The following is a 72,089-nucleotide window of genomic DNA, read 5'->3' on the forward strand; positions in this document are numbered from 1 at the left end:
TCCACTCAATTCTTTGGAATTCTCTCTGCGGTACATGCTGCGCAGTTGGCCTGGCCGTTGACAAGAAAAATGACCGATTTAAGCAATCGGCATTTTCCAGGATGCCTTCAAGTATTGGCTGCGTTAGTGTGAGATAAGATAAGATAAGATATTAAGAACGGGGTAACTTAGAGACCATTCATGTATTTCTCAATACATTTGGGAGTAGCTCGACATTCCTCACGTAGATTGTAAATAGTTTCTTAGCTGCACTGTTTTCGAGTAATCAAAAAAAAACAGACCGTGTAAAAAAAGACTTGAGTGTACAAACCATTTCCCCGAATACCATTTTGCGGAACACCAATTCTTGGTTGACTATAAAGGGGAATATAGACTTTCGCTGGATACCATTCCGCGGGATATACCATTTAGTGTTCGACTTCGGAACGAAAATTGAAAATTGAACGGTTCCGGAATCTGAACAGAGCTAAATCGGACCGGAATAAAGTCGGAATAACAAAGTTCGAGCCGATTTTTAACCGGACCGAACCGGAACCCAGACTTCAATTTTCGTTCCGATGTCGAACACTAGTATCATTTCACGGAAAACTTTTCGTGAAAAGTACCATTTCGCAGGGGTGACCCAACTGAAGGAAAGTAATAGAGGTCAGTAGATCTAGGAAGATAAATAAACCTAGATAGAGGTGATGTCTACGGGGGGCTGCACCCCCGCAGTGGCCGGACCTTCCAACGGCGGGTCTCCGGTAACAATCGCGGCCTGGATCATCTAATGTTACTATTGATAGTTTTTGGTGGTCTTGTTATTGACTAATGTTTTATGAAAGGGTCTAGAATTTCTCGAGTTCGATTAGTTTTTGAGTTACGTAAAAATCTTTGTTTTATTTGTATGAGAGTCCTTATCCCCCTACCACACAGGTGAGGGGTCTCAAACCATCATAATAAAATCCTGCCTCCAAAACCCTCACATGCCAAATTTGGTTTCATTTGCTTGATTAGTTCTCTAGCTCTCGAGTTATGAGGATATTTGTATTTTATTTATATAGGAGCCCCCCACTATTGAAGGGGGAGGGGTCATAATTCCCCTCCTAAAGACGGGAGGGGTCTCAATTCACCATAGAAAAAAAATTTGCCTACAAAACACCCACATGCTAAATTTGGTTCCATTCGCTTGATTAGTTGTGGAGTTATGAGGAAATTTGTATTTCATTTGTATGGAAGCCCCCCCTCCTCAAAAGGTAAGGCGTCTCAATTCATCATACAAAAACTTCTTGCCTCCAAAAACACCCATTTGCCAAATATGGTTCCATTAGACTGATTACAGTTTCTGATCGCCAAGGTCGCGAAAGAGTAGAAAAATATGCTGACGTCTATCTTTTGATCGGCCATAGCGAAGCTTCCGGGGAACGGCTGTGAAACCATCTGGCAGGATGTCTGAAATTTTTTATAGAAGGCTTAATAAACATAGGATTTAAAAAAAAATTTGTTTCACTAAATTATTCTGTGAAATTTTTTTTCATTGCCATGCGAGATTATCGGTATTGGATAAGGGGCGAATACGATACGAATTAATTAACTTGGAAGGAACACTGACATAGGAAACGAGGGGGCGTCAAAATGGGTTTCCACCAAGGGCGCCACAATGTCACGCTACGACTCTGAGTGCCATCCTACATCCTAATCTCAGCATTAGATCGATAATTCAGATTGTTATCAAAAAACTATTTAACTAAGTGAGTTTATCGTGTATCGATACGTTTTCATTCGATAGTTAGAGAGTAGCGCAAGTAAGTAAATGAGTAAAGACACCCTGTTCCGCCAAGATGCATTGCACCAGACATTTTATATTTCAGTTAACGTTGAAACGTACATTCCGTTAATTCCGTGGCCGGTGGCAATTTTATTCACATTCATTCGCATTCTTAGAAGCAGTAAAATAAATTTTAAATTTCTTAGAATCACAAAACGTACAAAAACTATATCTAGAGCTATTAATATGCAATGATAACAAAACTGCTGCTCAGAGCTGGAAATGCTCATAATATTTATTTTGTTTGTTTGCATCATTGTGTTATCAGATTATACGATAATGTCCTATGTGGCCGTGTGGGTGTGAGCAGTGTAACGTGTGGCAGCATTTTTATGACAAATAAAAAATTCGTCACAGTACTATTAAATTGAACTAAAAAGCATATTTAATTGCCAAACGTCAAAATCCTGAAGAGAGAAAACTAATTGGGGAACTAATGGGGAACATGGGGAACATGCACGTTGTCTTCCCTGCCGCTAGAGTGTAATTGAAGGCCAGAATCGCTCGTTGAAAGGTACTGTTTTGCTAGTTAAACGTGCTATCGTTCAGCACTTTGTCGCAAGGAGATATAAATTGATAAAACTGTTGTTGCAGATACGGAGTTATCATCCGCGCTATATATGTTCGAAATAATCAGCCTAGAATGATACGGAGATAACTGTTGAGCAACGCGATCTAGCGTGAGTGACTTTCTCATTGTCGTTAGACAGTCTTTCATGCTGTTTCATGCTAGTAGCGTGATGTTGAATAGATCTAAGAAAAAACTGTTTTAGATGCTTTTTTTAAAACGTTAAACATGAATTTATATTTGGTTATAACTTATTACAGTATTTTCGTCTACAAATCATTCAGATTAAACCATTTCTCATTTTGCTGCAAAAGTAAGTAAAGGAAATCAGGAACAACGAATTGATATGTTAACTTATCAACGTACTTCACTATCTGTACCGAGATATAACTGTTGAAAAAAGTTAAATTTAATATTATATTATATTATCACCATATTCCCGGCATCCGATTCCGAACAAACTGTGCTGTTATAGACAAGTGGTCGTATAGTTCGGGTGCGGGCGGTTTTTTGATTTCTCTCTTGCGCTGACTATTAGCCAGCCTGGCAAGGATGCTGTGTACAAGATGGCAACAGCCAAAATCGAAGAAAATCGAACGTAAGTGATGTAAAACAACTAACATCATTGATTGAATTCGGGAAAGGTCTGAACAGTCAATCATTTTCGTTTAGTGATTTTGTTTGAGTGATTTAAGAATGAGTTGCTCGTGTTTCGCGTGTTGTGAAATCATCAATTCAGTACACAATGCACGGGAAAGGCAGATATTTATCTCTGATTCGGTTCCTAGAGTTGTTTGTTTTCTGCTTCTTGGTTTATTTTGTTATACTGTACGTCTGTACTGAGGTAAACGTGTAATTCATAAGTCTGTCAAGATGTTGGAAGTTGATATTTTCGTCAGATGCGGTAAAAATTTATTGAGGTGTAATATAAATTTACCCCGATCGATCGATATAAGTTTGGACGGCACTTGTCGTCCGTCACGCTGTCATGTGTGATGTTATTAAAGGTGGGTAAAGCTCGGCATTGACGTGGAATTTTACCTGGTGGCTCTGTGGGTTGTTCTGTGGGACTTGAACAACAACGAACTGGAACGAAAGCCCCGGCCAAATTGGTTCACTGATAAGTGCTGTATCATGTGGTACCGTTATCATATAAGTGCTGTTTTTTATTATCAGGTATTTACCCAGTTTTAATGAGCCTTTGGTACGTATGTGTTGCAATAGGCGTTTTGATAACAGGGCGGCGAATAAATGAAAATGCGATGTTCGAGACCTTAGGAGGTGTCTACAGGTTGATTGATGGTGTCTTTGTAAAGCAACTTGTTTCAACATTGTGTCCCGAACATTTTTCAGTACATCTAGCCTGGCAGCAAACGAAAAATCATTGCATTTTGTGATGCTTTGTCTCAAACATTGAATCATTTGAAAATAAATTAACAAACTTCAATACAAGAAACATGCCAGCAGATTATTGGATCTCCATAAAATTGTAATAAGCATTGGCATAGGAAAACCTTCATTTACTAATACTCAATTAAATTTGAAATCCAATGAAAGTTGCATACCGATGAAAAGAATGAATCTACTTGAGACAGCTAATATAATGCGATCTAATTAAAACTATCCATAGTGAGTAGTGCTGATGCTTCGTTTGAATGCTTACTCTCGCCAGGCGTTTTCAGCTGGACGAGGGCACTCAATTTCGTAAACGTTTCCATCTAGCTGAAAAAATGGGTGTATTACGAGTAGCTTTTAGTTCAATAGACGATTTCAAGCCTGGAGAATGAATAACGTTCCCAGAATGGCAAACGCTGGGACCAGGACCCGACAACGTCACCTTCAAATAGATAGTGTCATTCAACAATGAAGTAGTGAAGCTTCGGTTTCAACAGAAGCAGCACCGCTTCAGTTTCGAACTTGATTCAGTCAGCGTCAGCGAAACGGGTTTCACTTCGTCATGACTGTCGGTTTCAACTTTTCATTTGAACTTTTCTATCAAATTTTCAGAAAAAGGCTAGCATGAATGCAAATGAATTGAATTTGAGTAACATTTCCTACGATGCAACGCATATTAAAGTTAACCTTGTCAATGTCGACAAATCGTGCCTGACTTTCTGCCGTCGTCAATTGAAACAGCTACCAACTTCAACTGAAGCTTGCTTGAAACGTTCTGTTGATAAAGTGAAGCAAGTCACTTCATGTAAGAAGCGAAGGTAAGAGAAAGTCAGTTTCATTTATTTGTTTCGACGATGCCGGGTCCTGGCTGGGACACCTCCAGGCTCGTTTATTTAATTTCAAATTGATGTATTTCCATATATGTTTACGCGAAAGCACTAGATATGAACTTGGCCATAATTACGCGCTTCCTCTTGATTCCTCAATGATGATTTGTAATATATTTTTATATATTTATTTGGGTACTTTATCAGACTTAAATTGTCCGCATGAATAAAATCCGTAGATGTCTGGGGGATCAAACTAAATTGCAGTTCTCCAGTAGCGGACGAACAAAAGTGCAGTACAATGATTTAAGGCAGTGGATATTGCTAAAGTTACGCCCAATCTTAGTAATAAACCCAAGTTGCCGAAAAACCTTAGAAATTCGGTTAGCGGATTCGGTTTTTAATCTAGTGAAAGCTCATAACTACACACTTTGCTATGGTTATAAGGCAATTTTGTCAAATAGATTGACCAAATTTTACAAGCACCGGTAGTCGTCTTTATTACCTAACGTAGCAAGCAGTTTCAGGTCTCCGGCGTAAACTAACTTGCAACGGAGTTCCAGCAAAATCGCTATATCATTAGGGAGTAATGGGCAAAAGCAAAGCTCCCAAGTTGCTACCTTGAGGAACTTTAGATTTGTTAAAACACTAAACGATGTACTGGATCCGAGTTTCATGCGTAGTAGTCTATCGCTAAGACATGAGTGATGCCAATCAATCAGTCGAAACAGTCGAACGCGAACAGCTATGGGAGATAATGCACGAGTATGGTTTCCGGACAAACTGACGCGGCTGATCAAAGCTACCTTGCAGCGAGTGATGTGCTTCGGGGACACTCTTGAGTCCTTTAGAATCGCGAAGAGGGTTGCGGTAAGAGGATGCTATTCAACAACGCTGTTGAAGGTGTGATCCGGTAGGCGGGCATCGAAACGAGACTCCTAGTTTTCGCAGATGGCGGCGCAGGGCGGAGGCAGTTTGCACCAGACTAAAAGCGGAGACTAGAAAAATTGGGTTTAAAACCAATGCGTCGAAAACCAAATATATGGTAGGAAGTAGCTCCAGAGAAAACATCATTTGCCGCTTCGATTAAGGAACATACGCCGCCGCACATAGCTGAAGATGTGAAAAACACTCATCAGACCGGTAGTCTTCTACGGACTTGAGACGGTAATTTTGCTCACGGAAGACATACGTGCGCTTGGCGTATTTGAACGAAAGGTGTTGCGAACTATATTTGGTGGAGTAGATACTGAAAGCGGAGAGTGGCGTAGGCGTATGAACCACTAGTTGCAGGGATTTGTTGGAGAGATTCTCATCGTACACCTGGCGAAAGTTGGGAGACTTCGGTGGGCCGGCACGTCACAAGGACGCCGGACGACTGTGCAGTGAAAGTTGTTCTCTTCAAAAATCCCATCGGCACCAGGAATAGAGGGGCCCAACGTGCTAGACAGTAGTGGGCATCGCTAACTGAAAATTTGGCGTCGATAACCGCTAATCCACTAACCGAAAAAGTTAGCTCGCTAATCGCTAAACTCAGATTTGTGAAAGTTTTGCCAATCGCTGATCACTAAATCTAGATTACCCAAAAATTACCACATTTTTTCTTGAACATATACCATGTAGCGCAAATAACTGTCGACAATTGCTAATTTTTGGACATAACATGTGCATAAAAATGAACTGATTTTAGCGATTATTTATGAGGTTACCCAGCCAACTGGCGATGAGTCCACCTATGTACCGCCCATAGTAGCAACCCTATTGTGCACAGAAATAATTTAGAAGTGTTATCAATTGATTTGCAGCAGCTATGACGAAAACAGTCAAGCGAATACACTAGATGCTTTGTTCGTACTGCTAGCCCGTAGCCTGGAGTCAGGGATGCCACATATAATTCTGTGTTTTTTGTTGGAAAAATCTGGCCACCTGTACAGCGAGGAAAAATATCTGTGCCAAAATCTGTTCAATGCAAAACAATAAGAGTGAAAGAGATGGAGAGTCATTCGGATGACTATTTCCGTCTCTTTCATTTTCATGTAAAAGTTCAAAAATCTGTTTAATCTGTGTAATTGGCGAAAATCTGTATTCTATGCATACAGATTCTGTACAGGCGATTTCTTTCAAATATCTGTTAAACACAGAATAATCTGTGCATGTGGCAACCCTGTCTGGAGTGAAGAAGTTGTACATTGTGAAACACTTCGTGTCCACCGGATATAGCCGATCCGGCACATACAACATCCTCTCCATTCTGGAGAAAGGTTAAGTGCAGCAGAAGCTGAAGAGGACACCGAGAGCACCTTGGGGAAGTCGGAGCCAATCGGTGAAGTACCACGCCAAAATGCAGATTTTTATGTGGATGCGTCGGGCGAGATCGGCCATATCTGATCAGCAGGTAATCACGGCAGAAGGTGCTGGTGAAAAACATATTTCCGGCGAAGGATGACGAGACCTGGAGGCCTGGGGGGTAGAGGCCTCACCACCCGCCATTTACGCGATGGCGTCAACTATATCTCCCACAAGTTCCCAAAGAAGGTTATTTTGTAACTGACGATCAGCGGGAATGAAACGTCTAAGGCGTTGTTCTTTCCTTCGGGCTTGCGGTAAACGGGAAGATATGCAGCATGACGAACTTGCTAGAATTTGCCGCCTGGAGGATGTGGTTTTTTGGTAGGCCAGGCTCCGGCCCGTTATGCCAAAAGATCACTGGATGAGTTGGATCGGCTAAAGATAATCGTTATACTGAATACCGCCAACCCTCCCAGCGTCATTCAGTTGCAAACAATAGAATATATTTGGGCGAATAATTTCGTGACCAAAACGAATAAGCGAGTTGATCGCCGACGCCACGAAAGAGTTGGACAACACGCCTACGTTTGTTATTCCGGAACATCTGGACGATTCTTCATCAAACGTCGTTTGTCAAACACATCTTTTTTGACATAAAAGGGAGGTGGTCTCTTTCAAGGCGGAAGGACGGTTCAATTGGGTAAAGGGGTGCATTTCTCTTGCATTTGGAACGATGGTAGATATACAAGCGGTTGGATTTCTGAAAGGAATAGGGAATAGGGTGGCCATTATTAAGGGGAAGGTTAAAAAATGTAAAAAAGGCTTTGTGTGATTACTGAGAAGGAGACGGATTTACAAGCGGCTGGGGAATAACAGGAGGGTAACTGACAACAAGAGTAGACATATTCAAATGACGAAAAAGGGTTTTGTTTCTTGCATTATGAAAATTTTCGTTACACTAACAGATGTACAAGTGATATTGAGACAAAAAGACCCCGAGTAAGATCGGGCAATCAGCTAGTTGCTATATACATCTAAGCAAACATTCAAACAACTGCCATAATTGCATCCAAGATTATCCAAGACAAACATTAGTAACGTAGTTACGGCTTATAGAGTTACATTGCGTTAGAAGTACATTTAGGCCTTCAAAAAAGCCGTTTTTCGCTGAAATTATAGTAAATTAGAATGGCTACCTCCCATTCGCTCTCAATTAGACGCGAGGTGCCGCACGCGGGCTACAGCTAGTGGATCAATAAGTATGCATGAAAGCTCAACGCCGACCGCATGATATTCGTATGAAAATTGAATCAACTATTTTCTATTATATTGGACAACACAACATTTCCGGTGGAATGGATGTCTTTGTGAAGGTTACAACAAGTGACGGGACATCATATTACTATTAATATCATATTATCTTAGACCGAGTACAAAAGAAGATCATTGAGCAGAGTACGAAATCTTCGTATGCAAAGTCCTACATAATGGAACCTTCTTCATAGCACATTGGATCTGGACGGAATTATTTGGAATTTGGAGCGTCTTAGTGGAATACGAAGCCTGGACTATCCTGGACGATCCTGGACGGAAGTTATTCGAGTGCAGGTTTCAATATCATCGTTAATAAAGCCAAATGGTTGGATACAAACGAGAATGCTCCCTTCAACTCCACAGTAGCGGATCAAGTAGTGGAGAAAGTTGAAAGCTATTAGGTACATCAGAACTGAAAGATTTACATAGGTGCATGGATCAAGAAGGCTAGCGCTGCCTTTGCGAATTTTTCAAGTTTAATACTCCATTATACCAATCGAAATTTGGTCTGTACAAATGACTGTTACAATTTGCAAGTCCATAGTATGAATGACTCCATCGGTGGCGATAGGCGAATGACATTGTAGTGCAGCGGTTCCCAACCTTTTTTCGGTTCGCGTACCCCCTGACGGATTTCCCTATACTATTCTGCAGCGAACTACAGTTTTGGCGAACCCCTGGGGGTTCGCGAACCCCCATTTGGGAACCGCTGTTGTAGTGGCTTCCAGTGTTGAGCTGTAACTTCTCTTTCAAAAGGATATTGGCAAAGGTCTAAGACCTACGTCGTAGCAAAGGTCTAAATCCTACTTACTTCTAGTAGCTTAGAGCCGGGCGGCCCTTACTGGATTTTAGAAGAACTGATTACGGACAAAATGAGCCAATCAGAGCTATGTGTTGTATGTTTAATCGTGTATATAGTCACTTTGATTTTAATTGTTCTGCTAATTGTTTTCGAAATCGTTTGCAAAGTTTGAATGTAATCTAGTTAGCCTGTTAGTAGCAATTTAGTATGTTTTATTCATGTAGACACTGTTGTCAGATGGATCAATGTTAATAAATAAATAAATAAATAAAATAAATAAATCAAGAGTTTTTCTCAACTGTATTCGGCCCTGGGCTTCTCGTCGCCAACCCGTTAAGCGTCTCGACATACGCAAATCGCCTTCAACCTGGTCGAGCCAACTAGCGCATTTGGCTCCTCTATTCTTGATGAGAACAGATTTCACTGCATAATCGTCTGGCATATTCACGACGTGGCCGGCCCGCCGTAGACTCCGCACTTTCGCCAGGTGCACAATGGGAATCTTTCTTAGTAGTCCCTGCATATCGTGCCACACACGCCTCCGCCACTCTCCACTTTCCGTTTGTACTTCACCAAAAATAGTCCGAAATAGCGTATGTCGTTCGTAAGCAAAGCTACAGTGTCAAGTCTGTAGTGGACTATCGGTTTTATTAGCGTTTTGTACATCGCCAGTTTTGTGTGGCGGCATATGTGTATAGTTGTCGGCGGTGACCAGAGAACCTAAATATATGAATTCATCATCCACTTGTAGTTCATCATCGTCAATAGTCACTGTCTATGGGAGGTGAACGTTGTTCTCTCTGGAGCTTCTTCCTTCCATACGTTTGGTTTCTGACGCATTGATTGGTAACCCAGTCGTTCTAGCTTCCGTTTTTAGTCACACGCAAAGTTAGTCAAGAACTTTTTAATTCATCTTGGTCTCGCGTAGATTGCCTCCGCCGTCACAAGGTTTCTAATAATGATATTCTAGTCGAATATGACGGCCAGTGACGTAGCCAGGATTTTCGTTCGGGGGGGGGCCAAGTCATTTTTTTTATTAGAGAAGTTTTAAACTTAAGAGGTTCACTCGCCTCTGGAGGGAGTTAGTATGCAGAAAACCTTTTGTTTAAGAAATATATTTAATGCTTATGTTACAGAATGTTCTTTCGAACTGATTAATTCATGTAACACAAGTAACTTTCTAATGGTTTTCATTAGTTTGTGTACAATATGATTTCTGCTAATTAGTTAGCTGGTGAGAAGAATGTTTTACAGGATTTTTAAAAACTTCATAGCTTCTGGCACTCTCGCATCGAACCTACTTTTCCCTCCGCAAGACGCTTCGATCAAGGAGCATACGCCGCACAAAGCTGACGATGTACAAAGCGCTAATCAGACCGATAATACTATTCTTCAGCAGACGAATTTCTCGCCGGATCTCTTCGAGATCGGGAGCCGGCACGCTGTTGTCGTTTGTAGGCACTCCGAGGTTAACTTCCGTTGCGTCTCCTATTGCTATATCGCCGTTGGGGTGTTCATCGAAATACTGCTTCCACCTATCGAACACCTCGCTTGTGATTAGATCCCCTCCCCTTACGCCCTTACGAGTTTGGTTCATCTCTTCGTAAAACGTGCGCGCGTCATTAGCTCAGAATAGTTGTTCCAGCTCCTCATGATCTCTGTCCTCCTTCTGGCGCTTTTTCCTCCTCAGGATCATGGTCAACTCATTCCGCGCTTGTCGATTCTTGGCCAAATTCTCTGTCGTGGATATAATTAGATAGTTTTCCCAAGCTCTTCTTTTCCCACAATTCTATCGCTTGTTGGCATTCCCCGTCAAACCAATCATTTCAAGGCCCCCAGGGCACCCCCCCTGGCTACGTGACTGATGACGGCTAGTTTTGCTGAAGTTCGTTCCTCTCGTGTCGATGCCCACTCGTTGGATAATACCTTTAAAAGCGATGTTTAATAGCATACAAGACAAAGGTCTACAAACAGGCTTCCTACTCGCATTTTTGCTCAGTAGATGCTCATTTGCCTATAGCGCCACAACTAAACAGAATTCAAAAATGCAATGTAAAGGGCAATTGTAGAGCTAATTATTATCATCATTATTGCTGAAGAAGGTATAGTTTAATCTTTTGTATTTAGGGTGCTATGCGATTGCTACCCCGTTGGTAGCCAAATGAGCGCTCTTTTTGATACCAACGGGGTAGCAGCCCCATAGCGCCGTAAATACAAAAGATAGAACTATACTCTCTTCAACAATAATGTAGATAATAATTAGGTCTACAATTGCCCTTTACACACCTTTTTCGAATTCTGTTACGTTGAGGCGCTGCAGTCAAATAGGCATCTACTGAGCAAAAAACTGAAAATCAAGCCTGTCTACAAATGAGCATGGTGATATTACTTGGGCTGGGCCACCATAAAGGTCGATTCTCCACGATGTTTGAGTATACCTGGGTACCACCATTAAAACTTCTTCTTGTGACAGCTAGCATTGAATAATTTCGTGATTCCATCGTGTATACAAAACACGCGCTCTGTATTCAGAGATATAGCTTAGTCTTTAGAAAAAAAATTCCAGACACAGTGAAAGTTTCTTGAAGGAATGATTCGATAAATTCAATTGTCTAGATAAGTCCAGAAAACGTATTAAGTGTATTATGCTCCATACAAAAATGGTTGGTATACATTGGTATTAGTATATGTTTTCTAGCTAAATACTATAAACAATTTATATAATTTTATTGGTATTTAAACCACGAATTTAGTTTCTATAAGTTGTTTCAAAATATATAAAATTAATTAAATTTTTGGTTATTTAGTTTTCTTTGTTTTAACAATCATGCCAGTCAAACGATGCTTTACCAAACTCGACATTATTGCATATTTTCGTTTTCCATTGAGAATTGATTGAGCATCTGCATTGAGAGCAGAATTTATCATATAGGAGAGTTGCGGAAGGTATAGTAATATCTGAAGTTACGCTTTTATATCGTAAAAAGTGTGAAAGCTATACATTATTGATTTCAATATTGAATTCATTGTTTTTGTATCCAGATTTTTGCAATGTGTGGTGGTCACGAGAACATAATCGAATACTTAATTTTGTATCATTGGCATACTTTGTACAAATTTGATACAGGACTTTACAAACCATGTGAATAATTCGGGGATTGGCAGAATAAAGAAATGCTGGTGGATTGTTTGAAAACAGTTGCTCATTTCATGTGAAAAATTGCAATTGGCAAGTTTGTAATTTTTGTTGTAAATCGCTGATTAAATCAATTCTGCTGAATTCGTTACGTTACCAACAAAACGACTGCTACAGGTTGACAACGCTCTTTAAAAATCTAATCCGTCTTTGTGGGTGCAGAAGCTTTATCTAATTAGTAGAGTTCAGTTTTGTTAATTTTTCGGTTGAGTCATGATTACATCTGTACAAATGTGACCAAAGTATCATCAATCGATAGTTTGCTCACATTTTTGCATAGCATCAATCAACAGTATTATCCTCAATCGATATTCAGTTTAATTAACGTAAATGATATTTTACAAAAAAGGAACTTTTAGGTAATCTAAACATGTGCTTCTTCCAAACAAAAATATCAAATTCAAACTGATGTTCTCTCCAAGAGATAGTTGGAAAACGATCAAATCTACAATCACAAAACCATCGAAGAACACTAGCACACAAGTTTCTTCGCCTTAGATAAACTATAGCAGCTCGTTGAAATGAAAAATTTTCTCGAATTTTATTTGCATTATGTAGTTTAGCCCGGCCTGAATCAACACTCAAAGCAGAACGTCTCGGAATTAAAGCTCAACATATCCAGAGCGGACACAACACAACCGCAGCAAATAGTTGGAATCCGCACCGTGGCAGTTAGTTCGGTGGAAGTTCAAGTCTCGACGAGATGCTCGAACGCTCCGTGTATAGCCAAATACCCAGTGCCGGGACGGGCGGTGGTTTATGGCGTATTTCGAGACGTGGCCATAAAGCAAGCCGGGCAAAGCGACACAGAATCTAGTGCAAACAAACATCAAACACCTTAAAAAGTGAGGAAACGTCCGCATTCGCCTGGTGCCGGTAATTTGCTGTTTGTCCAAGCACACTGCCTGCCGAAGGTTTCTTGCCCCTCTGGTACCTTGCTGGGGTTGGTGTTCAGCGTGCTTCGGAGCACCCTGTACAGTGCAAACAAAAAGTTCGTACACGTTATTTCCTCTTCATGTTGAATGATTTGATTTTATTTCGTATGATGTTGGTTGTGGCGACGAGACTTGCCATAAGAGTTTTGACGGTTCCAGAGGCCATACCGGGAAAGTCTATAGTGAAACTGCCCATCGCGTTGAAATCTGCAGCTGGATTCGATTCTGGGAAAATATGGCTGAAAGTGGAGTTCGACGTTATAAATTGTACTGACATAGTACCTAGTGAAATGTTTGTGAAATATAATCATATAGAATCCTCACGAATCTATGGATTGGCTACGATAGTGTATTTGTGTGAAACCGTAATATACGGTAGCTTTTGAAGTTTCTGTGTGCGTTTTGATATAAGTTCCCTACGGTTGATGAGTGATTTTACTGTACCGAAGGCTGATAAGATAAGGAAGAATGCCATCCCGTTCGAACGGGTTCTTTTAGTGTTTGATATATAATATTTTTATAATTTCCCCATCAATTTCGATCAGCATGTACTCTATTTGTGTGACTCGGTAGCAGCCATGTTGGCCTCTTAGTCGCAATGAGATGTTCTCGTGACTCGGCCAAAGTGTTACGCTGCGCAGGTGGAAAAAAGTGTTCACAGTCCAAGCAGGTTTAACGATCTCATAGGTTAACCTATAGTTTCAAAGTGTTTAAAAATTTAGTGCCAGGTGTTCTATGCTATAGTGATTTTGTTCTGTGAAGTGGGACGAATTTGATTTACAAAGAACATGAAAATGGCGGTAAATTCGATGTCGATTCATGCTCCGTCCGACACCAACAATAACAGCATATCCGTTAGTTGTGCCACGAGTCTTGGCGCAAACATGACTTCCGCCAGCGTTAGTACCAGAGTAGCATCACCTGGTTGTGCAACTGGTGGAACAGGACTACCGAAGGTAATGCTGATAAACTTTTGACATCTCAGCTGGTTGTTTGATAATAATGTTTCCCTCTAAAAATGCTGTTGATACCGTTGGCGATACGGCTGTTCATAGATCAAATGCTCAGCGGGGACGCGTACAATCTTTCGGGAGATACGGGATAGGTCGTATGATACGGATAACATTTTCACGCCGGTGATAAAGTTTTATCAGAAAATGCGTTTGCTATTGATTACAATGTTTTGGTTTAAATTTGAAGAATTCAAATCGAGCCATCCGCCACTTTTCCAAGCTACGTATGTCTAGTTTTATTCGGAAAGATTGAATGATCGACATGTTTTATATATTCTGTGTAAACTTCTTCAAAGGTACTGGCAATTTTTAAATATGTTATTATGTTTCCCGTGGCATAGTGTAAAATTAGCGGCTGCATCGCGAACAAAGTAGAGATTTTTTCTGAGCTGAAAATTTTAGCAGGAGGCTGCAGACCGAAAATGTTCCATTTTGATAAAACGTAAATCTTAACGCTAAACTGTGCACGCAGAAAATATCGAAATATTTTCAATCTTTCTGGAGATTTCTGTTGGAATTTTCCCTGCAGGATAAGCGTAGGTGAAGGGTCAATCTCTTTAGCCCATTTTTTCTGACTTAAAATAAGTTCGATTCCACGGTAAATTATCCAGGCATTATCCAGGCTTAAATATCATTATTGAAACTAATGCGAATTACTTGCTCCGGATGAGACACTTTCGTGAGCCGCTCCTAACGTAGAGGGCAGACGCTCACTAGGTTTAGGAAACGATGTTCCGCCTTGCAGGGGTAATCGTTCCTGAGATGAAAATATACCCTCAAGGCTGGCAAGGCTGTTCCTCGTGCCAGCTTTCTGCCGTCATCTATACTATTTTTTGGCATTTTGTGTCGCAATCGTGTCTTCGTTGCCTCTGCATCTATTTATAGTCTTTTCGTCGGTTTCTGTAGTCCGTTTTTTACATTTTTTGACAATTCTTTGGAATTTTTTGAGCGGCTTTTCACCGTATGATTCGTTTTCTGTTTTTTGTTGCTTTATTTAGCGACTTTTTGCTCTCTGGCATTTATTTTCCATTTTTGGACATCTTTTTAATGTCTTTTATCGTCGTGCCACCGTTTTTTGGTCTCTTTTCGTCATTTTCTACACTTTTCTCATCGTCTTATTGTGTTGAAATTTTTTTTTCGTTATCTTTTCGTTGTTTTTAAGGCTTCGTTCTGTTGTATATTCATATTTTTTCATCTTTTTATTTGCATGTTTTGTCAACTTTTTGTTGTATTGTCTGAAAGCATAACATATGCAGTAATGAGTCCACACATGAAAAAAAGCATAACGTATGCATTGAAAAAATAGACTTATTTATTTACTTATTTACTTTTTAAAGTGGCTTTCAACCGGTACCTGGACTAATGGACTAATTCCAGATAGCGACGAAAGAAAAACGATAGTTCAATGGAACAAACTTTCCTCAAATCCTATGCTTATTAGGCTTCTATAGAAATGCTTCGACGCCCTGCCAAGCGTTCTTACGGTAGTTGGCCGGAACCTAAGCAAAACCGGTAAAAAATCGATGTCAGCATGTTCTACAGATTTTGTTGTGGCCTTGATGATCAGTTGTTTCTCCGTTTTGACTACGAAATTATTGAAGTAGATCCATCGTTTGGGGTTCACCCATAAATTTTCTATCGCTCGCAGACCGCATCCTCGCTATCGTGATCCGGCAGGCGCTTCGTGCTGTATGTCACAACGTTCACCACTAGGAAGAATACAATGGCAGCTTGGACATTCCCTTTTAGCAGATTTTTGGCGGAATCAGGCTTCCGCTCGACGCTTTCGTAAATGCCGGATTGATTATATCCGACGTTCAAGAAGGATTCTTTTTCTTTGGGAGTTTTCTTTGGGAAGGTTCTCGCGTAGAAGCGAATAACAGCAACATTAGCAAAACGCTCGCTGCCAATCGCATAGCAGATTTCATATGCATTCGTGTTTGGATTTCTACTTTCACTTCTGTTCTGTGACTTCACCATCGTGGCGGAGATATTGCATGAAAAATCGTTAAAATCATTCCATTTCTATAGTTGTCAATTTTCTAAGTGAAAGTGAATGAAATTCACTAAATGAAGTGAATGAAATTCTGGATACATTATTAAAGTGAAAGTGAATGAAATTCTGGATACATTATTAACCAATAATACCTATTTTATGAACATCGCCATGTTGACAGTTGCTACCGCCAAGACACAGAACGGAAGATCAACTTCAAGTAAATGCGAATTCAAAAACTGACCACAAAAGGAATGCAAAAATCAGCAACGATTTTTTCTTACTTCGACTAAGTTTCTCAGACCGTGCACATTTATGCCACTTTGCCTGTGGTATAAAGTGGTATAATATTTTTGTATGTTTTGAATTGACCGTTAGCACTACAGTTCTACCTGGTTAATAAGGATTGTTGTTATTAATGACAACTTAAAGAAGATATTATTGAAAAATTATAATCGGAGCAGAAAAGTGATGCAGTATAACAAAGACTTTACTGTTTTGAAATCTAAAATAAAATGTCGGCTTGGCACATATCAGTAGTAATTGAAACCGAAATTAAGATTTCAGTTCTTTGGAACGGAGATGATTTGGAACTTGGAAGCCGTTAATAGATAAAATGATTTTAGTGGAAGGAATTTCGAATACAGGTTGTTCCTCTCCCTGCTACCTGTCAAAACCGAAGCAAAATGGAACCTGCTTGTTTTTTCCCTAAGTTCAATAGATCAGTTCGTTTCATTTTTGGCACCGATCGTTTTTGGTTCATCACTTTATGTGTCTAGACCAATCTGCATCATATAACGCACACGTGTATGAAATTTGACACCAATAGAGCCTCTTTGTTCGAAGTACAATTCTCCGATAAGAACGCTAAGACGGACCGCTGTAACGGCTGTAACGTTCTGCGGCTGGTTCGCCTTAGCCTATTAAATGGACATAATTCGACCTCGAGTACATGGCCATTTTTCTGTGGTTGAAATCTAGACGTCAAAAGCACTGGACGGGAAAGAATTTCATAGAAATTCTATGGAGCGGCCATTGTTGCTCCGGGGCCAGCATCGATGGGCCCATCAGTATGAGGTAGGGTTGCCAAGTCCGAAAATTTCAAAAACCGGCCAGTCGGTCCTGCCTTAAAAAATTGCGGGGGGGTAGTGGCAGCATTTTACTAGAGGATTTGTCTGGAATGTGTAATGTGCGTTAATGATTATTTAGGTAGTCGTCGGAATCGAAACCACAACGAACATTGCATGGATTCTTGAAGATACTAGAAGATAACTAGTTGCTTCTGGTGCTGGCGCTGGTGGACAATTTAATATTTAACAAGAAGCAAAGTATTGTCACTGCAAAACTGGCTATCTTCAATGATCCATTGCTCAGGATCATTTAATAAATTTATCAGAAAATTTAATACTTTTGGAAACGATGGTTCTACGATGGATGTAGGAAGCGGCACAATATGTGTCGATAACCCAACCAAACGCGTCGCTTTCTTGATAAGTGGATTTTACAGTCTCCTTTTGTCCAGCGCCTCGATGGTTCAAAGGTACAAGGACCAGCGAACCACATGCCCTGGCGGGTGTTGTGGGTTCGAATCCGGTTATAATCTCAGAATATAGCTTGGTTCGACTCATGCACCTTCCAGCTTTGGACAAAAGGTAGGAGTCAAAATGACTACTTGTCAAGCGTAGCTACCAAACCCCCCTTCCTTTTCGCTCTTCCCCTCCTTCTCTTCATCAATTGAACGAACTCTGACGATCTGAAGCTTTATTACGTCATCCGAAAACCGAGTGATTTTCTCTCGCTTCAACAACAACTAAAGACTTTTGCAGCTTGGTATACACAGTTAAACGATTCGGTAAAATTTACAGAAATCAGCTGAACGTTCGGTAAAATTTTTTATTGCACCAAACATTACTAATGATCTGTAAACGACGATTGGCACCATCGAAATTTTTACCGAACGTTCAGCTGTTTAGATTTCGGTAAAATTTTACCGGATTCGGTGCTTTTTGTTAAGTGTGTAAGACTAATCGAATGGTTTTGAATGCTTCCAAATACTGTGCATTGTGGTCATGTTTGAATATAACAACGAGATCCGAACATTTTAAAATGGAACAATCTTATGTTTTGTTGTCTTGGCCTTTACAGTGAGGTCGCCTCGGAGATAGTGATGTCCGAAATTTTCAATTATTCGATTACCGATTAATCGGTGTTGTGTTCGATTACAAATATTCGAATATATCGAACGATTATGAACGATTAACGAGTATTAATCGGGGATTATTCGTACTCATTGAACTATTCGATTAATTCAACTACTCGTGTTGGCAGTATTCAATTAAAAATTATTCGAATATTCCATGAGTTATTCGATTAGTTGAATTAATCGAACGATTAACGGACATCTCTACTTTCTTCTACCGTTCCCTCCGTACTTTTTTTTTTCTCCGTCATAGAACGTAACAGAAATGACTTTCTGTGAAAAAAAATTCGCGATTCCATGGAAAACTTGGAACCTATCCCTCGCATTGAAATGACTCGAGTTTATTCATGTCAATAAAATTGTGTGAGCATTTACTGTACTGTCGGCAGAACACAAGTTTCGTAATCAGATTTACTGAAAAAGTATCATGTTTTAAATAAAATATACTTTCAATTTTACACCTGCAGCATTATAGTTCTCTAACTAATTCATATAATGAAAAGATTGTTATAAATTTTTTTTATAGTTCGTGACTATCGCTATGTAGGGTGGAGCAAAATGCTGTGTAGTGATCACGAGACTTGTCTCGTTATAAAAATTTAACAAGAATTCGAACAATGCGCTCAGTGCTCGAAAAAATTGACAGCCTTGCATGAAACCGAATATAAAACGCATTCAGCGCGTATAGTTTTATCCCTGGTAGCATTCTTTTATCTGTTAACTCATGGATAGGACTACTGAACTGCTTACAGTGTTTGTCTTTCTCAGTTTACTACCATTTAAAACAATTCATTCATGAATTGTAGTGCTGACTGATTGCTTGACTAACCTGTCAGTCCATTTTCTTGCTCTTGACTCTCAAGGATTAGTTTTTTAAACTGCCTGCTTCAAATCAACCAAAACCGGATTGAAGGAAATTAATTAAAATTTTGGAGCAATGTTTACGTTTATTGTAACTTCATTATTGATTATTATCATTCACTATGGTCGAGAATGAATAAATGTAGAGAACAACACGATCATGAACGCAAGTGATTCGCTCGAATCGTTGGTTTCAGGTTGGCAAAACTGAGTTCATTTGATCTTCATTCATTCAGTTAATTCATTTCAAAGAATGAGCAGTATTTTGCATCGATTCAGACGTATTGCATAAATTGAATCCAGCTTTTTACGAGCCATAATGGCGGACGTGTTCGTAATATTTGAACAGCATTTTTGACATTTCCCTAATACATCGCACGTTTTCTTTCCGCGTGTTCACGGTAAAACTAAAGGAACGTACGGAAAGAAAACGTGCGATGTATTAGGGAAATGTCAAAAATGCTGTTCAAATATTACGAACACGTACGCCATTATGGCTCGTAAAAAGCTGGATATGAGATTTCTAAGCACTGAATGCGCTATAAAAATATGCCAGGCGCGTATACGCTGGTGGCCAGTCTTACCCTCCCTATCCCTAAATAGGGGAACAGAATTAGTCGTTGGCTCACATGCTGCTTTTAAGCAATAGTGTTTGTACTCAACTATTACAGTTTACATGACAGTTGTTGGGCTAGAGTGACAATCCTATTGACTCTAACTGTCGCTGCCATCCTAATTAATGTATCATTAATAAATTAATTGATTTTTAATTAAAAGTTTATTTTTAATTAATTAACTAATTGAACTCTAGTGTGCTAGAGTCGTAGGTATTATTCAAATACTTATTCCTTATATCCGCTCTTGTGTTGATTGAGACTTTGATTAAATTTAGTGAAAAATTTCGTCTCTTTATTTTGAAATTCCGCAAATTGCAATAAAATATGAACATTTTGCTCCCGGTTTGGAGTACTTCCAGGTTCCACATAGTTTTGTTTATTTAGCCTTTTTTTTTGAAACAATTGATTGGATTTGAATTTTACCATTTGACAGGTGCAAAAGACATAACAAGATGAGTTTCGTCTTTTTTGCTATTCGATTGATAGAGTTCGTAAAATCAATGTTGTATAGAAACAATTCGTATTGTTTATATAAAATCGATAGAAATGCTTCGGTGGTGATCTACTCAGGACAAAAGTAAATAAATCGAACAAAGCGTGGCTATCGGTTATCAAATTAGCGTTTCGTGCCATTCCTCAGTATGGCCGCAGTGCGCTCCATAAATCCTTCGTTTAGCGACAATAATTGGTACCGGGTGGAAAAAAAGGTAGAAAACTGAAGAACAAAAACAGGCGTGTTTAATTATTGCTCGGTCCTTCTTGGTGCGAGCATTCTATTTCGTTTTTATCAGCACCTTTATATTCAGTTTTATTGCACATGCGAGATAAGACGCATTTTATGGTACGCTACTGACATTTATGGTCAAAGACCACAAGGAACCACCAACAACGACGGCGAGTTCGGTTGTGACAGTTGTGTATGGAGTTGTACCAAGGTCATCGATTAGGTGGCAAAAACTTGATGAATTAAGGCAAATGTGCGCCAAATCAACAATGTAATTGTAATCGTTAGATTTCATCTGATTGTAGGGGACTACAAACAGATGCTTGAGTTCCAGGCGATTTATATTGGGCGCTGCAAGAAATGTACCGAGACAACGTAGATTTATTGGCTGCTATATTCGCCTTCCGGAGGTAATATACTCTATCCAGCTTTTTACGAGTCATAATGGCGGACGTGTTCGTAATATTTGAACAGCATTTTTGACATTTCCCAATACATCGCACGTTTTCTTTCCGCGCGTTCACGGTTAAACTAAAGGAGTAAACGGAAAGAAAACGTGCGATGTATTAGGAAAATGTCAAAAATGCTTTTCAAATATTACGAACACGTCCGCCATTATGGCTCGTAAAAAGCTGGATGGAGTGATAATCTGCAGTGGGCTGGATAGATATTCTGAGAGAGAATAATCAATCGGTGGGAGAATACTTTTTTTAATGCTAGCTCCGGTTGTGACTAAATATGATATGCAAAAAAAAGTTTTCCGGAAATGAAAACTAAAAATATATCGGAGTTTATGTTTATGTGAGCTAAAACTAGTAAAACAAAACTCCATTAATCTGCTGCGTTATTTCTTCGACCTTTGGATAGTTCTTCGCCCAAGAAAGGCTGGCCCATTTATTCACTCTAATACGTATACGTTTATTCACTTTAATACATACGTACATTAAAAATGCAATTATTTTAAGTTTCATTATCTTAGTGCCAACGTTTATTATTCATATTAAATAAATTATAATACCTAGTTGTGGTTCATCTAGATCCCACAAAATTTCACTGCAGCTGTGTACGAGGAAGCCGAAGCGACAGAAGAAATGTTAAAAGCGCCACATTCCTTAACAGAATAGCTAAAATGCCTTCTGAACATGATCATTCATCATCGTAGCTCGTGACTAAAAGCATTGCCATCGACTTTTGGTTATCAAGTGACTATAAATATAAAAACTCATGCTTTCTTGATTCTATGTTAAAGGAACAGCCGAGGTGAATGTTGAGAGGTTGTTTAGTTATTTTATCTAACCAATTCTACATAGGTTATAGCCGTAAAATCTTCGGCTTGATTGTAATTAGATCGATTATCAGTGGTGAAAGGCTAGAGGTTATGTATCTAATCATCAGCTGCCTGCTCGTTGCAACAGGTGAATCTGAGCACGAGCGCGCTTTGGATTATTTATGCGGTCTAGTCTCCTAGTCAATGCTCTAATTGAATTATTTACGCTTCTTCATTATTTTAACAAGCTTATCAAGAAAAAAACATGACAGCCCTCCGGCGCCTCTGAAATGTTACACAACTGTGCACTTATACTCGTTCGGTCGTGGTCGGAAGAGGTCAGAAGGCATGATCCTGAAAGGATCAATGAAAGTTCCTCGAAATAAATGTCCTTTTTTTCGGACCGTATAACATGCTGTGGCATAAGTCGTGCCCAGACGCCGTCGGTTATAGCTATATTGCGTCTGAGAGCCTTTATTGTTTTTTTTGAATTGCTTACCTTGAATTCACCTCAACGCTTCCTTTCGTGTCTGTAGCTTTGTACTCTCAAATGTTTGGGTTGAAACGGAAATCACATGCCATAAGGTTTCAATGTCAAAAGACATTATCGTTGTTATTGCTGGAGATGCGCAATTTTGCCGTTTCTTTCTCTCGGACTGTATTTCGGTAATGCTAACCTGAAGTGATTTATGACGGCGCCTAAGGTGAAAGAGTATGAAAGAAAAAAAACTGGAAGCTGACCGATAGTTTTGATTCCCAAAAAATATTTGTGTTCCAAAAAATATGCGTTTTTTTGTTGGTGGTCTGATAATGATCAAAATTAGTATCAAATAAATACTATAAAATCGAAATGTGAAATGAACCAATATTGACTTCTTTACTCATTAACTCATTACTCATTAATACTGTCACAGTCACAATAGAGGATTCCTGGAAATAATTTAAATTATTTCTTAACATAGAAATATTTCAGACTATTTTCTTGTCAGTATTGACATTTGTAAAATATCCCAGATATATCACAAAAGTCAAATCGGCCAGGCCAACTGTGAGGTATTGCCGCAAGGACGATTCTGTGAAATGAATCTTGTGTGAATAATTTATTCATACATAAATACATTTCTAAATCAACAGGGGAGGAAAAAACGGGGACGTCTCGTACCAACCGTTTCTGTTCAATTATTATTGTTTAGTTTTAATGCTCGTTGGGAGTATTCAACTAGTAAAGATTGAATAATGCTCCGGACCCTCGGGGATGAACTTATGGCATTTCGACCATAAGTCAGGCTACAATAGGCCAAACACTGACGAACTGACATGACACATAGAAGAAAATTCTTCAAAAATCATAGTCCTACACATTTTGCTTGCACAGTAGCGCCCTCTGTTACGCATGTTGCGGAGTAGCTAGCATTTGCAGGGTTTTATACTGTAGGTTTTTTACACTTGCAGGTTCAATAAACCAGCGTAAACGAAAAAATGAGAACGTATTCATACTAAAGCTTAATTAATAAATTATAATATAATATTATAAATTAATATGCCGACATAATAATTTAATAATTGTTCAAAATTGATACGAAACCAAATTAGCGAAAGAAAAAAAAGTAAAATAAATTAATTCAACACCAATTTTCAATAAGTCAGATTAAAGAATTGTAAAATCCACTATTCTACGTTTAGCATAGAGAAAATCATAGTTATGATGAATAATTAAAATACGAAACGATCTCACCGCATGCATTTGCAAAATGTTCTCTTGCCCGTTCCATCAGCACAGTGAGGTTTGTGAATTTGCTGCCATCCTGCTGTCAGGTTGGAAGGAACACGAGTTATATAGCAGGGAAGAATCTTCGACTCCGTGGTTGTCGGCGTTCGTCGCCGCCAGGAGCTTCGGGTTCGGCAGAGTTTGATTTTCCTTTCGTAATTTTCCAGGTCATCCCCAAAACTAACTGAACAGCAAGCTCTCACAGTAGTACTGTGATCATCCACTGATAGTATTAAGGAACCTTAATGACTCGTACATCCTGTATCCATTACGGTACCTTCTGGATTCAATAAGTAATAACAATCCGTCAATCAGTATTAACAATCCGGTTAATCGAACATTTTTTTCGGAAAACCGCACGAAAAAATTGACAGCGAAAACTTTTGCTGCCGACCACACGCGCTACTTACTTCGATCATCAACTCAAATGAACCAATATTGACTTCAATCGATTCCTCATAAGAATTCCTTTCTTGGTTACTGAGCGCTTTAGTCCAGTTCAAGTCTGTTAACCAGTAGGCTTTTTAGATAGCGTTCTGAGCGGAGTTTACCAACTTTACTTTGACGTGTCGATTATTACCCGACGATAAGCCTGCATCATTGATTTATCCCAAGCTGCTTTGTAACGTGCGGTTCCATAGCTTCAATCGCTAAGGTTATTAAGAAAGAAACTAGATCTGAATAAATAAAGTGAAATTTTAATGACGTATTTACCCTCATTGATTTTGTTATATATGGTCTTCATAAATCCATGCTACCCGCTAATGTAACCTATTTTAATCTGAACATTTTTAATGCAAACCGCTGTAATTTAGCACAACGAATGTGAAGCATAATAAATGGGAGAATAACCTGACGCCGAATGTAAGACGGTATTAGGCTACTTATTTCTTATTGCTCACTTTTCAATACACTCAAGTACTTTTTTACACGGTTTGTATTTTTGATTAATAAGAACAGGGAAACTTAGGGACCATTAATTTATATCTCAATACATTTTGGAGTGGCCCGACATTTGTCACGTAGTTTGTAAATGGTCCCTCAGTTGTACCGTTCTTGAGTAATCGGAAAAAACAAACCGTGTAAAAAAAGACTTGAGTGTACTTAGCTTTCACTAATCATTTCTGAATTCTGATCGCTAACTATCACTTTCAACTAATTACTTCTCGCTTTCATAAACATTCCATCAAGAAGACTGGCAACTCTGCCAAAAGTTGAGAGACAGTAACAGCAAGCTGAGTTAAAGTTGAACTACCATATACTAGTGTGTGTATATTAGAATGTGGATGTACACAAACACGCATTGCCACGCTCGCACACATTTTTTTCCCACCAATACATGTACAGCTTCAAATTTTGTCGGAAGGGGTGCGCTGTTGCTTCTGTTACTTGTCATTTGTATGGGCGCGAGGAAAAGATGCCAGTCTTCTTGATGGAATGTTTTGTCTCCTTGCACCACTTACACTTGCCTTACTCACTATTCAACTTATCACACCTCACCTCGTACTTCTCATTACTCACTTCTTACTAATCATATACCATTTTTTGCCATTTACATCCACTTCTCGCAACTCACTTCTTACTTCTCACTACTCGCTTCTTACCTATCATTCTCATTGATTATTTCTCACTTCTTACTATTCATTCCTCAATACTCAATGCTCAATTCTTATTATTCACTTAGGATTCTGGGCGTTTCAGTCCTCCCCAGATAAATTACACCTACTTACTAGCGCTTCTAGTTTAGTTTAGAGTTAGTTTTCCCTAGATCTCGTACTGATTCACCCCTTCCACTTGTTTCTCATCCTCCAGGGTTTCTCATCGCGAACTCCTAGCGCACCTCCTCACTCGCAGGTCAGCTTCGATCAGATCAAGCCATCTAGTACGGTGGGCCCCTCTATTTGTGGTACCGGTGAGGTTCTTGAAGATAACGGATTTTCCGCACTGTCGTTCGTCAACCTCACGACTTGGCTGCACCGAAACACCTAGTAGTGTCTCTAATAAATAAACCAACCAGCCAACGACTTGGGTGGCCTTCCGACTTTCGTAAGGTGAACGACAGGAATTTTTCCAAAGAGTGCCTGTAGCTCGTGGTACTTATTTTTATCCCAAATTCTCCTGACAAAATCGTCTGCCAAGCGTAGGAATTGGTTACTCTTGCTGAAAATCGTATTTCTCGTTTCGCATGCTCAAAGTCTATTCATCGCTTCCCTATCAACCTGAGCGTTCACATCCCCAATGGCGAACTAGATATGGCGAACAGCTGTCGTATGTTTCCTCCAGCTACACAGTTTCTTTTTTCACGTCTTGTAGACCAGACGTGCACATTGCATTGAAGAAACGACCTTCTATCCTCAGCAGATATATCATCACGCCTCCCGCGGCCTTACCCGTAAAGCCCGTCGCCAACTCATTGGAGGACCTATAGCCTACAACCTCGGATCTTCCATAGCTTGCAACCATTGTAACAGATCTACTGCAGTTGCAACGATACCGATCTAGCAGCCCTAACCCTGTCGCTAACGACAAATTGCAGCTATCTACAGTTCCAGACTCCAACTTCCCGTTTCATGTTCTTACTTCGTTGCCTGCGTTCATCCTGAAAGTTTCGAAACGGATGGTTGTTTGTTAGTTGGTTTTGACGTAGGACTACGTCTTACGGCAAGTTTTGAGATAGGGTGTCATCCCAAAAAATCGAAAAATGCGAGCGTCACGAAAAATGAAAGGTTTTGACCGCTAATAGCTCAGCGGTTTTCCGATCGATTTTCAATATTCTTACACCAATCGATCGGAAAATCTTCTAAGAATCGACCCAAATGAAGAAAAGTATGGATTCTTGATGTTGAACTATTGAAAAATTGAAAATAATGAACCTATGCTTTACCAGAATTCTCGCTTCGTGATTGGTTGGAATATTCTTTGTGATGATCTAAACCTATACTAATTTGATATCTGTGCTTGGGAAGTAAGCCAAAACAAGTGACCAAGTTTCCTCATTTCAACAAGATTTCTTAACACCGCGGTTAAACCTAGACCATTTTGATGTCCTTGCTTGGGAAGTACGCCAGAAAGAGTGACAAAGCCCCCTCGTGCCAACAGATTTCTTACGAACGCGATTAAACCTAGTCCAATTTGATGTTTGTGTTAGGGAAGTGTGCCAGAAAAGATGACACAAAGTTCGTTGTCCCAACAGAACGCAAATTCTTTACTGCGAGACGATTAAACCTCGGCGAATTTGATATCTGTGTTGGAAAAATGTGCTACAGCTGTAGTGTTCGGTTATAATACGACTCTGTGAATACGCATGCTTGTCGTTTCATTAGAAGTGCAGTGAAAAGATGTGCTGCTGATAAAATAGGATTGAATTGGTAAAATCCCTTCAACGTGGGAACCATGGGTAATAAAAACAATCTTTAATTTCAGTAAGGTAGCAGGAAAGCAATAGTTTGTGTTCTTGATTTTGTTAAATTGTTTTCAAATGCACAATCTTTAGAGAATTGAACGTATGCAATGTTACTACTTTGATAAATGTTGTATACAACGCATGTAGCATGTATATATGTTGCATATAGCATGTATACATGAAGAATCGAATGATTACAAGCATGAATACATGCTACTATCATTATAAAGAGACTTACGTAGTCCTGCGTCACCTATATATGCGGTCGTGTCTTGTACACAACCCCTCTGATTTTTTGTAATCGTTGTATGTTTGGGTACGTTGCCTTACCAGCATTCGAGACTACACATTCCTAAACTCACCCTCCCGTTACGGATCAAATATTGTCGTGAGCCGCTCCTGACACATAGTTCTTCTTCTAGCAGCATAGTATAGATCCGGAGTGGCTCGTGCCATATCAAGAATTCCTTTCAGAAGAATTCCTGTACTCGGTCCTGAGCTAAACGTCGCCAAATCATTGAGCGTATCGACACACGCAAATCGGTTTCAACCTGGTCGAGCCTGGTTGGGCCCCTCTATTCCTGGTACCGGTGGGGTTCTTGAAGAGAATGGATTTTATTGCACAGTCGTCCGGCATCCTTGCGATGTGCCTAACCCATCGTAGCCTTCCGACTTTCACCAGGTTGCGGAGGGAATAGCAGACCCAACTTCTAACTTGAATGCGTCGTTGAATCTCCTTACTCGTATAATAGTCATGGGTGACCAGAGATCCCAAATATATGAACACTTAGTTCATCATCGTCAATAGTAACTGTCCGCGGGAGGCGAACGTTGTTTTCTCTGGATCCTCCTCCTAGCATATGGTTTGGATTTGGTTTTTGACGGATTTTTTTCCTAGTATCTTAAACTTTCTAGTTATGATGTCAAGGTTATCTGCGAAGGCAAGGAGTTGGGAACTTTTGCTGAAGATCAGTCCTCTCGTTTAGATACCCGCTTGGATGTCACCGTCAATAGCGTTGTTAAATAATATACAGGACAGTGCGTTCCTTTACCACAACTCTCTGTGCGATACAAAGGAACTCGAGAGTGCCCACGAAACACGCACGTAGCATATCACTCGTTCTAGGGTAACTTTGATCGATAGCGTCAGTTTGTTCGGAAAACCGTTCTTAGGTATTATTTGCCAAAACTGTTCACGCTCGACTGTATCGTATGCTGCCCCGAAATCCACGAAAATAGGTGAGAAGATGCATTGTCGAGTGAGAATCAAGATCTGCGACAGCACCTTGTAGCCGACGTTGACCAGTATAATGTCGTGGTAATGACAGCAATCGAGCTGCTTGTTGGGACAAGCCACACCTTCCATCCACTCCTCAGGTAATTCCTCCCAAATTCTTGATTTTATCCAGCGGAGTGCCGTTACTAGTGGTACCCTACGGTTCTTTCCGGCGCCTCTGTTAGTCTTCAGTTGTTTGATTTCTCACCCTATTTCTCCGAGATCGAGAGATGGGACACTATTATCGTTTGAGGCATTCCTAGCTTAACTTTCGTTTTGCCTTCTTCTATTGCCATTGATATCGCCCTATCAAAGAATTACTTTCATCGATCAACCACCTTACGCCAGTTCATGATAAAGTTTCCCTTCTCATTCCTAGATATATGAGGTATCGGTGTGTTCACCTTCTTTTATAATTTACGCGTGTCATTAGCCCGAAATAATTATTCTAGTTCTTCACGTTCGCTATCTTTTTTCCAAATTCTTCCTCGTGACAATGCTTAGATAGTTTTTCCAATCTATTTTACCTCTCCATCGCTTGGTGGCATTTTCTGTTATACCAGTCATTTGGTGCACTCGGGCTTTTCTCAACTAGCATCGCGGATGCGACCTTATTGACGGCCGAGCGTATCCTGCTTCATCTGTATTCGAGAGTCGAAACACCTAGCTCTACGTTCCCTGCAACTTACGGATTGTCTAATTGCGAAATATAGCAGGTCGGATTTGTCTCTATCTTCTGATCACCAGGCATCACTTGATGTTAATTGCTGGATGCGCAAGTTAATGCATCGCTGGCCGTTCTCGTTTGTGTCAGTGTGCTGGCTAAGAGGCCCATTCACCATTCCATGTATCGCTTCCCTGATCCTTAGTTTCAAGTCCAAACGAGCGACAGTGAGTAAGGATAGCATACGTGTCTGTATAGTTTTTCGTTTCCTATCATTACCGGTGTTTTGTTCGCATCAAATTAAATGATATATAATTATATTTATTATGGAACTATGTATAAACGTTGTCACAATTCGAAGACGTAACCTTCTTGCAATCCCAGTCATCATATTGGGTTTTAAAATTACATTCCGTTTTTAGTTCTACCAACTGAGGCCAGTTTTGAATTACGAGCAAGGTTGGGCACTGAACAAGTTTATGATAAAATTACGTAAAACGTATTCGTTTGTTCCCGGATTTTTTAATATTTGTATTGAGAAGGCAAAAGTACCAGTATTGACTCAAATCTAGAGACAGAATGTGAAAATAAATGATAAAAACAAAATACGCTGAAAGAAAAAGAGTTTTGCGTACATATTTTTTTTCGTAACCTTCAAGTAATAAATCTAGTATTTTTCTATCTATATGTACCTACGTAATGATTGTAGGTACTGTACGTTAATGCAAACTTTCGACACAAACTGTCCAGAAAAAAGTCATTGATATTTTCAATATTGCGTATGAAACTGCATAGGCTTTCAACTTTTTTTTTACAAACATTCTACCGGAAGATAGTTATTTGCACGGAAATGAGATTGCGGATGCCGCTCTTTTCGTCGTCTACAAATTGCCCTATTAGTTTTTGTTTTGTAAGAAGTGTTGAGGCGGCATATTCACCTTACACTATGAATCACACCTGCGCGAACAGACACATTTTGGAGGAACCCCATCGTTTTATAACTGACGATGGAAGGCGTTTCCAGTGACGGTCAAATTAAACCGTAAAGCAAACACTTGACGAGCAGTAAATGCTCACTAAATCGTAGCAATGACGTTAATAAACTGTTTGCAAATAATCAACTTGACTAAATACGCGGTAAAATGAATCATTGACGAATTGGTCTAGACTACTAAGCGGTTATGTCGTTCAATTTATTTCAGATGGAACCGCGGGACTCGAAAGACGGCACGTGCAAATCCGAAACGGAATCACCTGAACATCAAGTGCAACCACCGGCGGCTTTAACACCCCAACTGCAACAGCAACCGCAACCCTTGCATGAGATAGAAGTTCGAGAGATTATAGTACCTGCTGAAATGACTAACAGCGACGGGCAGTCGCCCTCCCTTCCGACGGCTGTAATAATCAACCAGCACAAACATAGGATGATAACAACTACTGGTGAGATTGCAGAAACCCACGATGTACATCCTGAAACTTCAGAATATGAAACCGTTGAGTACCATCAAGGGGTTACCACCGTCACAACGGCCACGGGCCATGCATACGCATACGAACAACCAATGACTAGTCAAAATGGTAATGGAACATCATCGTCTCCTGCGCCACAGTTCCTAAAACGTGAAACCAACATGGAAAAAGAGCGGCTTGTAGGTGTCGACAGTCATCCGCACATCCCTGTTCAGACGCAAACAATTTTCGTTGAGTATAAAAACGACGTTGATGAACCGGCTCGCTACGGAAATCCTTCCCTTGTACGATACGAGGAATTGAAATACCACCCACGATATGTGCACTACCAGCAACCGCATCCCAGCTTACCTCTGCCCCCACATCACTTACATCAATCACATCATCCGCATGTTGCGGTGGCACAGCAGCATCATTCACAGCAAGAGGTAGATTCTTCCATCAAATCGGAACATTTGGAACATCAGCATCATTCCCAACAACATCCCCAGCATCAACAGCCACAGCAACAGCAACAACAGCAACAACAACAACAGCACCAACCACATCATCATCAACAACAACAACAACAACACCATATTCAAGCACAAATTCAACATCATCATCAATCGTCGCATCAACAGCAGCCACATCAGCATGCGATTCAAATTTATGAGCAAGAGGCAAGCCAACCCGGTGAAGTTCAACAATCATCCGAAGCATCATCCAGCGAGGTCAAAACGCACTATACCAACTTGGAACCAGTGCACTCGCTCTCATCTACACAAAACTACTACATCACGCCTGAAAGTTATCAGACTGCAGGAAACTATCCTTACATCTCAGCCAAAGAAACTGTATATTATCACCCAGCTAGTCCGAACACGGTACTGTACAAAAGTAGCGACCCAACACTGACTTCTTCCTCGCTCATATCCTCCAAGCAGATTCACTACGGATCGCAAAGTGTCTACGAGAATAGCTCAACGCACAACAGCGGTTCTCCGGGCGCACAGCAAATTTATCCGTACTGGAACGCAAACATCGACTATAGCACGGTAAAGTGACTTCAAATTCAAAAGTTATTTTATATAAAACTAACCTGTTTTCTTGCCGTAGACATTTGGTGGTACTGTAGTCATGGACCAAACGCCATCCGGAGCTGCGGAGTACCCAAACAACGGGCAAGCGTGGCAAATAAGTAGCCTTGCCGATGCTTACGAACCGTCAATTCTGGCTTCGGCGGAGCACCGAGAGTGTGTCAATTGCGGCAGCTCAGACACGCCTCTATGGCGAAGGGACAACGTCGGGCATACGCTGTGTAATGCATGTGCGTTGTACAACCGTCAGAACCCGGGTACCAATCGACCTCCGAACCGCAGTCAGAAGTCCAAGCAAGCACCGGTAAAGCTGGTATGATTTCGAATATTTATCTTTTTTGCAAACGTTCCGCTTTGAATGATTCCAGAAAACGCCCATACCCGGCAATCGCCGAACGGGAGTGACCTGTGCCAACTGTCAAACTACGACGACAACGCTGTGGCGTAGAAATAACCGCGGTGAACCGGTGTGTAATGCGTGCGGTCTCTATCACAAGCTGCACAACGTTGACCGGCCGTTGACTATGAAGAAGGAAGGAATTCAAACGAGGAAACGGAAACCAAAGTCTACGCAAGCGATGCAACCGCTGAACGGGATGAATGGAGGTGAGTAGCAATTTTTGGGGAAGTCCAAATCAGGTGCCAAATCACCAATCCTCGGAAAACCGCAAAGTTGATGCACCGCGATTAACACCGCACTCATAGACACATCTTCTCGTTAATCGCTTTTCAGTCCATCACACGATCATGCATTTTATCCAACACCCGGGCCTTATTGTTCTCAGTTTGTTGTTAGTAAAATTGGGCATTTACACACATTCACTCTTTATGACAGACCTCCTGCAGTGCCTTGTTGCCGAACTCTCGAGGTTCTAGCTGTTTGAGCAGCGTTTGTTACCTACAAAATTGCAAAATGTGCAGTTCCAGGTACCAAGCTCATGTTCCATGCCTTTATTTCGTTGCCTGGGTCCGTGCCGAATGTTCCGAGTCGAATTTTCTTGATTAATAATAGTATTTTGCTTCAGATGGGCTTCCTTACTAGGGCCACACTACCGAGTCTCATTACGGAACTGACCTTTTCGCTTTAGTGCCGAGACCACATGTTTCTTAAGTCAGCTGCCTACTTCGTGTTAAGCACTGTCGTGAGCCGCTCCTAACCTAAACAACAGTTGCTCACTAGATGAGAGAACGTTGTTGCACTTTGCAGCGGGATCAATGCTAAGAGCCGTTTCAAACAAAGGATCACACGCTTAACGCTAGAAAGGCTTTTCCTCGTACCAACAATTAGTATTTGCATAAATGTCCCTTTTCCATACAGCATAACACCTTGGTTTCCACCGAGGTTGGTTACCCGATCTCCACTACGGTTGCTTGTATCCCGGCTGGTACCACGGAGACATAGGGATATGAGTTGTTGGATAAGTGTCAAAAAAACACTGTGGCTGTGGAGTGTATTTTTTGCCTATAGGCACTTGAGGGTTGCAATACGTTTATCCGAAGACCATATCGGCTTTGGCTCAAAGTATTATTTTGCGACAAGATATTTTGGCTAAAGTACAATTTCGCGGAAGGTACTAATGCGCCGAAAATCTGTTCGTAGGAAATACTTACTTACTTAGTTGGCCTTACGTCTTATGAAAAGGCCTGCGTAGCATAATTCTTCCACCTAATTCGGTCTATGGCAGCTGGTCTCCAGTTCCGCTGGCACCCAGTACTCGCCAGATCTTGCTCCCCCTGGCCTTGACACCTCGCTCGCTATGCCAGTCTTCGTCTCCGGTCCGGTAGGAACAGAATTCGATGTGAAAACCGTTCTTGCAGGATAATTGTCAGGCATTCTAGCAACATCCTGACCAACGTATCCGTCCACATTTAACTACTTTCTGAATATTGGGTTCACCGTAGAGACGCGCGAGCTCGTGGTTCATTCTTCGCCTCCATACCCCGTATGGTAGGAATAGTGTTTTGATCCTATTGACTCTTACAGCCTCTACCAGTCGAGATTCGCACCTTGTTAGATTCCCGGTTTGTTAGACCTGTATTGTTGTATGTCACATGGGAGGCTCCTTTTGCATATTTATTTATTTAATTGAAAAAACTATTTCTATTCTTTCGGAGTTTGACAGATGAGAGTGATGTGCGATTAGAGGCAAAATACAAAGTTGCTTATGTATTTACTAGCTGTAGCCCGCGTCCGTCGCCTCGCGTCTAATTGAAAGCAAATCGGAGGTACGCTATGTAACTCAATAACGTGCAACTACGTTTTTTTGCTCGTCTTGAATGCAATCTGGCATGATTGGTTTGAGTCTTTGCTTAATGTGGGCGATTTTTACCACGAAAATATACGGCGCGCCTCGTTTTGGCTACAGATAAGGTTCTTATATATATATATATATGTATATATATATATATAGATTAATATTATTTAATTTGTGTTATTACACGTGGAGAAAAAAATGAAATTTTAGTCGCAAAAAGTATCACAACGTTTAACAATTTCAAAAATTTTTTTATCGCTTTCAGAAAAACTGCTTCCCTCGATGATCTCGTCGTCGCTGCATCCCCCTGTAGGTGTGAGTGGTATCCCTCAGAAACTGCTGATTCAGCCGCACGGTCATCTGTCCGTATCGTCTCAGCCGATGGAGCTTCACCCGAGTCACGTTATCACGTCCTCGTCCGGAGCCGCGCAGGACCAAAGGTACGTCGATAGTGTGGTATCCACAGCGAACAGTATGTCGCCACATTTGCCGAGCAGTAACAGTTTGACGCGGCATGTCACAACCAGGTGGGTGGCATGGATTGCATTGCTGCATTGCCATCAGTGTATTGACCATTTGCTTCTGTTTCCATTTATTGTAGTGTCCCAGCATTGGATTCCAGTCGGACGTCGAATGGGGAAATAACGAGCGTAATCACTAGCACGGCAGTAGCGGAACGGGCTAGCAATTAGTTCGTGATTAGTGCTGGAGAGGGATACCTTAGATTAATAAACTTGCCACCAAATATTTAGCTTAATACACAGTGTGGTTTGGGATGATTTGGGAGTGTAACCTTTTGAAATGTAATCCAAAAGCAGAAAAAGACTAGTTACTTGTGAATATGTAATAGTAAAAGTATTTTAAAGTTTTTAGCTCGAGCAAGACGTTCTCCAAAATTTTTGGAACGCTTGTGCCTCAAAAAAGAAAAAAGCGGAAGTATTTAAGCATGTAAGGAATTACTTATAGAACACTGGAATATATTTATATACATGAGAGTATAGATTTGTTTAATTTTTGGAAGCTGGCTTATATCACATACAAAATTCATGTGTACATTCAAAAATATACTAATGACATACTGGTGTAATCAACTGGAACAAATATCCAGCAACTCGTTTCTATGCACGTGTAACTTTCATTACGTATTTGTGATTCTAACTGCTGCAAACTTATAAATAAATCCATTTGTTAATACGCCCTTGTGTAACTTTACTACAAACACCATAAAAGTCATAATTTCTCGAAAATAAAAAGTGATATTCGATGTGGAAAATGCACGTGATTCATGTTAAAGGAGAAAATCATTTATGCATTTGTAGGATAAAATGATTAGGTTGAAAATATGTAAGTTGAGTTACTGAAAATATATGTAAAATTTATGGTAAGTAATCATAAACTTCATTGTATTTGGGGGCTAAGTTACACAGGCTAAGTGACAGCTTTTCCGTTAAGTTTTAGCAGGCACTACTTGCCCAGTACAGACTATGTAAAATATATTTTAGTAATATTGTTTTGCTGTAGCTGTACGCAATTGATGACATTTTGATATTATTTGGGATAGTTTAGTTGTAGGATTGTTTCTTTTTAATTACATAAAAAAATGATTTGGTGTTCGTTTTGTTTCTTTTTGTTGATAAATAATTTGTTGCTAGAATCAAACATTCCACGTGACTACAGAATTGTGCTTTTCAAATCAGACACTCAAATCGCGGCCGATTCTTTTGATATTGGCTCCTCATTGCCAGCCAATGTTCTTCTGCCAAATAAGTACGTGTACATTCTGCGCTGATACTGAAAAGCAAAATGAAAGGTCGTGGTAAAGATAGTGAGAAAATATCTTCAGCGACGGAACGAAAGCCTTCAGGCGCCACTTAAAATTTAGTGCCAAGCTCAGCTTTTTCCGCCGCACCGCGCCGATGGCGAGTATGCTGTGGATGGGCCTGAAACTGTACAGCTTCTCCGCTTCATGCCGGGCTTTTTGCGTGCTTGTCCGAAGCCTTATTTGATTTACGTTTTATAAGAAAGAAAAATTAATCAGATAATGGAAATAAGGTGAAATATCGCGAAAAGAATGGCGCTTTCTGGTCCGGGCGGTTCGTCGCGACATGCTTTCAGGCTGCAACATAGAATAGCTTTTATGCGATTTTTTTTCGGCGCTGCACCTCGGCAATGGACAAAGCGAAACAACGAAGGGAATATTTCGAGGTAAATTGATGACTACGGAGTTTGGTGGTGGTATCCAAATATTCATCGCTTAGGCACGTTAAAGTATTGCTCTGGGTGTATTTCAATTTTTTGTATTTGAGGCAATTGATTACAATTACAATCAACTTTCGACAGTGACTATTGCTATCAAAATCCTTTTGATGTTTAGCCGCACAAGACTTTCAGATTATTGAAAATTATTTAACCACTGGACTGCCCAAATATCTTCGAGAAAACTTCAATTTAGATAGCAACTGGATATAAAATTGAGAGCATGTTGAAGTAAAATTGGAACAAACAATATGTACAACAACAATAATCAAGTAAATGTGAGGAAGAAATAAAGGCAAAACTAAAACAAATTTTACATAAAAAATTGCACACATTCTGGTGATAATAATTTTTACAAAAAACAACAACAAATTCTGAAGAATGGCAACTAAACAAATTAAGGAAAAATTTGTAACGACACGATAAGATGTTTGAAAGAAAATTGTTTCTAAACTGGAGCAATGCCATTCGTCTAAATGATGATTCATTTTAATCAGTTCTGCTTATGAACTTTGACCATGCAATGTCATACGGCATAGAAAACTTCACCGACACACTTTGCCCCGTTCTACCCTAAATAATGTGATCGGATCACGATTGAAAACATTGATTTACAAGAGCTTGTTCGATTCACATACCTAAAACGCCTAAAGGCGGTGAGAATAGTTAGTTTCATTTATACGGTTTAATAACCGGTGACATTCGAGTTCATTACTACTGTTAAAAATCTTGATCTATTAAAAACATTGGCTGAGTGAGCTTTTGTTATGTATTTATTATATTTTTGTACAATTCTAGATGGCTCATTTATAGTGGTAGGAATATTTTGCCATGGATGAGAGCAATATGAAAACAATTCTAAAATTAATTTTAAAAACAACGATCATTCGGCGTAGAATAATATTAAATCATTTTGTCTAAAATATTTTATCCCTGAAATATAATTGTTAATTAAAAATTTTCCACAAACACGTCAGAACCGTTCATCTCAAAACAAGTTCAATAAATCATGTCATGTCTAGCTGAAATATTTGTATGCTGGATTCCTATTAGAGATAAGAGATATAGTTAAAGTGATTTTAGAATTGATGCTCATTTCTTTAGTATATTTCTTTAGTAAATGGGTATTATTAGCCTTATGTGTTGATATTCCTGGAACAAAAATAGAAATAATATATTCTAACCATTAAACGAATGTAGGCTTAATGCTTACTTCAGATCAAAAGATTTAATGCCGTGCCATTTTTTGCTCATCGTAAATCTCTTTTCGAATTTAATTTAAATATTGAATTAGTATTAACTTAAAAATAGTAACAAAATGCGTTATGTTTTGAGATATACATACTACAGGTATTAGACAAAATGATCGAGATAGGCAAAATTTTGACGAAATTCCAACGGTCATAACCTCTACAAAATAAGTCATTTTTAGATAAATCCAACTGCGTTCGTGTTCGGTAATTTTTCTAAAAAATGTTAAGATTTGCAGTAGTCAGTGGACACCGGAGATGTTTTGGGTTGTCTGGCGATATGTCAAAAACTGATTTTTTCGTCGCCTGTATCTTTTTCTGTCATGGAACTTTAATAACGTTCAAACTTCGTCCCAAAACTAAGTTTCATTTCCAGCCGATAGGTGAAAACAGGACGGAGAACCAGAACCCAGAACCCAGAATCCAGAACTTTGACATCCATGTTGATATGGTTTCGGATTTTCCCCAAAACGATTACTTTCGCCGGGGCACCTAGAAACTGAAACAGGGTTGCCAAGGCAAGCTGCAGACATAAAAATGCTTCCAGTGTTAGTGGCTCATTAAATCTTAAAGTTTGATACTCATATTGATATGGCTTGCGTGATGCCCTAAAATGGCCAGAGCTATAGATGTTATTGGTACAGATTTTACGGAAATGGTCTTAACATGGTTGTTTCTCGACGAATTTCCGTTCTCTTTTCACCAACCGACTGGAAATGAAGTCTACTTTCGGAGTAAAATGTGAATATTATTAACCGTTAAGTGTTCGACAAAAAAAACACCCTTCCGGAGTAATTCCATGAATTTAGATACCCATATTGCCAGTGTTGCAACCCAAACAGTTCTGTGGCCACTGGAGGTCCCACGGGAACTTGTTGCAGAATGGAAATTCCGAGGATAAATCAGTATATTATTTTAAAACTATGAAAAATGACCTTTCGGAGTAATTTGAGGAATTTTGGATACCCATATTACTATGTTTACATCCAAAATCATAAAAAGTGCTTTAATTCCAGAACACATCCTCGGAATACCGGATATCCGGGAACCAGATGAGCCACTTCCGGTTCTGTTGTAACCTCACTGGAAGTGGATAAGTTCCTGAATCTTTAGGTGGTAAGATGGTCCAAATGCGTCAAATATTGCCAAAGTTACCAGCGTTTCAATTTGCGGGTACCCGGGTACCCTTGTTGAGCACTTAAAGGGTAAAAAATTTCGAAGCCCCCCTTTCCTCCCCCTTAAGCGCTACATGAAAACTTATTTGATAAAAAGTTGTAATTTAGCTAGTTTTAAGATGTCACAGAGTTTCAGTATCCTGGGTCGAAGAAAACTTTACAATTTCTTACTTTGAAATCTGAAAAGGTAAAGAGTATGTGTGTGTGTGTGTGTGTGTGTGTGTGTGTGTGTGTGTGTGTGTGTGTGTGTGTGTGTGTGTGTGTGTGTGTGTGTGTGTGTGTGTGTGTGTGTGTGTGTGTGTGTGTGTGTGTGTGTGTGTGTGTGTGTGTGTGTGTGTGTGTGTGTGTGTGTGTGTGTGTGTGTGTGTGTGTGTGTGTGTGTGTGTGTGTGTGTGTGTGTGTGTGTGTGTGTGTGTTTTTACCTTTGTTATACTATATAACAAAGGTTTAGAAATTGGTCGAAAAACAGGAAATTGATCCGAGGCCCGTAGGGCCGAATCACATATACCAATCGATAGAGCTCGACGAACTGAGCAATGTCTGTGTGTGTGTGTGTATGTGTGTATGTGTGTGTGTGCAGCTCATTTTCTATCGCCTGTTTCTCGAAGATGGCTGAACCGATTTGATCGCTTTTACTTTTGTTTGAAAGGTATTATTGTCTAGTATATCACTATTGAATTGCTTTGCGGTCCGACGTTTCGTTTAAAAGTTATAAGCAAAAATGTGAAAACTACGTGACACGCGTTTCTCCTGAACTACGCAACCAATTTTAACGATCTTAGTACCAAACGAAAGCTCTTGCTGTTACTAAACTTTTTACCAAGTTTTATTGAAAACGGACAAGCAGTTTAAAAGTTAGCCTTAAAAAACCATTTTTGATAAGGTTCAAATGATCGCCTGTTTTTCAGAGATGGCCAAGCCGATTTATGCGCTATTAGTTTTATTTGGCAGGTAATATAGCCGGATAGATCACTATTGAATGGTTTTTGGATTGGACGTTTAATTTGAAAGTTATGAGCAATCGTATACACCACACCAAAATTAACAATAATTTACAATGATTTTAACCAAGATAATTTACCTAATTTCAATTATTTTAATATCAAACGAGAGGTTTTGACACTACGAATATATATGCAAAATTTCATAAGAATTGGTTTTACCGGTCAAAAGACTTTTGCAACACAGTTACTCGCGCGCACAATAATCCAAAATCAAAGAAAACGTGCGCACTAGAGTTTTGACTAGGAAAACTTGTTTTTAAGTTTATCGAACCTTTGGAAGAGTTTCTTGAAATTGAATGCTCTATCATCTGGTGCAATTTAAATTTGGATTAATCTCCCTAAAAGTGAAAAAAAAAATCAGAGGGGTTGTGTACAAGACACGACCGCATATATAGGTGACGCAGGACTACGTAAGTCTCTTTGTAGTGATAGTGGCATGTATTCATGCTTGTAATCATTCGATTCTTCATGTATACATGCTATATGGAACATATAGAGTAGGGCGGGGCATAAGTGCGATGTTTGAAGTTGTCATCAATTTTCGCGAGATATAAAGAAGAACAACAACAAAATATATTTTACAGTGATGCAGCAACTCAATGTCTTTACATTCAACTATAAATCATCTGGAATAATAGTGTTATTGAAAATAAATTCTTCATTCTTCTGAACAAGTGCCGATTCGCACTTTTACCCCACTAGCGGGGTAAAAGTTCGATTACCGCGGGGCAAAAGTGCGAAGCTCGAATCCATGAAATTAGCACAGCAGTAGCTAACAAAACCATATTATCGTCAATCTGCAGTATGTTTCGGTAAGGAATATTCTCAATTTACACCTTTCCTATTTTTCGCTGGTGTATTGCAGCCTCCGACAGATCGAAACTTTCCCAAACGTTTGTTTTATGTTTCATCAGCGGAAAAACATTGTTTTCCTTCGACCAACATCTGTAGAACACAGTTTTCTGCAGATCTTCCATTTCTAGTATCTGTAATATAGTGCCAAAAGCTGTATATAAGCTATACATTTTTGCCCCGTCCGTGAATCGCACCTTTACTCCGCTAGGCGCTTGACGGGGTTTGATTAAACTATGGAAAAGCGAAACTGTTATTTTCTTGATTCAAATAGAATTTCGTTTCGAAACAAAAATATTTTTAGGTTGTTATAAAAATTTCGTTTGAAACAAACGAATTTTTTCGCTGCGTGATAGAACTAGAACTCCTTTCCCCGAACAACCCCGTTGAGAATCGCGGTTATAACGCTGACGGACGAACAGCGTCGCCCGCAGTACCTTACAAGTCGCAAGGACTTGCATAGTGTCGTCGTCCCGTCAGTAAAATGAATTAGATTCTCGATCCATGAATCGAACTTTTACCCCGTCAATAAATCGAACTTTTGCCCCGCTAGGCGCTTGACGGGGTTTGATTAAATTATGGAAAAGCAACATATATTTTGTAAATTCTTCTCACCGCAATTTCAAGAGAGATATCTGAGTGATGTAAAACGCTGCTACAATTTGTGAATAAGTAATATCCTCCTGTTGATATCGTATTTGCCGTACAACGAAATATTACATCAAAACCGTTCTAAAATAACTTTTACCCATAACTCAGCAACTATGATTCGTAAACAACAAATGTTTATGATGGATTTAAGCTGTCAAAGTATTCACCCATCCATGCCAATGTAGTCAATTTACTCGGAATCCGCACTGATAAATCATTGAATCGCACTTTTACCCGCATCGTACTTTTACCCCTCCTTACTCTATACATGCTACACGCGTTGTATGTAACATTTATCAAGGTAGTAACATTGCATACGTTCAATTCTCAAAAGATTGTTCATTTGAAAACAGTTTAACAAAATCAAGAACACAAACTATTGCTTTCCTGCTACCTTACTGAAATTAAAGATTGTTTTTATTATCCATGGTTTCCCACGTTGAAGGGATTTTACCAATTCAATCCTATTTTATCAACAGCACATCTTTTCACTACACTTCTAATGAAACGGCAAGCATGCGTATTCATACAGAGTCGTATTATAACCGAACACTACAGCTGTAGCACATTTTTCCAACACAGATATCAAGTTCGCCGAAGTTTAATCGTCTCGCAGTAAAGAATTTGCGATCTGTTGGGACAACGAACTTGTGTCATTTTTTCTGGCACACTTCCCTAACACAGACATCAAATTGGACTAGGTTTAATCGCGTTCGTAAGAAATCTGTTGGCACGAGGGGGTTTTGTTACTCTCTCTGGCGTATTTCCCAAGCAAGGACATCAAAATGGTATAGGTTGAACCGAGGTGTTGAGAAATCTTGTTGAAATGAGGAAACTTGGTCACTTGTTTTGGCTTACTTCCCAAGCACAGATATCAAATTGGTATAGGTTTAGATCATCGTAAAGAATCTTCCAACCAATCACGAAGCGCGAATTCTGGTAAAACATAGGTTTATTATTTTCAATTTTTCAATAGTTCAACATCAAGAATCCATACTTTTCTTCATTTGAGTCAATTCTTAGAAGATTTTCCGATCGATTGGTGTAAGAATATTGAAAATCGATTGGAAATCCGCTGAGCTATTAGCGCTCAAAACCTTTCATTTTTCGTGACGCTCGCATTTTTCGATTTTTTGGAATGACACCCTATCTCGAAACTTGCCGTAAGACGTAGTCCTACGTCAAAATTTTTTTCAGTTTCAATATAACACATTGATATGTTCTGCAAAGTTTTAGAGCGTATTATTACAAGAAATTTTGCTGAAGACTGTAACCTGAGATAGATGCGAAGACAGAGAAATCTTATTTATTGTTTCTGTATTTGTAAAATCAGTTTTTCTATTTTAGCTCTTTTTGTAATTGTTGTATGACTTTTTCATGTGTTACAAAGTTATACAAATAGTAAAAATACACAACTTTGCTGAAAATAGTATACCTCTATGTTTGCTTGTTTAGGAACTGTAGAACTTTGATTATAAAAATACCCTGATTTTAACCCCGAATTACTCGACTACCAACTGACGGATACATTTTAAACATTTTACATTTGCAGATAGTTTTGCTACATACAGACATCATTTTTCCATATGAAGTAACGTGAAAAAATTCCAGTTTGGGGCCAATAGCGGTACACCTACGGTTGCCAGTATGCCAGATAAATCTGGATTTTGCCAGATTTTTGATTGCGCGCCAGACCAACAGACAAAGCTTAAAACCTTCCAGATATTTGGCACTGTGCCAGATTTTCGATTATCCGTCTTGCAAAAAGGTCATCACTTCTAATTTTGGACAAAATTTTGCATCTACGGTGAGCAAAACGAGCAAGATTTTTTCAGGAAAACGCCTCCCCATCGGACTAATTTATCACCAGATTTTTGCCAGACACTTTTATTCGTGTTCGCCAGATTTTCGGGAAAACCTGGTGGCAATCTTGGGTACACCTCACATGCTGCTTGCTTCGTTTCTGTGCTATCGGTTTATGCTGATCTATTTTCCTAACAATTTAAAGTATTATTGCATTGAATAATTCAGACATTTTGCTGAACATTTTTTTGAAGAATATACGTTAGTTAAACACCGATTGGTAAATATGGCATTCAAAAACCTACACATGTTATTCAGTATACAACAGCGTGGGTAACCGAAAGTTAATAAAAATTGATGAAATTTTTTCAAGAAAACCTTATTGATGCATAGTTATGCATAGTTCAAAAACCTATAAACTAGACCTTTACTACGCAATGTATATGTTAAAGAATAATATTTCTTCTTACAACTTACTTTTACTTGCACCTACCCACATTAGTAACAACTTACTCAGCAATTTCCTGAGAAAAAGAACTATCAAAATTTGTAAGTGCTACTATTTTGTTCAAATTTTGTAAGCTTATTCAATTTCCAAAATTTTTATGTAAACCAACGCACAATGCAACGTTAACTAATAGATGAATTATGTTCCGAAGACGTGTCGATTTCTATCTCAAATAGCAAGTAAGACCGTATAACAAAGGTTCCTTTCACCAATAGGTGGATTAAATCAGGTTTTTCGTGAGGAAACGCTCTATGCCAGGCAGACTAATGATGATGTGGCACAGTGTGGGACTCTAACCCACTAAAACCCCACGGGCATCTGACCTTAACCCCCCCGGAACTACTGTTAAGTATTACTTCGGGGGGAGGCTGTGTCTGTACACTGCTCTGTGCACCTGTCACGTGAACCGTCACCGTCCACTTTCCTTTTTCCTTTCACCTGTCGAGACGTGTACCGATGTAGGGATGGCGACCATCTTAACTTCCGTCCCTTCACGGCCACCCTCGCAGGATTTCTTCCTATAGCGCGCGTTTGTAGTTGCTCGACTAATCCCCGGCGATGGAGTTATTCTACTCCGTCAGAGATTTCTTCGACGATGGAATATCTCCCGACACCGATACGCGAAACGACTTCCACAGCTGCTTGCACTGTGTCCATCTCGCCGATGCTGGATCGCTGCTCGTTTCTCCATTCACGTTGCAGCTCCGATAGAACTTGCGTCACTGCTACGCTAACGGCATTCCAAGTGGCATCTTCTTGATACATTTCGGTGACGATATTCTCCGCGTAAAGAGTGGGCATCTCTCTTCGCGCTGCCTCGAATCTTGGACATTGGCGGAACTAGGGGGGGGGGGGGCTAAGCCCCCCCCTAGGAGAGATTTAGCCCCCCTAGAAAAATTGACTTGGCCGTCCAATAAAACGGTCAAAAAAAATTCTGGGGCTATAGCCCCCCCTAGAAATGAGCGCTAGTTCCGCCAATGATCTTGGACAGTCGAACACTACATGTTCTGGCGTTTCATCCACGTTTCTACACTCCGGACAGAGGGGTGACCTTGCATGTCCGAATCGATATAGGTACTGTCTAAAGCAGCCGTGACCAGACAGAAACTGCGTCAGGTAAAAGTTGACTTCTCCATGCTTTCTTTTTACCCACGTTGAGAGATTCGGTATTAGTCTATGGGTCCATCTACCGTTCACGGCCGTGTCCCACTGTGACTGCCACTTGACCATTGACTCCATTCGCATCAGTTTCCTTATGCCTCTGGTTTCGTTCCGCCTGTAGCACTCGCTGTCCTCCTCCAGGATTACGTCGATGGGAATCATCCCGGCGATAATGCATACTGCCTCTAACGAGATAGTCATGTATGCACTTGCGACCCGCATTGCTATGAGTCTGAACGTACCGTTTAACTTCGCTCGAATCCGTTTAGTCTTTAATGCTGCAATCCAAGCTGGACCACCGTACCTAAATATCGACATGGATACACTGGCCAGCAAGCGTCTTCTAGTACTCTTTGGTCCTGAGTTGTTCGGCATCATCCTGTTGTACATTCCATTCCAAAGCGTTGGACCGAGGATGGAACCTTGAGGGACGCCAGCCGTGATCCTGATGGACTTTCGTCCAACTGATGTGTCGTACACTAGTACTCGATTCTGAAAGTAGCTACTCAGAATTCTGCACAAGTAGTCGGGGACCCTCATTCTGTGCAGCGCTAAGGTGATTGCTTCCCAGTTGGCACTGTTGAAAGCGTTCTTAACGTCTATGGTTATCACGGCGTATCGATCACCCCGTCGTTTCTGCATTAACAACTTCGCGGCCTTCTCCATTACTGGCGGGTAGTGTCCACCGTGGACTTTCCTTTCCGGAAAACAAATTGCTTGTTGGACAATCCGTGCTCGCTCTCCCTGTATCTCGTCAATCTGTTGAGAATTACCCTTTCCAGGAGTTTTCCTAGAGTATCCAGCAGGCATATAGGCCTATACGAAGTAGGATCGCCCGGTGGTTTACCTGGTTTAGGTAGCAGCACCAGCGTCTGCGCCTTCCATCTGTCTGGGAAGTGGCTTTCGTCCAGGCATTTCTGCATAACCGACCTAATCATGTCCGGAAACGCCAAGATCGTCGTTTTCAAAGCAATGTTGGGGATTCCATCCATTCCAGGTGCTTTCCCAAGTAGCACACTTTTATCATTTCTGGTTGCTACAACCTATTTACGACTGAAATTAGTCATTATTCGGTTACCACAACTAATTTATAACAACTGTGCTAGTAGGGTTTCTCGTCTTCAATCCCTTTGCAACTATCTCCAGTTCCTCACTGGTGATTATTCTTTCTGCGGCGTTGCTATCCTCTTGCTCACGATAGGGTGTCGGGGGCCAGGTCGTTGGGGCATGCTGCGGAAAGAGTCCCTCGATGATCACCTTCAGCTTGTTTGGACATGTTTCAGCGGGCATCGAGGGGCCTTTCAACTTTCTCATGGTGATACGGTATGCGTTACCCCATGGCACAGTGGGGAATTGCTGGCCAGCAGCCAAAAAATGAAAGTTTCGACTCTCCGTTGTATTTTTCCTGTGAGTCTATACTATTGAAGTGTTCAAATCCAAAATTTTAGATCAATGTAACAAATTTGAATTTTCTATAAATCTTGAAAGTATGCTATCTCAGCATGTTTTAGCGTTTTTTTGAAAAATAATGCTGTATTTCAAAATATGTTAGAGGTCTCATGGTAGCTCGGAGCTCAACGATGTCTGAGGAAAAGTTCTTCAAAAAATAGTGCTGAATGAATTCTATTTATTGAGTATGTAGTAATTTTATCATAGTATGCCACAATTTTAATTTTCTTTAAAATAGTGCCATATTTTCGCATAAAACACGCTTAAAAGGTTTGAAGCCAAAGTTCGCCACTATTGACACTACCGGTAAAAGTGAGCGTAAAATATGAGCTTTCAAATGGATATAGGGGAGTGTCGTCGTGGTTGGGCCACGTTTTGGAAGTCCATAACTTTCGTTTCAAAAGGAATTTTGGAAATCTAAATATATCGTTACAAAGGTCTAAGAATAAGGTATATTTCCGGAAAGTTTTGAACTGATTGCTTGAGAAATAAAAAAGTTATAGGCATTTTCGTGAAGACAAAAAATGTTGTCATAGTCAGGCCATATTGTACAGGTTGGGCCACCGCAGAAAATCTAAGACATACGTATTGAAATTCTATATAGAGACATGAAAAGAATGAATTCCGTGAACAACGGTTCATATAGGTACAAATACCCTAGTTTTAATAGCATTTTTGCGAAATTATGGCGATCTTGTGAAATCAGTATTGCTACAATCGCCTTTTCCGAAGTGTACAACTACAATGAAAAAAACAACAAAAATCTAGGTTCTTGTCGTATTAATTGTGCTTTATTTCATCACATTTTACGTGACTGACATTCTCTAGCGATTATTACGCTTCTGTGCTTGAAGTTATGGTGGCCCAACCATGACTACTCAAGTGGCCTGACCTTTACAAATAGCGCTTTTCTAGTATTTCACCGTAGCCTTCCCAAACACCTTACTGGAGGGGATTTTTCTATAGTCTTCGTGTGCAGCACAACACACTTCATACATTTTCAAAATTTACCTCGATAATTGCATTTCATGAATCATTTCTTGAAGAAAAGTTCATTGCACCTGGAAAACTTTTTTTGTAAGATTTAGTCACTGAATTCAGTACGGGTGTTTTGAATACGTGATTGAAACGCACAATATTGTGGAAAGTTAGCTATCACAGTAAGAAGTTTTACAATGGTTGTATCATAGATATCATGAGTTACTAAAACTGTAAAATCGTGATGGCCCGACCATAACAGTGGCCCGACGATAACGACAATGCCCTAGTCTCATTTAGCGCAGAGTAGCGCAGAGTACAGATGTTACGCTTGTAAGGCTACTATATCGGCGTTCAATAATATGGACAAAATGCAAACACTCAGAGTAAACGTAGGATATCTCAATTATGGGATACCTCATTTACATGGTTGGATAAGCTGCTTTGAATGCATCGTCCAAATTGCATATTAACTAGATTTAAGAGGTTGGAGAAAATCTGGAGGATACGGCAATAGTAAGACGGAAAATTAGCTCGAAGATCTTTTGCCAATCCTGGTATTAGTTCTGAAATCACGGGTATAGATATGAAAATTATTGAAAGGTTGAGAAATTTTCTCATAGCAAGTTCTTGAACATATTATTTCAGAAAAATTCGAAACTTTTTGTTTCTATGCCACAAAACTTTATATTAGGGTATACTCCTCATATAAAAGACCCACTGCAAAGAATTTGAATTCGCGGTCATAAATGAATCTAGACAACCATATTACTGATAGGACGAATGACAGAAGAAGTACAAAAATAAGTTTTTTTGTTTAATTATAGTTACTTTAACAGCTTGGATCTTTCGTGACTTCTGCGGGGTTAGGAATTGAACCCAGGTGTTCGGCATGAGAGGCGTGAATTCTAACCACTACACCGGGATTGACCTCCACAAAAATAAGGTTATTGCCTTATGATAGTGTTAAAAATACAAGGGAATATTTACACGCAAAAATGAGTGTGAAAATACAAATCGTGAAAAAATTATTCGTCTTCTTCTTTCTGCGGATAAAGCTTCTTCGAAAGGGAAAAATGTAATTAGAAAAATCTTTCTGAAAACGCTATATTACTATTGAAGACGAAATGTGAGACAAGTGATTCTGCAGAAGGAGAACAAGACCAAGAAGAAGAACAAAAGGAAGAAGAAGAGAAGGAAATAAAGAAGAATATGAAAACTAATGAGGGGAAAAGTTTTGATTTTTGATCAATATTAACTTGTATGTGATTTTGTTTTGTTTATTAAAGCACATACTTGCTTTGTATTGTTTTATAAAATGTTTTATCCTGTAGAAATCCATCTGCAAAAGTTTTCCAAATAATCCTCATTTCTTATACGTCATTATACTTAAAAAATACTTGAAAAACCTCCCAAAACACATAAAATATACGTTCTAATGCAAAATAAACTTGAAATTCGGGCTCAGTACCCCAAAATTACTAAGGAACCACATATTATCCTTGATTTAAAGAGATTTTTTGCTTGGCCAGCATTTGTGTGGAGTCGCCCCACTGTGCATGGGTTGGCATCGGCGTCTTGGCACAGCTCCTTGAAACAGTTAGATTTGCACCGCTTGATCTCCTGTCTCAGCGTAGCCCTAGCCACTCTGTAGACTACTCTACGTTCCTCTCTTTCCGTCTCAGATCTTGCTCGATGTGCGCGTCTTCTGGCGCTGAGACATCTAGCTCTAAGTTCGCTTAGTGCCACATTCCACCAGTACGCGGGTCGTCGTTTGTTCCTGGGTTCCAATTTTCTTGGCATGGTTGTGTCACATGCTCTCACTAGCCTTTCCGTCAACTCATCTATGCCCCGAACTGAACGGCCACTCTCTGCTCGCAAAGCTTTGACAAAAAGATCGCTGTCGAATTGCTTCGTTTTCCATTTGCGCTCGTGGATTATATGCTTCTGTGGTGGCACAGTGTTTCGCTGGCCAATGTAGTACCGGATCGCCTGATGGTCACTATGAGTGTAACTCTCGCAAACTCTCCAGTTTGTGTTTGCCACCAGGACGGGCTGCAAAAGGTGATGTCGATAATGGATTCTCGCCCATCTTTGCGGAAGGTGCTGGTGCTGCCTTCGTTCATTAGGTTGACATCCAGTTTTGCAAGAGCTTGTAGTAGACTGTAGCCTCTTGCATTGGTGCATCTGCTTCCCCAATGCACTGCCCAAGCATTAAAATCCCCTCCAATCACAACTGGTCTTCGACGGGTGAGCTGTTCGGTAAGTTCGTCCAACATCTGCTGAAATTGTCCACCTTGGGGATGCATAGCAACTACACACGAATATACCGTTGATCTTGGCGATAACGAACCCGTTGTTTGTGCTCTTGACCACTTCCTGGATAGGATATCTACCCGTAATATAAATTGCAGCAATCCTTGCCCTGTTTGCAATCCAGTTACCGTTGTCAGGAGGAACATGATACGGTTCTGCAATAATTGCAACGTCGCACTCCGTTTCTGTAGTTGACTGCCACAGCAGTTGTTGTGCCGTGTCACAGCGGTTAAGATTGATTTGGGTCACCTCCATTATCTTCTGCCAGTCAACGTGTTTTTATAGACCGGGCATCTTGGACCACCTGTAAAGTGGCCATTTCCCTCCTCCTTGGTACACAGCATACACTTTGGCGGCTTAGTGCAGTCTTTCACAAAATGACCAATCTCGCCGCATTTCCGACACAGCTTAGATCTGTCCGGCCCTTTGCAGTTCCTCGCCTGGTGACCAAAGTTTAAACACTTAAAGCATCTTTCGGGTAGTTGGGTAGATTTGTTGAGAAAGAGAGAAATGAAAGAGAGGGGGCGTTCAGAGAAAAATCTATATCTATTACCTATTACAACTGAACCTTTTTTGGGACCTCCAGTATCTGATTCAAGTGGACATTTTCACTCTCGTGAATTTATTTGTGGTCTAACGACCTATCCAAAAAATTGTAAACATTTAAATATACCTCATGATTACCTACTTTTTGTTAAAACTAAAGATTGGTCACTTCCGTCGTGACTTCCGGAAGTTGATTTCGGGACAACGAACGGACGATTCGCAAATTCATTAAAATCTACAACATTATTTAGCATTGCTTGGTTCTATTTTGTTGTTCCAGAAGAACGTAGGGAAAGATCGACATAACAGTTTATGAGCTGGAAGAAGTAATAAAACCGGAGCCTTGTTCTGAACCTACGCCTAAAAACTGCGTTCCAGGAAATGCTCCCATTTTCAGCTCCTAAACTGATTGATAACCGCAATTATCGTGGACGAAGGGAACCGCGAATGGAACTCACTCTGTTGAGGTGCAATTTATACAGACATAGTTGCACATGGGGGGGGAACTGCATGGAGTACCATTATATAGTGTTTTAAATGTTTCGATTAATATTTATGGTTGGAATGGAGGTAATAAAAAGCTAGTCAAATAAAAGTTACATAAATATTAATAGCAGTTTTAGGTGCGATCTTTCTGCCGATGTGTATAGTTTCGTCGTTTCGTGCCCGGGATGTCTCTGAATTTTTCGTTTGGCTCGAACACTCATACATACTGCTGTCAACTGATGGAGTGCTGTAAGCAGAAAGCAGTGGGTGAATTTTGCCTGTGCTTAATAGAGATGTATTATTTATATGATTTCATTAATCGGCGATAAGATTAGAGAACTTTTCTACCAGCCTTAACGGCTGTAATTTTACGTGAAATTGATTGTGCTTGTGCAGGGGGGATTGGTGCCACAACGTTGAGTGGAGCAAATTTTCACCATTTCGTTTTTTACGATTACGAATTGTTGAGTTTACTTTTGGGAGCAAAGCAAAGTATAATTTGTTAAATGGCAGACATGCAATGCATAAAAAAGGCTGTGGTTACATATTCAGGGTCACACTGAAATAAGGTGAAATTCCTACACATATTGAAGAAACTAGTTTTTGTGATTCATGTCATGAGTAATGCTGTCTGTATTCATGCCCATTTTTCCACAGGAACTTTTGTTTCTAATGGATATGCTTTACCGCGGAGCAGTTCATTTTCTTCGCTCTCATCAAGTCATCATAACTTTCTCTTTAGAAGGGTGCCGCACGATAAGGGCCTATTTTATTACCCTATTAAACCATCGACAGACAAAGCACCGCGCAAGGGTGGCAACAGCAGCCGTTTTCAAATGCCAAAGCCAAATGCCAGCATGGAATTGGTTGGGAGTAATTTTATTTCTTTCTGGTTCGCATGACGTGACGTAAGAAGGAAAGAAAAATGGCGCCATTAGGAAGTTTCACGCTAACATTTTGAACGTCTAATAACGATGAAGTAAATAAAGATTATCGTTCTTTCCCAGCATTTATGTACCTATTTTTGAACTATGTTCTAGCTTATATAACACTTGACATGAATTAAGGGAATAGTAATAGGTTAAACTCTGCAAAGAAATTTTACCATAAGTTTACTGAAAGAAGAAATTTAAAAAATTTCGCGATCATTATAAGAATTCGAACACACGATATTCCACATAAATTCGGCACAATCTTTATTACCATACTGTTTACCGAACGGCTATAACGCGCAAAAGTATCTGTAAACGGTGGTGCCGTTGTGATAACGCAGGTACTAAAACTAGCCAACAATGGTTTTAGATATTCAAATGACTGTCGAATTATTTTCGGCCAGTCAGAAACTAAACAACCATTCAGTTTCGGATGGGTGGAGAGCTGCGAAACTGGTTTTGAACTGGTGGCAGCATTTCAGGTGTGACTGTCGAACAGATTCGATGCTGCATTCGTGGTGCAGCACTCAAGATTTTCTCTAGAATGCATTAAATATAGGGGGATTAACTTTTCGCATTCAGAGCGATTGATTTATTATAATAAAAATATTTTTATATTTTTGATACCTAAATATAGAAATGTGGGTTTCATTCAGTAGAAGTCTATAACTTGCTTTATGATTGTACATTATATATAGTGCGGGTCCGGTAAGGACATTTATTATTGCTTTTCTTTCAGATAATACTGACGCAATTAGGTAATGAATATTCAGTCATAGTTAAAATGAAAAATGAATATGAATAAAAGGTTCTTCCGGGGATAACATGAGCAATATTTAAAAATACTGAAAAATAATTTCGATAACAATGACAAAAAAGCGAAATTGACAAAAATAAGTGAAGGATTTATGACTGAAGTGAAACAACATCGACTAGGTATATTGTTCAGAAAAAAAACATTGTAAATGACGAATTGTGATATTGTGACATCATATTGGAGTAGATCAACGAATTCCAGGACTCTCTTCTGCTGGTGTTCGTTGACTACGAAAAGACGTTTGACCAAATCAACCACGAAAACATCTGGGGCGCACTTAGACGTAGAGGAGTTCCAGATAAGCTAGTCCATCTCATCGAGGCTCAGTACGAGGCGTTCTCGTGCAAGGTTTTGCACGATGGCGTCTTGTTCGACTACATAAGGGTTACTGCTGGCGTGAGAAAGGGCTGCATTTTAGCACCGCTTCTGTTTCTCATTGTTATGGATGGGATTTTAGTTGGAGCTATTGACAGTAGACCAAATCGAGGATTACCTTGGAATCCTCGAACGATGGAACAGCTAAATAACCTCGACCTAGCCGACGGCATTGTCTTGCTCGCACAACGTCGAAACGATATGCAGAGCAAGTTAGATGACTTCTCCGAGAGCTCTCAGACAGCAGGTCTCACAGTAAATGTAGCAAAAACTAAGTCTATGGTAGTGAACACTGATAATTCCAGCAACTTCACAGCAGCGGGACAACAAATTGAGCAAGTAGACGCCTTTCAATATCTTGGTAGCCAAACAACTATAACGTGTGCAGCTTGCCCGCGTTTTATCTCCCGTTCACCAAAGCTCTTCGGGCCGTTTAAGACGAGTGGCTTATGCGCCACCTCTGAAAGAGGACCACTCGCTCGGTTAAGGTTGCCCGGCACGAAACCTAACCTCAGGGAGGTTGTGGCAGATGGGTCCCGAATCGCGCAAAGGAACGATTGATTTGCACACCTGGGACGTTAATCTACCCGCGTCCAGATGGTGTCACTATTACCTTTAGCGAAGACAACGACCGCCTTACCGGTTCATAGAAGACACAACCTATAAATAGAACGTTATCATCACCGGCAAAGATATCCCTATCCTTTTCCCCCTCTCCCTTGTCCAATGCTGGAAGGTGCGTGGGTCGAACTAAGTTATAATCTTCCAGCACCTTCCAGCACCTTCCAGCATTGGACAAAATGTAGGAGTCACAACGACAAGTTGGTAGAGTAGCTACCAATAACTCCCTCGCCTTTCCACTCTTTCCCCTCCATTCCCCACCATACTTTCCCCTACCGTCCCTTCATCAATTGTAGTACCACCGCTTCAAAAAAAAAGCAAAATAATATATATGCTTGACCGCATTTCAAGGTCAAGACTAAAAAAATAACACGAGGTTTGGTCTATCAGATTAGTGGTTGTTAACCGGTTCCTCATGAAACCGTGCTGAGTCTCGGAGGTGCAATCTGTGCAACTGCGTTGTATAGCGCGCTGTGAACTAGTTTTTCCTTACCAATAGTTTGACACGAAGCTACAATTAGGGTACGGGAGGGTATTTTCAGTAGGTTTCAAAATTCAGCCTATTTGCCTTTTCTATCACCAATAAAAATACTTTGCCGACATACAATTTTTATAAGTTATGACTATTTTCTCAAAACTGTAAGTAATCTACTATTTTTTATTCAAAGCACGTCAAAACCATCTGTTATTCTACTACAACTAGGTCGAAAAAATAGATGCAATCGCTTAACGGGCTGAAAATACCCTCCCGTGCCCTACCTGATTTGTAAATTGGAACAATATAGGCCGATTCTCAAGCAGATGGGAAAAACCTAGGAAAAATAAGTCGATTCAGCCTCGCAAAGGGATGCTCCATCAACTTCTGACTTGGAAAGAAAGAATCGTTTCCGAGATTTACGGAGTAAGTTGCGCAGGTTGCGTAATTTCGAAGTCTGCTAAGGCTGGTTACCGGAATGCGATCATAGCGAAAATGCGTATAGTTGAAGGAAATTTCACTACTGTCAAAGTGTTCGTGGAGGCATGTTTCCGTTAGCATGACGACGTCCTAGTCACAACTACTCCATAGTAGCCGTAGTTGAATGAACCCCTCACGTCCGCAAACCCCTTACATTCTGATAATGAATCGAGAACAGATGATCGGATGCACCCTTTACTTCAATAACGGGCAATTGACGACTGGAAGAATACTGTACTGGTGGAGTATCTAGGGTATGACGTTGAGAATACTTGCCTGCCATAACGGGTTGAAAGACTCCCTATCCATGCTCGAGTGCAGGACCGCATGACTGCATGACGCTGGCGGGAATAATTGGACTGTACTGTGGTGATCAGGGGCTTCCAAAACGCTTGCAAGCGTGCATCCCAGTTGCGGCAGGTTACAGGTAAATGGCTTCACAGTGACCGAAGACGAAACGATGGGTGATGGCATGGCGAAGGTAGGTTGGCCAGGATCAATAAAGCTCACATCACAAAGCTCACATCATAGGGAGGTCACGCTTATAGTTGACCTAATCGTGACGTTTTGTGACGTGTACCGTGCTGCTTGAAAGATTTTTGCAACCGCAAATAGCAATCGCACAAACTTCTGAGGGGCTACGGGGTGCTACCAGAGACCATTGGCAATGTTTCCCCTTGATATTCGTGCTGAACTCAATCGATGAACATAAACTCACGCTCCACGGCTGGTTTAGGGTTCTTCCGTATAACCTATATTGTCCCTCACTCAAAAGCTTCCTGAAAGATAAGGTTTGTGCCGCTTGCGGATCAAATTTCGCGTCAACGGTAATGTTGAATGGTTGCAAAAAATACACAAAATGACAAAATCCGTCAGAAAAGTTCTTCCAAGGCGTGCTGCTGCAAGACGTCAGCAGGAAGTCTTGATTCTTTCAACTAGATCAGAGGAATTTGAGTGGATGGATGTAAAGGACGTGAATATGCGCGAAGCCTAAAATCAAATAAAATAAAGTACCGTGACCGCTCCTAATTCTGCGCAGCTCTTAATTCTGCGCATTTTTCTTTATATAAGTATTTTTTAACATTGTGCATAACTATGACCATTGCGTTATTTTTTATAAATGTCTGTTGAATATTACGCCATTATTCACAAACGGACCATAATATTTGAGAGCGAAAGAATTTAACGTGAAACTGAAAGTATTTTATATCGCAGAAAACATCGTCGTTAGCACCAACGCTAAGATTGTCCTTCTAGAAAATAATAAATTTATGATCGGAATTCTTTGCAATGATCAAATTACCCAGCATAATTAGAAAGAATAATTAGTTTTAGTCATGTTTTGATAAAAAGAATGACTGCATACATTGCTTTCCTTAGAAAAATGCGATGCAATAATGCGCAGATTTAGGCACAGATTTTTTATTCATGTTCCAAATTCTGCGCAGTAACTTATCCTACGAAGAAATCGCGAAAGAATACACAACCTCATCCAAATGGCTGAGGTATAGAGGTATGAAAATTCAAGTAGAATCTTTAACTTGCATTGACTGGAATCCTGTGCTGTGTCTCGGGTTCCGAACCTGCGAGTGCCAATTCATGAAACCATGTCTTCTATTTTTTAATGTCCAACCTCTTGGGGCTGTCAGAGAGTGGGAAGTGGTTTCTATACGAAAACACAATTTTTAGTATTAGTCTAAAGTGTAATGTTCAGTATGCCAAAAACCCGAATCAACTTGCCCTTCACGTTTTCGAGAATAAAATATTTAAAATGAGGCAATCAAAATGATAACAATATTCCTTTGCCATCCGGACAGCACAAGGAGGCCGGATCATGGATTTAATTATGGTAATGGCTAATGCCGGATTTTTTGGTGTGCTTTCAGCGTATAAAGACATAAACAGCATGGCAGGAGTATTTATTTTCACTTTTTGGGTGCGCAGAATTACGAGCAAACATGCGCAGAATTAGGAACATGGGCAAGAAAGTGCGCAGAATTAGGCACCGTGAATAAGTTTACAAAACGAAAAATATACTCAATTGTTGGTCGACTTATAATTCCCATATTTTTTACCAGATATTATAGACCGTAGCACTACACGTTTCTGCTATCCACGTTGTTAATTTAAATCTAGAATACTTAGAATAGCGAAAGAATCATAAAAATGTCTTAACTGCGCAGAATATGGTACGTTCACGGTATAAGAACAACATTTAGTTAAGAATGCAGGACTAAAATAATAATAAGAGATAGTTTCTGAAATTACTCACTATAAATATTATGATTAATTATAATTATAGTTATAAATATAAAATTCAGAGTGCATTGAGCCGAAGCATTGAGGCTGTTAGAGTCAACAGGATCGAAGCACTAGCCCCGCGCTTGGCTTGTACTGTCACAGCTGGTTGCGAAGTCTGTCGAATAAAAAAACAGAAGGTCAAGTTCTTAGTAGACTTAGCAACGCTTTGGTAAAGTATCAATTAATTCGAACTGAAGCTTCTGGAGCGTCTTAGTAGAATACGAAACCTGGAATTAAATAAAAAGAAAACTAATCCAATTTAATTCTACTATGTATATTTATTCTTGACAGATACGTATTTCGCCTACAACTTGCGGGCTTCCTCAGTGTCTGTTTTCGAACTGAAAGTTTTCTTTTTATTTAATTCCAAATTAATTAGAAGTAAAATTAATTCGAATTCGGATCGTTACATGAATTGCCCATTACCGGATAAAATTAAGGGATAAATTTAAAAAATAAAAAAAAAACACTGAATTTGTATGATAAAAGTATCAAATAATATGAATATTAGGCACAGTAAACGGTCCCAATTCTGCGCATGGTGCCTAACTTTGCGCACCCCACATTTCAGTTAAAACTTCAAAATACCTGCAAATTTTTATCTCAAATAACACATCCAGGAAAATGTGTACAAAGAGCTATTCATTTGAAAATGCTATGATTTTTAAGGAAAATATGCGGTGCGTAGAATTAGGAACCACGTGCTGAATTAGGAGCGTTTACGGTATAATGTTATTGCGTTTCATTTTAGATAAATTAATGAGCAAAAAACATACAATAACGCACCGCATACGGCAGTCATATATTGTTTGTTGCTACAGAAAAGTCAACGATTCCATATATTTCTTGTTTTGAGATTACATATATTTCTCACTAATCAGTCAGTCACGAAAACATAGTGATAATCAACGACCTAATGTTTAAAATAACCTGTTTAGACAGTAACGAGCACGTTTAGTATTGTATCTAGATCAGAATAAAATATCCAAGTTAAAATGGCACAAATTATAAATAAGGTATTCCGGGACAAGTTGGGCTAACAATTTGCATAGTTAGGATTTATGCGATTGTGTAATCTATACCTATCATTATTTTAAAATACTTGGAGCACAGAAAGTCTTAAGTAGTATCACTTCGAAGAGTATTATCAATATATATAGAATGCCAGTGTCGCTGGTGTTTCATGGATATTTTGGTGGCAAACATCTTGCTGGTGCGTGTCTTGGATACGGGAACAACATTGTCAAATTGCCCAATAGAAAATTTTCCTGCCGACGAAATACCCCAAAACGATCAAATCGGGTGAATTCTACGTGATTTACGGACAAGCAGCAGGATTTTTTATTGGGTTGCCCTTTTAGTTTGACAATCAGATTCCCGTTTCGAATCGATCACTCACACATATGCGCATACAATGTAAACACATAATTTTCAAATGTGTGATGTTTACCACGAGCACTGCAGCGACACTGGCATTCTATATATGGGTCATTCCACGGGAAATTTACAGTCAAAATTTTTTTTTCTCTCCGGAACATTTTTTTTACGGTCTTTGTTCAAAAAAATTCGACACGTATTTTTGTATTTCGATGTTACTGTTGGAATTCGCAAGATATGATTTTTTAAAGTATTGTAATTCGAAAAAATTATTATTTTTTAAATGCTGATTGTAAACATAGTTTGTAATATCAAAAAATGACTTTCTACCAGATGTGTTCACTATTCCACAAGCTTTCAAAATTGGTATACCATACCTCCTCTCGATTGTTTTTCAATAGTTAAATAGTGCATTTTTATATACAATTGACATTTTTTCAAAGTTGGAACTTTTTTTTCTCGATTTTTTTAATTTTAATATATTTGTTAATCTTTCTCGAAGAAGCATGCAAAATTTGGAAATGGAGAAATGAAAACTCTAGAAACTATGATTTTTTTATCGATGCGCGCACGTTAATGCAAACGAGCGGACGAACACGCGTGCTTCAACGACACGTTACACTTAATAGCATCAAAGGCGGCCTCGTAAGGCAAAGGCAGCTTCATAGCCCGTGGGTTAGAACATCGATTGAGCATTTCCGCTCGCTTCACATTAACACACGCGCTGCGACATAAAAACTCATACCTTCCAGAGTTTTCATTTCTCCATTTCCAAATTTTGCATGCTTCTTCGAGAAAGATCAACAAATATTTTAAAATAAAAAAAATCGAGAAAAAAAAGTTCCAACTTTGAAAAAATTGCAATTGTTTATAAAAATGCACTATTTAACTATTGAAAAACAATCGAGAGGAGGTATGGTATACCAATTTCGAAAGCTTGTGCAATAGTGAACACATCTGGTAGAAAGTCATTTTTTGATATTACAAACTATGTTTACAATCAGCATTTAAAAAACAATAATTTTTTCGAATTACAATACTTTAAAAAATCATATCTTGCGAATTCCAACAGTAGCATCGAAATACAAAAATACGTGTCGAATTTTTTTGAACAAAGAACGTAAAAAAATGTTCCGGAGAGAAAAAAAATTTTGACTGTAAATTTCCCGTGGAATGACCCATATATTGATTCTACTCTTCGAAGGTTTAATTACAAAAAGAAGAAAGAGTATCGATTTACCGTAAGCGCATCCTATTCGACGAATGATTCTTAATTTCGCGCACCGCATATCTTCAGCAGAAAATAAAATATTTTCAAATTAACAACTAAATGTACACACATTTTGCTAAATAGGGTACGGGAGGGTATTCCCAGCACGCTATTAATTTCGGCATACATTACCTTTTTTGGCTACACTTTCCCAAATAAAACCTTTGCCGTTATATAACAATACTGAAACGAATGTAGGCACTCATAGGCTTTAATGTGTTATAACTATTTTCCTAAAAATGTAAGTAATTTGCTAAATTTTATTCAATAAACATCAAAACCACTGTTTTTCCACTAGCATGTAAACAGGCTGAAAAAACCAGCAGCAATCGCTTACGCGTATCCGCTCTTGATGATGGTTTGGAAAACACACAATTATGATCACGTTTACTTATTCTAGAAACTGAACAGCTGTGAATATGCTATCACAGAACAATTCTATTTCTTTTTATCACGGAAGAACACAAAAATTACCCTCTGATATGAAAATTTAAATCAATTTTCATTCACTAGTCATTAACAGCATTTTGTTTTTAATTTCAGCATATGGTGCGTTATTTACACTACTACCAATATGTGAGGCCTGAAACGCCTGAAACGCTTCTATCGTGTTGACATAGCTAGTATTTGAGTGACAACCACTTGCTTCTGGCGCTAATGTATATGAACGATTCAATGATACACCAAGCTTTTGTCACTGCAAAACTAATTATCTTCAATGAGCCCGGAATGTAGGCAATAGCGACGCGTTATCCATCGGTCTCCTTTTGATTTGTTTTTGCAAAGCATCTAATTCCTGTGCAGGCTATTTCGGCCGGGTGGATTTAAAAAACACAGACACCACTATAAAAAATGAGCCCAACTAAGCCGCAGCGACTTCATCATTTCTCGCGACTATAACTCAAATTCAGTAGCGTTTCATTAAGACAGACGATGCACGCCGATATTCAGTAAATAATATTCTATCAACTGGTATAAAAATCTTGTCTCGAATAAATATAGTTTCAACGTAATTCCTGAATATTGTTCAGGCTACCGCTTAATGGGCTGGAAATACCCTCCCGTAGCCTATTACAGTTATTGAATTCATTGAATATATTCTCATTAATTGATGCAAAACATGAATGGGTGCATATTTCGCCGGCTAGTTGCGTTTTGATTCTTTTACCTCGGTATCAAAAATCACTTTGCACGTCTTTTTCACAAAGGTTTTCAGAATGATAGCTACAGAAACTTTTAATCAATATTCATGAGATTATGCTCAGTATACCTTTAACATGAAAAAATCACAATTTCCTTAAACGGTGCATATTACCCCGGGGTACCCTACATAGCTGTATCCCATCCTCGCGAGAGGTAATTTTTGACAAACCTTTCGTTAATAGAAAATACGATTATGATCGATGCCATGCTCAAGACGATAGAGTGGCAAGTGAAACTATCATAAGAAATAGTAACGCTACGCTATAACAACTATAGTGCTTTATTATTTCACTTTCAGATGCAGATTGGTTCAATACCAACTGTACCTTCCCAGAAGCAATTAACATCGTTTGAGTGTCTCCGACCAAAATATTTATCATCTACAGAAAGGTACGTCTAACTTGCAATGCAAATTGAAAATTACATTTAAATTTAAAGCTCAATTTTACTGTTTTTATTATCTATTATAAAAAGTCTTTAATTTAAATGTATGCGACGGAGTTGTATTTTGCTTTTCTAGTTCGGTTCAGTTGGAGAAAATGAGATTGAAGCGAGCTATGAGTTTCATTTCCACTTGCTCCGGAGTACCTTTTCATAAAAAAATTCCTCTAACTCAACCAGATTGGCCTTCTTGGTAGTTGGAAACAAAAATCATGAGAAAATCTAGTAGTAGGTAGTGTTGAAAACAAATCACATGGTTCAACTCATGAATAACCTGTTTATTTCAAATTAGGTATTAGATGTACAGTTGTAAATGTTTTTTTCCAGTTTGCTTTAATAGGAATTGATGATTTGTAGAAAAGTTGTAGATTTTGTAAAAAAATTTTGATATTGAGAAGAACATTGAAATCGTTAGTCATATTCACCACTGAGTATTGTTCAATTAACTAATTATATTAATCATTGAATTACAGGAAGAGCAGCCGTTTTATTTAGTGTTTCCTACTTTTCTTACACTATGATACCCGTCTGTTCAGTTATGCAATTTACTCTGAAAATTACCAATTTCACTACATTTTTTAAAAAAGTTGATTGAAAAATCTAGCTTTGCTCAGTATACTTTCCACCGTGAACCTAGGTCAGCGCGCAAAGAATGACAAAAGAACAGAAATTCCTTTACCATGAGTCGTCCAGACGAAATTTATGGACTAGCATGTGACGCAACATATGAGGTGCATATACAATATTGGAACCAGAAGTAAAAAAAAAGATCACCAACCGTGGAGGTAAGGCGAAGAAAAGAGACCTAATAATTGGTCAATTTGATACTGGTTTATGTTTTATGTGTCTCCTGTCTGCCGGTCAGAATGCTGGAACCATAACTGTGGCTCCATTCCGTACAGTAGACCGGAACGATGGTTAGGAACTTAAAAAGTGCACACGATTGGACATATTGCTCACCTCGTAATGTTTGTTTAAGACAAAATTGATTTTTATTAAAATATTATGAGTAATAGTATGAATGATATGTAGATGAGTTTAATTTAGCAATACATAGTTTAGAGCATGATTGTCAAATATTGCCATATCTTTGAGCAACATTAGGCTGAAGGGCCGAATCCGTAGGCTTTGATAATGGGTTAGAATTAATTCTCCATTAATTCCCTTTTGTTTTCTATCCTTAGAGATTCGTTGCCGTTACCGGCAAGGGAGATGACCACATGCCGATAGATGGTACTCTGGGTTTCTTGAAATTTTCGTCTGGTTTCTAGGAATTTTAGGCTGGCGTCAGAAGGCGGCACCAAGAGGTGACATTTCGTACACCGTGAAGATCAAAAGGATAGAGTCTGGTTCCATGTGTGGTATTCTTCTTGCTCTTCTTTGGGTTTTGTGATTTGAAGTTACAGGTGTTTGCCGGAGATAAGTGGGATGAAAATTATCGATACAGGCTGCTGTAACTTTAAATGTTTTAGTTATGACTGGTATGCTGATAAGTGGGAATAGTATGCTTTGGTGTAATGTACACGCGTTGATAAATAAAAAATGATTGTAGTATTATCTTCTATCTAATAAAATTGTTGTCAACCATATAATTAATATAAAACAGGCTTCATGTTCAGTGTTTTGCTCGGTAAATACCCCTTGGACTACAGCGTCTCAGCGAAACAGAATTCGTTAAAGTAGTCTGAAGGGTGATTGTAGAGGTAATTGTTATCTACAATACTGTTGAAGAAAGTATAGTTTTATCTTTTGTATTTATGGCGCAATGGGGCTGCTACCCCGTTGGTAGTAAAAAAAGCGCTCATTTTGCTACCAACTTGGTAGTGGCCCCATAGCGCCATAAATAGAAATGATAAAACTATACTTTCTTCTACAATATCATAAATAATAATTAACTCTACAATTGCCCCTTACACTACTTTTTTGAGTTCTGTTTCGGTGAGCCACTTTAGTCAAATGAGCATCTACTGAGCAAAAAACCGAAAATGAAGCCTTAATCGCTAAAATACCGCATCTTAAACTAAAATTAAACAATTGTTTATTTGTCAGTAAAACCAGCTATAAAGTGATGAACGCTCTGCAACAGATTACAAGTCTTATTTAAGTCAAAACGATTCAAATACTGGATGCATCATGCGATTCGAGTCATAAATACTGCAGTTTCTTTAGAAAAATTACAGAATTTTCAAATTTATTGTAAGAGTATTTTGATTGCAATTTAAGTTTTTTTACAATTTACAATTTTTAGTAATCAATTCGAAAGTCAATGGAAACATCTAAATTAATCAAAAGGTAAACAAGCTCTCTGGCAATGGGAAAATATTGTCTTATAAAGTCAGATAAAGTACAAATTGCTCTGTTTCGTTCCATACTAAAACGTCAATTCGTCAAGACCGAATTACGCGACGAAATATTTCAATTATATTTTGCTTATTAATCATATGCTTTCAGAATAGTTTGAACGTAATGCTACCGCTAGTGGTATGTCGGTTAGTTGTAAATGACTGGTAATGGCTCTTAATAAATTCGTTACCATGCCGGTCAATCTAAACGAGCTGATTAAATGACTAATGACTAAGTTCATGCTTCGTTCTTGATTAGTACTCTTGTAGAGTTGCTGCAACGGTAAATTTTGTCAGCACAGGCCGTGACTGTTGCTATAATTATCACTTTCAAAAGCAAATTGTTGAGAATATTCAGTATAATTCTAGATTTGCGATTGTTTTTCTTCGTTCCCAGATTCGTTCCCCAAGCTTTTATAATTTTCCAACTGGTGTTGAGCGCAATGGACTACTAAATCTTGATCCACTCATCAATTGACAGCAGAAATCAACCAAACAAACAGAAAATGAAGTACGCCATACTACCAACAGTTACGGTAATTACAATCGCGGAAAAATGCGATAAACACCAACTCAAGCTTACGCACAAAACAGTCCAAGCGGTAAAACGACTAGCAGCTGCTCATCGCGGTACTGAGCAGTGTTTGTATCATAACATAATCACTCTTGAATCGGGTTTTGGGTAAAATCGCCTGAGGGAAGTCGGGAGGGCGGAATGAAAAAAAATATCACCACAAAAATTGATAGCGAAGAGAGATTGAGAGGGCGTGTGCTACGTACCCTTGCGGGAATGGCTCCGCCTTCAGCCGTGAATCTATAATTATCGTGGCAGTCGAGCGATACGCGAACTTAGCCCCTTCGGAACTGGTGGTTGTTTTTCTGCGGTGTGACTTAATTCCAACGGATTGAGATGAGTTAACACCAATTGTAGTGAATTTTAGCCCGAAAAGCTGGACTCCAAGACTTTCATGTACTTTGTGCATCGATTTAACTGTTTTTTACACTGAGAATAATTTTAATATCGTTTTTATGTGTTTCACATATGATTTTTTGTAATGTGCCCAATACATATACGTTATGTATACGCATATAGTTTGCACATACTATTCATGTGCGTTTTCAAGTGTAATTCTGGGCGGATTTTGTTTATATGCGACACATGAGAATTATATGTAAATTACCCTTCAATTGTTTGTAGATTATTTTGTAATAAAGTGGCCAACTCATACGTTTTTGAATTCTTCTCATTTATTTGGTTCAAATTAAAATTAACGTAGCGTAGTCTTTTTTGATATCGTATTTTGTATATTCCTTTAAAGTTTCACTTAAGGAATACAGAAAAAAGCCACATGTATATAATAGAAAATTTTTTAATTTGTATTGAAGAAAAAACAGCAACAAAAAAAGTGCACAATTCATTTTAGCTCCTGAAAAGTTAAATTAAAATAAAAGAAATGCATTTTTATAATAATGTGTCCCTCTATGACCTTGAGGACCTGGTGCAAGCGTTTCGGCATGCTCGTCACCAGGTTCTTTAGGTGCCGTAAATCCAGTTCTTCCAAGACACACTTTAACACAAGGCTTTAAAAAGGTTCTTTTTAATGGCATCGAAAATTGCTAACAAGTTCTCTAAGGGGTTGAGGTCCGGGCTTTGTGGAGGGCATTCCAATGGTTTGATCCACCAAGACTGGAAAAAAGACGTGATCTTCTGGGCAGCCCGGAGCGGTGATTGAGCTGCTGAAATACGAGCTTGTCTTTAAGGTAGCATTGGGCAAAGTTCCCGAAAGTATCGATAATTGAAAATCGATGCTGAATCTGGAGCTTTTCGATACCCTCGATATATCGCTGGTAAAGTATCGATATTAGCTTTATCGATACTATTTGAGGCGGCATCCTGGGATTTGGAAATACTAAATAGAAAAAGGGAATTTACTGGCTCCAGTACGTAGAGGACTGCCGCACAGTGGCGCCAGTCAGAACAAAACTGAGACAAAACTAATAAAATTGGTAAAGTAGCATGGAACATACATATTTTGTATATAACTGTGAACCAAATTGACTACTAAAACTTAAAGTTTTCAAATATTTAAAAAATCAATAATTAGGGTGTCTCTAAAATTATTTTCTAAGAAAAGTTTTATAACTACTTGAACTATTATATTTATTTTGTGTTTTTTTGCATTGGGATAATTAGGAGAAGTAGTAATGACCTTGTAACACTCAGCAATCCATAACGTTGAGCCACATTTAAAAATAAATTTCGAATTTTAAAAATAGCTCTTTCTCCAGCCAATAACCATGTTTATTCACTAAAATTTGAATATCAAAGTGTCATTTCTGCTCTGCTGACCTGGTACTAACCTTTAGCTGCTAAATGCTCAAAGATTTATTTTAAAAATATCTGTAATAGTATTGTTAGAAGTAATTACAAAGCGGGATTGCCTAAAAACACATGGTTCTATAAAATTCAATATTTTTAGTCTCTGCGCAAATCTGCGCAAAATGCGGATATGATTTTTGGAAAGTAGACTAAATTCTACATAAAATATGAAAAAATCACGGTTACCTTCCGTTCCCAAAAAAAGATGCTCAACTTTGAAAATTCGAAGTCACATGTGTGTTACTATTTTGAGATTTGTTACAAACATATTTTAGAGTGTACTTGATTTTCGTCAATCTGCAAAATAAGGTGCTAATCTATAACCATTTCAATACCAAATCGCGTTTTCTTTGTATCCAAATACCTAACAGGATACGATTAAAAACAGTTTTTCGAAACTTGCGTTAATTGAAAAATATGGGAAATTATCACACAAACCTCAGATTCAAAAAATTCTCCAAAAAGCTGTATCATTCCCAGTGCTCTGAAATTTTGGAATATAGTTATTTAGTCTGTCTACTTTCATAAAAAAATAATAATTCATGAAAAACTTCAACTCCATTTTGGGTGTTTTGTCCCAGTATTTTCCACTGTGTGCCGGTCTGATTAGCGACTTGTGTATCTTTGGCTTTGTGCGGTGGCGTATGCTCAAATTCCAGCTTCTATGTGTCGTTGAGTCTAAATGCCCAGTTAGCTTCGAGGTACGATTCTGGTCTAACAAGTTAGTCGTCGTATAAAAGAGATCTGATAGAGTCAGTAGGATTGTTGTACTAGCCCCGTAGCTTTCCTGTACTCTACTAGCCGGCTGTGAAGTTTGTTGATAAAGAAGTCTTATAAAGACGTTTGAACCCAAGGCTAGGTTGGGCTAGGCGTCGTTGAATCTCTTTACTGCTGTTATAATCCGCGGTGACCAGAGATCCCAAATATACCAGCTCATCAACTACTTTCAGTTCGTCGCCGTCAATTGTCACTGACCGTGGAAGGTCTTCATCTTAAGCCTGCTCTAACTTGCCTCCGCCATCTTAAGGTTTCTATTAATGATGTCGAGGTCGTCTGCGAAGGCTAGGAGTTGGCTACGCTTCCGACCTACCCTGCCCTGCCTGACACTGCCGACTTTTCTGGAGGGTTTATCAGAGAATAAAAGCTTGAACAGTAGTAATACGGGCTCCCATAAAACACGTCTGGTACTGCCCTACGAATTCTCTTGTGTTTGGGGATAGACGACGCAACAAAATCTGGGAGAGCACCTTGTTAATGGCCGTGACCAGTGCTATGCTGCGGTAATTGCAGTAATTTAGCCGATCGCCCTTCTTGTAGTTGGGAACAACCATATCTTCCATCTACTCCTCCAGTAGGTTATCCTCCCAAATCCTTGTAATTATCCGGTAAAGTGCTGTTGCTACCGGTTCTTGACCTTTTTTGTAGAGTTCTGCAGGGAGTCGGTCCTTTCCGATTTTAACTCTTCACGATCTCTCTCCTCCTTCTGGCACTTTTTCCTCCTCAGGGTCGTGGTGAACTCATTCCGCGCTCGAATTAAGCTTAGTATACACCTGAAAAGAGAGCAGCGCAAGAAAAAATTCTGGAAAACTGCTTTCTTGAGCATTTTTTGCCTATATTCAACCCTTATCTTTTCAGACACCTATCCCGCTTTATCAAAACAATATCGGGATAAAAGTATCGATTTAGCGTAATATCGACGTCGTAATTATCGATAAAATATATCGGAATATCAGCCCTTGAATATCGATATCACGGGTATCGATACGGTATCGCCCAATCCTACTTCAAGGCCCGTCTGGGTCAGCGAAACCCCCACGTTTACCCGTACAATGTTGATGTAGGAATCTTATTGGATATCACCACTGGCGGCGGCGATTTCTCCTTCGTTGGCTAGGGAGTTAGTCCAGGCTCTCTTGTCTTCTGCCCATAAGCTCGTTCAATAGCCCTCTCCAGATCGATGCATCGGCGTTCACCTCTCACCGCTCGTCGATCAACCTCAAAGTCTCATCCAAAATCGACTCCCTCCGTCCGCTGCGCACTTTGCCAAGGGGACAAGTCGTTGTAACAATATACCTTGTTACATGTGTTTTATGTACGTTGAAGTTCAGGTTCAAGTTCAGGTTCAAGTTCAGGTTAGCAAGTTGATTAGTGAGAAAAATTTCGAATGAGACGGTTGGAGATAAAGGTGCTTTTGAGGCCGGTCCATCCGGTTTCGCCAGATGGTAATTACGAGACCCACATGACCTTTTGTGCTGGTCCCTGGGGGAAAGAGCCATCCACTAATGACTATGTTGTTATTCGCAATTCCGCCCATGTCTCCTAGGTGATAGCGTCCCATGACGCATTCAAAATCCGCATTGTTGGAGCTAATCGCGTTGAAGTCGCCCAAGTGGATTTGAATGTCCTTCAAGATATTCTCAACCACGCTGTTTAAGTGGCTGTAGAAACTCTTATTCTCCTGAGATTAACAGCATCTGTGGTGCTGTTCGCTGTTGGATTGCAGTAACGTTTCTAACACGTGTTCTAAATCTTCCCAAGATTATTCATTCCTTATCGGTTCCCACTTCATCAGGGCCGCATGTGCCTCTGGGCTTAGTAGGAATCTAACTCTTCTTTCTCGAGTAGCATTTTCGCCTCGTATGCCCGAGTAGAGCTAGCCTTGCTCGGATGATGTCTTGTGTTCGACAGTCCGGCCGCCAGCGGATCTCGCTCAACTCAGGAATTCAAGCTGGGCATGAGTTAGTATATTTCATGTTTAAATTCTTGTCTGTGTTTTCATGCTAATGGTCGTTGCCAATAATCCAGATTGATTTCTTCTTTCATTTTCAGTACCTTTTGATGTTTTCGGGTACAGTCTAAGTCTAAGGTTAGGATCCCGCCGATGGGGCTGCCATCTTAGATGTAGGTGGGAGCCACTGTTCTCACTCTCCTGTCTGCGTACGACAACTAAAGTCGCGTACCCCAGTTGGCACCACGTGGCGGTAGGGAAATGAGATAGTGAAGAGAGGTGGTAGATGTTCACTCTTTGCCAGACCATCACACTAAGATGATTAATAAAAAAAACAGAAAATATATCCATTAACTTCAAGAAACTGTTTCAAATTTCAAATATTTGGAAGGAAGAAAAATTACCGGAGAAATAAAAAGAACGATTAGAACGATTAGTTTAATTTATTTGCCGCAGCATTACACTGTTCAACGCTGCTTCATGGTGCTCTTCCAAATATCGTTGAGGCGTTTATCTCCAATCCTAACACGATTCTTAGGACAGGATCAGGTTGAGCTGTATGTGGCCTCGTGCTACTACTGATTAAATTTTCACACCTCTGCAAATTCTGCGATGGAGTACAACGCCAACGTTCCGATGCATTATATTTTCGTCGATTTTAAGGCAGCATACGATACAGTCATTCGGTAACAGCTATGACAGATGATGGACGAAAGTGGATCATCTGAAAAAACTAACGCGGCTGATCAAAGTTATTCCAGATTGAGTGATGCAGGGTAACCACCCTATTTTGGACCCCACCAGCAACTGTACATAATTTGAACATGTCCATTAGATTGCTGTAAGTGTCCAAATTATGTACATTTGCTGATGGAATCCAAAATAGGTTGGTTAACCTACTACACTCACGTATATTAGATACACTCTTTATATTCCGTCAGTAAAGTTACCATAATACTCCGTAAAGGACTATCCGTCTGATTGCGTTTTGTAAGGTAAGGTAGTATAATATGCCCCCCTGAAGAATAAATGTATATATCTCAAACAGGCTTCCCAAGAATAACGTTACAATTACGAATATATGTTACTTTTTGAGCTGAAAATCAATTGCAACTGTTTAATTCCTTCAATATTGTGGAATAAAAATGCTAGGAATTATTTAAAAACAGCGACTAAAATTTGGGTTTCCCGTTTGTGCGGGCAATATGCCCCAGCTGCAGTATAATACGCTCCACGTTGTGTTTCGACTATTCTTGAGATTGATATGCCTATACAATTTTGTGGAAAGTTAAACTTGTTTAGATATTCTCAAAGTATTGAATTTTCACATAAAATAAACATAGTTTCGGTCTCCTACGATTACTTTTTTTTTGTATGGGGCATATTATACCGGGCCGAAGCATATTGCCCCGCATAGTTAAGTAACTTGGAATTTGGACGTGGTAGATAAAATATTCCTAGCACTTTCATTCTACATTACTAACTGAGGCTAATAGTGATAATAGACTGTCACTCATATCTATTTATCAGTATTTATAGCTAAATTTACAATAGGGCATATTGCACCATCGCAAGTGGGGCATATTGGCCGCATGCGACATGTTGGGAAAAATAATAAATAATTACATAAAATAAGCGTTTTTCACCTGGTTTTCGCCTGAGATAATGTTTTAGAACTTCACTTCACGCAATCGAATCGTAACAACCTTGTGTTAACAGATTTTAACCACAAGAGAGCTTACGAAAACGATGCAAAGAATTACATCGGAAGCTGTTAGAATACAAATTTATTTTTCTTTTGGTTTGACAGCTAGTGACAACTGTCAAACTTGCATAGTAGGTTGGTTTCATCGTATTTTAAGGTTTCTCGTTAGTTTTGCATTTTAATTTATGCTAGTTTGCGAATAAACGAACTGGGGCGTATTGCCCACCTGTGCCACATTATACACACGTCCCCTACATCGTTTGCTTTGTGCGGTGCCGCATACACCTTGATCGAAATGATTTCCGATCAGGTCGAAGAATTTCGGTTTAGAATTTTCCTTATTTTATTGCTAGTTCTTTGAGAGGAATTTTGAAAAATTTGAATATTCAATCAAAAATTGGAGATGTGTTTAGTGCTTATGATTTACAAATATTTCCTAGATAATCATCATCCATCGGACCGAATGGGCCAATGATTGCTCGTCTTTTGGTCGCTACCTTATCCGCGCTGTCTGTGCTCGACTGGACGGCAAAATATACGAAGCTTCTTGCCAACCAGTTCCATATGCCTTCAGTTCAGTCCTCCACACAGCTCTCGTTCTCTTTTTGGCTCATTCACTGAGGGCATACAGTCGATTGAAGGAATCGCGAGTTCTTTACACGCTGCACCATTTTTCCACCTTCCAAACGCGAGCCGCCGTCTGGCTGCTTTTTTGCTGAGCTTTTAGAAGGTGGAGAGGTGGTTTTGCTCAAACTTGACTTTGGACCTGTTTGCTGGTATTGGCGCAGCAAGGAGTGCTCTGCTAGGTGGTCTTGTAGTGCCAGAAAGAGTCAACAATAGCGAGTCTCTGCTAGATTTCTTTATGTGGCTCTTTTCGCCCCTGCACTGAAAGAGGACATGGTAGGAGAGACAAGCGGCCAAAAAAAGAGGCAGCGACTTCGGAGTTCGATTGCGCCACTCCAGTCTTTTAGTTGATTGAAGTTATCGAGAGGGATAAGACGGTTTTATGATAATTTTTTTGAGCATCTCCTGGATGTTCAACGGTCGCATGGGTGTGTTCGTGTTGTTTATTACTTGTGAAGTGTGATTGTTCGTTGGAGCTTTCATGTAGTGTACCAAGAGTTTTCACGAAGGGGCTTATCACGACCATAAGCAGTATGCCGATTGCTTGTCGATTATGATTGCGGATTACTGATTAGTCTGGCCGCTTAGAAGGGTTTGGAACAAGGTGAAAAAGGAAGTTTGAAAAACATATCAAAGCTTGGAAGAGAAGTGATTATATTGTGTTTAATGATAAATTTATCTGTTTAACTTGTAATGTTAATTATTATTATTGCTGAATAGTAATCGCAGGAAATTAGTAACTGATGATATCAGTGACGATAGATAGTGAACGCATGCAGTTTTTTATTTTTGCTTATCGGTAGTTTCTGCAATCTTGCATTGGCGGAAGGCTGCAATCGTGTCTACGTACCTAGATGACTGTTTATTGATCTCAAATTTTTATGCAAAGCGATAACCATGAGAAAGTGTTAAATTACGTGTTGCAGAAAGAAAAGCACGGAAAGGAAGCAACCTTTTTACAACCACGCGCCTGTCCGGTTCCCAGATTTGTTGAATGCTGTGGAACTGTGAACACTAACATTTCGGCGAGTCGCAGTCAACATCGTTAAGGAAAGCTGCGTACACCTCGTCCAATCAAGGTGAGTTAATTGGCTCTAACGATTATGGATATGTCGGCTTTGCCCTGCGTCAATAGAAGCGGTTTGTGGACTAGGACTTGTTTTATGGGAAAAAGCATTATTTACCTACTTTAATGGCCTGAATATTACCGCCAATGGGAAAGAAGTGGCTTCACGGGTGTAACTCAGGTGTAAATATCGATTAGTAGACACTTTCCGCTGAGTGGTTTAGTAAATTCAAAACAGAAGTAAAGGATCGTAATTACTTCTATTATTGCTTCTATAGCATTATACCCACACATTTGACATCAAAAGTAATAGACTTAAACCAATAAAAATATGATAGCCTTAACCCTGTTACGTAACTGGTTATACATGTACCGTGGATTCCTGTTCGTTTGACTGTTTTTAATCTGAACACTTTTTGATTTTGAACCCCGCTTAAAAATGGTGTCATAATCAACATGTTAGCATTTACTTATGAAGACAAGGCACATAAACCTGATTTGTTTGCACTGATCTAGCGGGTTTAATCCAAATTTGGATTTTGATCTAAAATAAAATGAACATTTGAACAGAGATTTTCCCTACATATCGGCTGATTATGAGCAAAAGAAAATTTAACTCTACTACTAGTAGTTAGTTATGTTTTGAGAATTATGCAAATGAATGTAGGTATCTATTCGTGCATTAGTGTGCACGTGTGTTTCTGTTCTATTGAGTTAAAAGCATTTGGTTTCAAGGATTTAAATAGTTTTGGTGCCATTACTCCGTAATTGTAGGATGCCATATCCGG

General features: G+C 39.4%; 1 protein-coding gene across 1 annotated transcript; it reads left to right on the forward strand.

The window, feature by feature from the left end:
* The first annotated feature begins 13,921 nt into the window (after positions 1-13,921).
* On the forward strand, positions 13,922-34,421 carry LOC128743503 (GATA-binding factor 2-like). Its single transcript, XM_053840099.1, has 7 exons — positions 13,922-14,060; positions 23,703-23,734; positions 30,125-31,432; positions 31,494-31,778; positions 31,843-32,080; positions 33,995-34,256; positions 34,331-34,421. Exons 1-7 carry the CDS (start codon positions 13,922-13,924, stop codon positions 34,419-34,421), a joined length of 2,355 nt encoding a protein of 784 aa, XP_053696074.1.
* Positions 34,422-72,089: the final 37,668 nt, after the last annotated feature.

This window comes from Sabethes cyaneus, chromosome 3 (genome assembly GCF_943734655.1).
Source record: "Sabethes cyaneus chromosome 3, idSabCyanKW18_F2, whole genome shotgun sequence".
NCBI lineage: Eukaryota > Metazoa > Arthropoda > Insecta > Diptera > Culicidae > Sabethes > Sabethes cyaneus.

Bases quoted from the DNA above. Each gene is read 5' to 3' on its own strand.
- LOC128743503 (XM_053840099.1), top strand. From the start codon at position 13,922: ATGAAAATGGCGGTAAATTCGATGTCGATTCATGCTCCGTCCGACACC. The intron at 31,433-31,493 runs GTAAAGTGACTT...TTCTTGCCGTAG, and splicing joins CAAACATCGACTATAGCACG to ACATTTGGTGGTACTGTAGT. The intron at 34,257-34,330 runs GTGGGTGGCATG...CATTTATTGTAG, and splicing joins ACGCGGCATGTCACAACCAG to TGTCCCAGCATTGGATTCCA.